The following is a 64,912-nucleotide window of genomic DNA, read 5'->3' as shown; positions in this document are numbered from 1 at the left end:
GAGGGAGTCACGGAGGGAGTGGTCTTTTCGGAACGCTGATAGGGGAGGGGAGGGAAATATATCCTTGGTGGTGGGGTCCGATGGAAGGTGGCAGAAATGATGGCGGATGATACTCAGCACCGCCTTCCTAACCTGCAATCATCTTCCTGACCTCTCTGCCCCCACTCCACTGCGGCCTATCACCCTCACCTTGACCTCCCTCCACCTATCGCATTTCCAAAGCCCCTCCCCCAAGTCCCTCCTCCCTACCTTTTATCTTAGCCTGCTGGACACACTTTCCTCATTCCTGAAGAAGAGCTTATGCCCGAAACGTCGATTCTCCTGTTCCTTGGATGCTGCCTGACCTGCGCTTTTCCAGCAACACATTTTCAGCTCTGATCTCCAGCATCTGCAGCCCTCACTTTCTCTCAAGGGTGAAAGGAAAGGCTCGTAGGATGCTGGATGACTAAAGAAATTGAGGGTTTGGTTAAGAAAAAGAAGGAAGCATATGTAAGTTATAGACAAGATAGATCAAATGAATCCTTAAAAGTTTCAAGGCAGTAGGAGTATACTTAAGAGGGAAATCAGGAGGACACATAGGGGACATGAGATAGCTTTGGCAAGTCAAGTTAAAGAAAATCCAAAGGGTTTTTACAAATACATTAAGGACAAAAGAGTAACTAGGGAGAAAATAAGGCCCCTCAAAGATCAGCAAGGCGGCCTTTGTGTGGAACAGCAGGAGATGGGGGAGATACTAAACAAGTATTTTGCCTCAGTGTTTACCGTGGAAAAGGACATGGAAGGTATAGAATGTAGGGAAAAAGATGGAGATATCTTAAAAAATGTCCATAGTACAGAGGAGGAAGTGCAGGATGTCTTGAAACGCATAAAAGTGGATAAATCCCCAGGATCTGATCAGGTGTACCCTAAGACTTTGTGGGAAGCTATGGAAGTGATTGCTGGGCCCCTTACTGAGATATTTGTATCATCAATAGTCACAGATGAGGTGCTGGAAGACTGAAGGTTGGCTAACATGGTGCTACTGTTTAAGGATGGTAAGGACAAGCTAGGGAACTACAGACCAGTGTGCCTGACATTGGTGGTGGGCAAGTTTTCGGAGGGAATCCTGAGGGACAGGACGTACATGTATTTGGAAAGGCAAGGACTGATTAGGGATAGTTAACATGGCTTTGTGCGTGGGAAATCATGTCTCACAAACTTGATTGAGTTTTTTGAAGAAGTGACAAAGAGGATTGATGAGGGCAGAGCGGTGGACGTAATGTATATGGACTTCAGTAAGGCATTCGACAAGGTTCCCCATGGGAGACTCGTTAGCAAGGTTAGATCTCATGGAATACAGGGAGAACTAGCCATTTTGATACAGAACTGGCTCAAAAGTAGAAGACAGAGGGTGGCGGGTTGTTTTTCAGACTGAAGGCCTGTGACCGGTGGAGTGCCACAAGGATCAGTGCGGGTCCACTACTTTTCATCAGTTATATAAATGATTTGGATGTGAGCCTAAGAGGTATAGTTAATAAGTTTGCTAATGTCACCAAAATTGGAGATGTAGTGGACAGCGAAGAAGGTTACCTCAGATTACAATGGGATCTTGATCAGATGGACCAGTGGGCTGAGGAGTGGCAGGTGGTGTTTAATTCAAATAAATGTGAGGTGCTGTATTTTGGAAAAGCAAATATTAGCAGACTTATACACGTAATGATAAGGTCTTGGAGACTGTTGCTGAACAAAGAGACCTTGGAGTGCAGGTTCATAGCTCCTTGAAAGTGGATCGCAGGTAGATAGGATAGTGAAGAAGGCGTCTGGTATGCTTTCCTTTATTGGTCACAGTATTGAGTACAAGAATTAGGAGGTCATGTTGTGGCTGTACAGGACATTGGTTAGGCCACTTGTGGAATATTGCGTGCAAATCTGGTTTCCTTCCTATCGGAAGGATGTTGTGAAACTTGAAAAGGCTCAGAAAAGATTTACAAGAATGTTGCCAGGGTTGGAGGATTTGAGCTATAGGGAGTGGTTGAATAGGCTGGGGCTGTTTTCCCTGCAGTGTCGGAGGCTGAGGAGTGATTTTATAGTGGTTTATAAAATCATGAGGGGCAAGGATAGGATAAATCGGCAAAGTCTTTTCTCTGGGGTGGAGAAGTCCAGAACGAGAGGGCATAGGTTTAGGGTGAGAGGGAAAAGGTGTAAAAGGGGCAACTTTTTCATGCAGAGGGTGGTACGTGTATGGAATGAGCTGCCAGAGGAAGTGGTGGAGGCTAGAACGATTGCAGCATTTAAAAGGCATCTGGATGGGTATATGAATAGGAAGGGTTTGGAGGGATATGGGTCAGGTGCTGGCAGGTGGGACTAGATTGGGTTGGGATACCTGGTCAGCCGGGGTCTGTTTCCGTGCTGTACCTCTCTATGACTGAGTGTCTTGGCTTAATGGTAGCACTTTCATATCTCAGAACGTTGTGTATCCAAAACCCATGCTAAAATATTTGAGCAAGTCATCAAGGATGCCTTATAATTTGTGTTGAAGTACTACACTGGAGGTTCAATGTAAAATCAAGGTCTTTCAACTTTACCAGATGAATGTAAAAGATCTGTGTCACTATTTGAAGAAAATAAGGAAGAGTTAGAGTCATACAGCATGGAAACAGACCCTTTAATGCAACTCTTACATACCAACCAGGATTCCTAAACCGAACTCGTCCCATTTGCTTGCATTTGGCCCATATCTCTCTAAACCTTTTCTATCCAAATGTCTTTTAAATGTTGTACCCATCCTCTGGCAACACATTGCATATACACACCAGCCTGTGTGTGAAAAGTACCTCATCAGGTCCCTTCACCTGGCTAAATGTTGTCATTTATTTCACTGCTGTGTGTAACCTGGCTTCCAACATTTTATTACGTTGCAATAATGACTGCACATCAAAGATATTTAATTGGCTATAAAATGTTTTAGGAGAGCCAACATTTCAACACAAATGCAATGTTCTTTATCTCTGGCTGAAAGAAATAAGAAACAAAAATAAAATTAAGTCCTGACTTTAAACACCTAAGTATTTTTGAAAAATGGTGCCTTTCAAATTTGTACCCAAGTGTACTGCATTCATTTTCTAAGGAAAACCATTTGAACAAAATTAGTATTATTGAGTTTCATAATTTTTTAAAAATCAGATTTTTTTTTTACACTTTGCAGTCTTAATGACTATAGGTTTAATCCTTCATATTAGGGGCATGTTAAATCTCTTGTGGAAATGCATATATCTTATTGAGCAAATGCATCATTTCATAGCATAGAAGGAGCTGTTCCACTTAACATGTATTTGCTGCCTCTTTGCAAAAGCAAACCTGCTAGTCTTATTCCTGGCTTTTTCCATGCAATCCTTTTTTTTTCTTCAGTTGCTTGTTTATATCCCCTTTGAGACCCACACTTGAATCTGCTTCGTTTATACTCCCACACAATACATTATAGATCCTAACAATTTGCTGAGACCCTTTTCCAAGCCTTCCACTTAGTTAGTTCTAAACCTGACTATTACGGGATGGGCTTTCTTCCCATTTTCTACCCTCTGTGAATTTGAGGGCATCCAAATCTCTACTGTCATTGTCCTATTGCACACAAGACCTTGTTAACCCATAAATTTTCACTGGTCTACATTAACTTCTAGTTAAATAATGTCTCCATTTTAATTATCCAATATTTACGATCAAATTCCTTCATGACGTCTTTTCTTCCGATTTCTCCTCCAGACCTACATCCCTCCAAGAAACCTGGAATCTTCTAATTCTGGCCTCTTGTGTAACCCCGATTGTTTAATACTGTACCGTGCTGTTGGCAGCCACACTTGCAGCTGCCTCTCCCTAATCTCTAAAATCACCTCTACCAGAAGGATATGGATGCTTTGGAAAGGGTACACAGAAGTTTTACCAGAATGTTGCCTGGTATGGAGGATTTTAGCGAGGAAGAAAGGTTGGATAGACTGGGTTTGTTTTCACTGGGATGCAAGAGGTTGAGGGGCAACCTGACAGAAGTTTATAAGTTTGTGAAGGGCATAGAGTGGAAAGTGAGTTTTTTTTTCACTAGGGTAGAGGGCTCAATTACTTGGGGACACAGGTTCAAGGTGCCAGTGATGAGGGAGTTTAACAGAGATATGCAAGGTAGGTTTTTCTGCACAAAGGGTGGTGAGTGCCTGGAATGTGCTGCCAGAGGAGGTCGTGGAAGCAGACACAATACCAGCATTCAAGAAGCACCTGTCTGAATACATGAACGGGAAGGGAATAGACAGATATGTATCTTGTAAGTTTACACAGTTTTAGTATGGAAGGGGGAAATGTGTCAGCGAAGGCTTGGAAGGCCTAATGCCCTGTTCCTATGCTGTATTGTTCTTTGGTCATTGTCCTACTATTTTAAGGTGCTCTCTAAAATCTAACTGTTTGACCAAGCATATAGTTAGCTCAGTGTCACATTATTTGAAAATACATTTATGAAGTGACTTGAAACATTCCAAGGTATTAAAGGGGCTACCTTAATGAAAGTTGTCCACATTTTTCTCTCATTTATTCAATCTGCATTCGAATCATAGAATGGTTTGCAGCAATATAGGAGGCCATTCTGCACATAGTGTCTATGCTGGCCCTCATAGACACTTCGAGTGCTGCAAACCTTTAATTTTCTGATAATGATCCAGTTCTCTTTTGAAAGCATCAGTTGACCTTGTCTCTGAAGCATGATTTTCCTTACCATCTAGGAAAGATTTTGCAGAAATAAATAGCAAATATTGGTGTGCCTTCTCCTGTGCTGCTTCCCACAAAGTGTAGCATTCATCTCATTAAGCTAGCAATTAAATATTCACAAATCATTTATTGTGGTTTTTATGATAAAGATGTAGATATTGGATACTATTAATGGCATCCATATTCTAATACTGGTTTGGGATTAATATTTTTATGTAGCTCATTGGAGCTTGAGTATTTGGACAATAAATGTAGATGCCTGTCCTTAAAAGACTTTGCAAACTAAAATGTTTTGCTTTATACTTTTCAGCTCGAAGAGGAGCGATCTGCACTCAATAATCAGCTGCTAGAAATGAAAAAAAGGTAAGCCCTCCACATTATGACATATGATGCCTATGTATGCACCTCAAAATATCCATGTATGTCAGGGGGACACTTAAGCACAGTATTTAACCAAATCAGCTTTTAAATAATGCAGATGTAACTTATCTGTTAAATATAAATGCCTATCAATTACAGAAAAATATAATTAAATGGAGTGATTGGGTTGCTGTATAGAGAACCAACAGGAATTGATGGCCACCTGCTTTGCAGTAATGGCACTATTAAGTTGGCCCATCATAATATACTATGTCGATGGACAAGCACATACACTTTGTGCGTAACCATTTTTCCCAGTACTTTCCAAATTTATTTATAAATTCTTAATCAATTACAATAATTAAAATTAAATCATAATCATCAATGGGCCGAATGGCCTGCTTTTACACTGCAGGGATTCTTATAATTCTATAATTTCACCATTGTAATTTTCAATGGAGAATAAAGATCAAATGTCTGTATTTCATAGTCACAGTATATTATTTTTACGTTAAATATTATTAGTCAATTCAACATTGCTTTTAAATGATACAATTTCCATTTTCATGGGTAAGTTTTGCTTGTCCAATTCCTGGTCTGAGTAATGGACTGGAGTTGTTCAGTTAATGCATTCCAGGCTTTGGCGAAGGACAATTTTACTTTTTCATTAGAAACCACCAAAACAAAAATCAAAATTTGATAACTCTTTCCTTGCAGATATTTAGACAAACTTTACTGTACTGTTCTTATGATGGTCACAATCTGACTATTTTCTTGGAGATGCCCAAAAGTGGGACCACTGTGAAAATAGTTATATGTGCTAGAAAGCAGAGATTGATCCCAATTTTAAATCGAATGTACAACTTCCACTTCCAGAATGTACAATTCAGTAGTATTTTAGGCCATTTTGATACTTGGCCTCTTAAGAATTGCTGATTGCTGAAGAGAAAAACTACTATTTCACAATTTACCTTTGCTACATTGCCATTAAACTCCCCAAGTTGAAAATTTTAATGTTTGGAATATTTTTGTGGCTGGCTTCCTGTAAAAGAAAGGAAGCAGATTTAACAAAAAAAGTAACTCTAGCACTGTAATATTCATAAGATTCTTTGTTTTATTTTTGAAGTGCTAGTCATTACAGCGAGACATTTGTAAGCTTATTTAGTATTCAAACTTTACTGCTAAAATGGTGAAGAGACCTAAAAAATGTTACCAGAGGTAATTACTCCACATGTAGGAAATCTGAAGTAAGAACTACTAAAAATTGCAGCAGGTCTGGCAGCATCCAAAGCTGAGAGAAATAGTTTAGTGACCTATGAAGAGCTATTGTGATGAAAGTGTATTGTTGTGAAATGTTAGATGTGTTTCTTGTTCCATAGATGCTATCTGATTTGCTGCATATTTTCTGTATGTAAATAGATTATTCAGGATTAAACTATAATAGAAAGTGAAATTTTCAAACTTTTTCCAGTTAATACAATACAAAAATGCCTATGAAAGTAGAGTTATGTCAATATTATTTAATAACCTGCAGTCATTTGTCTGTGACAGAATTATTTAAGATAAAAGGGACATTTATACATAAAACCTTTTTGCACTTAATTTCAATGTCTAAATTTGTTTGTTTAAAGAAAATGTATCAAGTTTCAAATGATAAGGAATAAGTTGAGCTTGTGCTGTGACCCAGATCTTGATTAGTTGAGATCAGTCAAGCCCAGAACATTATATCTTATCAAAGAAGAAATGCTGTTGTTTCTGCTTCATGTTTAAGCATGTTGAGTAGAAAAAAGGAACATAGCAGGAATGTCATCTATGGATGTCCTGTATAATGTCCTCAGAATATATGGATGCAGGCAAACCAGACTTGATCTGAATTGAATTGTGTGCAAGTTATGAATAGCATAGAAAAGTAAAATGATCTTATTAATTTCGTGCAATTTTGTCTAGAATGCATGTCCTGAAGGAGAAACATTTAGCATTCTTACATGGAAAAATGCATTGTTATGAGCATAATTCCATTTCAAATGCAGCAATGTCCCTGTTAAAACTGTATATTCCAATTCAGCGTACTAGATTCTATCATTTTAAAAATTAGGCCATTACTTTTTCTCGTTTTTTTTGTGTTTAAATTTGAGGTCACTAAAATGCTTCATCAGTTATTTGGGTCACTGTTGAAAATCTATGTAAATCCTTTGAGAGCTCGAAGTATTTTCCATTCCTAATTTTTTCTAAAATCACTTTTTAAAATATGACCTCTTTCAGTCCAACTAAACTTAAATGCATAAAAAAACTTAGACTATGTCTGTTATTAGTATTGCTTGATTAAAATGGCAAATTCTACCTTATATCTAGTGGGAAAATAACATGGTAGCCCTCAAATTATTTCAGGAATAAAAATCAGGAAGCCATTAAATTTGCAGATGTTGTTAGCAGAAACCTGATCGTCTCTAATTTTCCAAATGTCAAGTGAACCTGTGCTGTAAATGTTGTAAATGGATAGCTATTTCAATAAACATTAACTTGTGTTTCTGTGCTAATGCAAGCTTGTCAAACAAGTCACTGTGGCTTGCAAAGTGTCATTGTGTCTTTGCACTACTTATAAAACTTCATCTCACTCCTTTCTCTCTCCTTCTCCTAATTTTGCTGTCCTTGCTAAATCTGTCTGTCTTTGATGGTAAGACTGAAAAAAGTCTATCCACGTTACAATAAGTAGCCAAAACCAATCGAAATATATTTTTTGTACATACTTTGGCTGCAACCTTCCTTTACTGTGTCTTGCTTCTGTGTGAATTATTTCAAGCAGCTTTTTAACGAAATAAACCATTTAATGCGGAATTCTGTAACTTCCTGGATTGTAATTTGCATTTTTCCTCCATGTTTCTAACTTGTGCTTCTTGTTATCTTGCATTTTTAAAGCTTGCCCAATAACACTTCAAGGTATTTGCTTCATGACTAGACTTTTTTCTTACTTTCATAGTAAGAGGAGAATCTGGGTGATGCAAGGAACCTTTGATACAAATTTAAAAAAACAAAAAGCACTACTAAATTTGTTTTAGAGAAATGTTAATACTTTGTTTCACTAACTTGAATACTTGTTGGATTCCTATTAGTTGTAGATAATGCTGGTATTTTCAGGATCTAGTCTTTAAATTTCAAATTTCCAACCAGATATTTGAGAGCTTTAGGTTCAGAATGCATTGTTAGATACACCGGTCGAAGAGTGTGGTGCTGGAAAAGCGCAGCTGGTCAGGCAGCATCCAAGGAGCAGGAGAATCGACATTTCAAACATAAGATTTTCATCAGAGCTGTTAGATACACCAGTCTAATTTTCTAATTTGATCATCAGATTTACAAAGCCATTATGATGGCCACCTATTTAAGTTAATATAGTGTATAATTGTTAGGAATACTTAATATTTGAGGATTTTTCTAAAATATATTTCACTGTGCGAGATCATTGTTCCCTACGATAGGATGCACGTGCATCCTGATGAAATTCTGCAGAATATTGAGTGTAGGAGTTGGAACGTCATGTTGAAGTTATGCAGGAGGTTGGTGAGGCCACTTTTGGAATACAGTGCACAATTCTGGCTGCCCTGCTATAGGAAGGATATTATCAAATTGAGGAGGGTTCAGAAAAGATTTACCAGGAAGTTGGTGGGACTTGGAGGGTTTAAGTTATAGAGAGCGGCTGGATAGGCTGGGACTCTTTTCACTGGGGAGTATGAAATTGAGCGGTGACCTTATCGATGTTTATAAAATCATGAGGTCAATAGCCACTCCACTCACTCTGACTCAGTTCGATGACGCCTTTGTTGAGCATCACATCCACTTCATTCTGGACCTGTGCGGCTTTGAGAGCATTAAACCTTTCGGAGTGCTGTTCTCACTTCTTGAACTTTTTGTTATTCCACAAGTTCTTATCTCTGGAAGTGAGTTTTTAAACTCCTCCAACAGAATAATCTATCTTAGAGCTTTACATGTCTTACCTATTTTTAAGGCCTGCACCCATCTATCAAAATTGCTATGATTAATTCTTTCAATCTCAACATAAGTCTGACCTGGTTGCTTATGCTTCTCATACCAATTAATAGGCACTCAAAATAGCCTTTCTGATATCTGCATAGTTTCCTGATCTTTCATCTAACAGCGCCGCAAACACCTCACTAGTAGTACCTAACAGTCTGAACTAGCAATATCCACAAGTTCTCTGACCACTCCATTGGCCTAGCCAATTTTTCAAATGAAATAACGAAGGCTTCGACATCCTTCTCATCAAAATGTGGCAATGTTTTAACATATTTGTATATATCAGTACTTTCTCCCTTCATCTTCATCATATTTATCTCAAGAGGATTGGAATATAAAAGCAGCGATGTGCTACTGAGACTTTATAAAGTTCTGGTTAGGCCCCATTTGGAGTACTGTATTCAGTTTTGGGCCCCACACCTCGGGAGGGACATACTGGCACTGGAACGTGTCCAGCGGAGATTCACACGGATGATCCCTGGAATGACAGGTCTAACATACGAGGAACGGCTGAGGATCCTGGGATTGTATTCGTTGGAGTTTAGAAGGTTAAGGGGAGATTTAATAGAAATTTACAAGATAATAAATGGCTTGGAAAGGGTGGACGCTAAGGAATTGTTTCCATTAGGCGAGGTGACTAGGACCCGTGGGCACAGCCTTAGAATTAGAGGGGGTCAATTCAGAACAGAAATGCGGAGACATTTCTTCAGCCAGAGAGTGGTGGGCCTATGGAATTCATTGCCGCGGAGTGCAGTGGAGACCGGGACGCTAAGTGTCTTCAAGGCAGAGCTTGATAAATTTTTGATGTCACAAGGAATTGAGGGCTACGGGGAGAATGGGGGTAGGTGGAGTTGAAATGCCCATCAGCCATGACTAAATGGCGGAGTGGACTTGATGGGCCGAATGGCCTTACTTCCACTCCTCTGTCTTATGGTCTTATGTTATAGAGTCATAGAAATGTACAGCACAGAAACAAACTCTTTGGTCCAATTCGTCATGCCGACCAGATATCCCAACCCAATCTGACCCCACCTGCCAGCACCCAGCCCTTATCCCTCCAGACCCTTTCTATTCATATACCTATCCAGATGGCTTTTAAATGTTGCAATTGCACCAGGCTCCACTACTTCTTCTGGCAGCTCATTTTGTACGCGTACCACCCTGTGCGTGAAAAAGTTGCCCCTTAGGTCGCTTTTATATCTTACGCTCTCACCCTAAACCTATGCCGTCTAGTTCTGACCCCCCCCACCCCCAGGGAAAAGAGTTTGTCTATTTATCCTATCCATGCTCCCCATGATTTTAAAAACATCTGTAAGGTCACCCCTCAGCTTCCAACGCTCCAGGGAAAACAGCCCGAGCCTATTCAACGTCTTCCTATAGCTCAAATCCTCCAATTCTGGCAATCCTTGTAAATCTTTTCTGAACCCTTTCAAGTTTCACAACATCTTTGCGATAGGAAGGAGACCAGAATTGCACGCAGTATTCTAACAGTGGCCTAACCTATGTCCTGTACAGCTGCAATATGACCTCCCAACTCAATACTCTGACCAATAAAGGAAAGCATACCAAATGCCACCTTCACTATCCTATCTACCTGCGACTCCACTTTCAAGGGGCTATGAACCTGCACTCCAAGGTCTCTTTTTGTTCAGCAACACTCTCCAAGACCTTACCATTAAGTGTATAAGTCCTGCTAAGATTTGTTTTCCCAAAATTCAGCACCTCGCATTTATCTAAATTAAACTCCATCTGCCACTCCTAAACCCATTGGCCCATCTGATTAAGATCCTGTTGTAATCTGAAGTAATCTTCACTGTCCACTACACCTCCAATTTTGGTGTAATCTGCAAACTTACTCACTATACCTCTTATGCTCAGATCCAGATCATTTATATAAATGATAAAAAGTAGTGGATCCAGCACCGATCCTTGTGGCACTCCCAAATCCCGGCACCAAACTGTAACAACATGGATTTCTAACTCCTCTGATAATGAAGCCAAACACCCATAATCTGTTAAAATGAGTGACAGAACTCCTAAATTCCACTATTTAAAGAAAATAACAATTTATTTTCCTAACTCCTAATAGTAAACATTAAACAAAAGCTATTCACTACTTACTATTTGACTCCAACTCTATAAAAATATGCTATTCCAATAACACACTTATGAACATTACATTAACTTAATCTCAAGACCACGCAGTCTGTCTTCTCCACTGTCTTCAATCTTCTGTCTGATCTCCCTGGGTCATCTTTTCTTTTCTTTTTACTGCGAGTATGGTTTGTATGAAAAAGGTACCTTTTGATAGAGAGTGGTTTCTAATTTCTTTAAGAACAAGATGTTCGATCGGCAGTTAGCTCTCTGGCTCTACGGCAGTTGCTCGCTGTTTGATGGCAGTTGCTCTCCCTCTAATTTTCAAAATACCGGGTTATATATGCTCCTTGAATATTAGATTCTTATAATTTGATTGGTTTCCAGGTGTCATAACAATAAAATTCAAATTCCATTGGCTTCTGGTATCCTGGGCATAATTTCAACTAATTGTTTAAATTCAAATTGTTGTCAAAACAACAACCAAAACACCAGGTATCCATTTTACAGCCAATTGTTACATTTGGAACAGCCTGACTTTAGTTGGCAGCTGTGGCTGTACTTTAAATTCAGAAAAGCATTTTCTATCTTAAAGTGACCATACATGCTTTCAACTTTGTAACTGTAGGAAAATATGTTGAGAAAGGCGTAAGGAGGTTGCAGAGGAAATATAGGTGGGTTGAGGAAGTGGGTAAAAATATGGCAGATAGTGCAAGATGTATGTGGCATGGTGAGTTCAGTGGTTAGTATTACTGCCTCACATTTCCAGGGACCTGGATTTGATTCCAACCTTGGGTGACTGTGGAGTTCGCACATTTTCCTCATGTCAGTTTGGGTTTCCTCCCACAGTCCAAAAATTGAATTGCCCATGCTAAATTGCCTTTTAGTGGCCAGTATGGTGCAAGCTAGGTGCATCAGTGAAGGTAAATGTGGATTTACAGGGATAGGTTGATGGGATGGGGATATGGGTGGGATGCTGTTTGGAGGTTCAGTGCAGATTTAATCGGCCAAATGGCCTCTTTCCACACTAGGGATTCTATATGAAAAAATGTGAAATGGCTTATTTTAGTGGGAAGAATTTTTAAAAAAGCATTATTTAGATAGATACGGAGTTCAGAATTCCAAGGTATTGCAGGAAAACATTTGAAACTTAAGTCATATATGAATTCTGAAACATATTTGCCATAATGAAATGAGTGATCTTTGAAGTGTTTTGGAAACAGTTTTCTTCACCTTGACACACAATATTGCAAACATTGGGGCAGGCCAAATTTAATGTTTCAGTTGCTAATTTTGTTCTGTTTATCTGATATTTTAAACACTTTTTTGCACTGGGCAATAAGTACAAATAGCTGTCAGAAGGCCAGGGTAACTCATAATGAATATTGAGTTCTATTGCTTTAAAACCCAGATTCTCCACTTAGTTTTCTCATTCCTGTTTATGACTGATAGCATGGAAATCAATTTAGCAATTTATATTGCCTTCTCCGCTCAAAGAATTGGTTTCATTTCGTTCAGCATGCTATTTGTGTCTTAATGAACCTGCTCTTTGCCTGCTGGATGTGAACGCTTCCTCATCTGTACTGAAATGTGTGTCATTGTAATTATAGTCTGTTTGAAAGTTCAGGCCAGTACCAATTTCAGAGAGGAATCATGCAGATCTCAGCAGGAATCACAACAGATATATATTTGCATGGCACTAGTAATGGTAGTAAAGCTATGCATGTAACTGTTGCTTGGCATCATGTGCCTTTTATGGATGTAAATTCTAAGTGAATTTTGTGTTTTTTTTCTGTTAAATTATTTTAACAGTAAAATATACAATGTTGTTAAACTGTACTAGTAACATGGATACAGTCATTGGTATGCAAAACAATGCATGTTCAGATGACCGAAAGTGCAATTTGGTGTCAGTGTGGCCCAATCTACTTTGGAATAGTTTTTGTGTCTTACTGCAGTCCTAAAATGTCACAATGTTGACACAAGAATCAGTGAAAATGTAAGTATCAGATTTCCTATTTCTCAAAAGAAGTACAAAAAGTATTTTAAAGAGTATTTAATGCATATTGAATTTTGATAGTAGCTCAAATTTGGTTAATTTTGGACAGCTCTATGCTGCTGTATACCAGTGAATGTGAAACTAAAATTTATTCTTTTTGAAGCATCTGTGATTTGATAGCTTTCTGAGAGATTTCATTTGTCTGCAGAGAATCTTTATTAAAGAAAGAGTTTGATGAAGACAAAAAGTCCTTGCAGAAATCCATCACTACTACTAGTGCCTTGATCACAGATAGAGACAAAGAACTCGAGAAACTCAGGAATGAGGTAAGTTATTTGTCTAAGCAGATAACAAAAATTTGGAAATACAAATAGTACTGTGAAAAATATTTGAAATTCATTGAACGTCTTTTGCCTTGCAATTAATGATGAAGGTGATCATTGAGTGACATCACTCATGGATTAAACAGGATTGGTAGTGCTGGTGTTTGGAGGGTGGGAAGGGATTGCCTGGGTTGATGGTGGGAAGCTAAATTAATTTTACTAATTTACTGTAACTGAGTAAGAGTAGTGTTATCTTTACCAATGATAAATGTGGTAAAGCTTATTCAGCCTCGCATGAGTTTCAGGTTTTGTGCAGGTGAGTAGAACCCATTCACTAACTTTGCACTGTAAATCTATTCCGCACCTCAGTTGGTTCAAAAGGAAACTTCAGTGGATTTTGGATAGATATGGTGGACTTGTTTAGAGAATAAAGTCCCTTTTATTTTAAAAGAATTACTCTTTTTATTTCTATACCTGTATTTAAAGGACACTGTTGAAAACAGACACTGAAACCCTGCATTTTCTGATTTGTAACATTGAAGGGAGCACACTAAAATAAGTAGGATCACCTTGTTTACAATAAGACAGCCCTAGAAGTAAGCTTTATTACAATATGTGGCTTGTAAGAGCTTCTCATCCTCACCACATGAGGGAGCTGGTTTCAAGTTGGTGATGATGCATCAACAGTTGCAGTTTAGGTCACTAATTTTATCTCTTTGCAAAAGGGATTATGTTTCTATAGTGCCTTTCATAACATGATGGACTAAGTAGTTAAAGCTTGAATGAATCTGCCAACAATGTATGCTTCCATCAATGAATACTTTATAACTAATTTTTGTGACTCACTAACCCAGTTGAAAATTGGTATGTACTGATATTGTCCCAGTTCAAAATCTGAGAAAGCTTTTTACTGTTTAATGAAGGAGTCAATACAAAAGACAGCCATGAAATGTTTGTTCAGTACGAATATTTAAGAGTAAGGTGTTATCAATCTAATAAATTCAAGGTGAAGTCAGTCTAATTAATTCTGAGTCACTCCTACTTCATTAAAGGCATTCCATGTACATTAGAAAAAAGTGAGGACTGCAGATGCTGGAGATCAGAGTCACATGTGTGGTGCTTTTCCTCAAGAATGAGGGCTTATGTAATGAGGGCATTTCTGATGAAGGGCTTACACCCAAAACTTCGATTCTCCTGCTCCTCAGATGCTGCCTGATCTGCTGTGCTTTTCCAGCACCCCACACTCTTCCATGTGCATTCTACTTTCTTGTAATGTAAAATATTTTCTAAAGCTTAAAATAAATAACTTGTCAGCTTGTAAAACGCATGCAATTTCTACCACCATCAGTGATGGTTAACTTTGTTTGGTGTATAGATCACAGTGCTACGAAATGAAAATGCCATGGCAAAACAATTGCAGTCAGTAGTCCAATCATTGGAATCTGATAAATCAAAACTTGAACAAAAGGTGCAGAATTTGGAGAAGAAAATCAATGATAACAAGAGGCAGCTTGACAATGTTACATCCTCTTCAGGTAAATAGAAGAACAAACTTTTGAATTAGTACAGCAAATTAATATATTTACTATTAATCAGTACTACTTTGTATGATTGTCAGCTTACAGACTGCTTTAGTGTTCCACTTTTCACTGTAAGATTAAGGTACTTATTTTCATAGAGAAATTCTTTATGAAATAATCAGTTCTAATTATTGTCTATGAATTGTGTACCAGTTGATATTTACCCAGATTTTTGCTATTACTGTTACAGAACCATTGATCAAAATGGCCTGGAGTGGTTTTCATTCCCTGGTGTGGCTTTAAAGTTTGTAAAACAAAAAAAAAAATCATTTGAGTGATATGAGAGATGCAAAACCCCTCTCAATCCATTTGGTCATGTGATTTGTAGGTATATATACACACACAACACACACACACACCCCTTTTGTACCATGATGGTAAGCTGGCAGTGCTGTGATTTTAACTGCAAATAGGCTTCCAATAGACAGCATTAGTTTATATCCCCTCATGATATGAGATGCTGACAATTTCGACCACAGAAAGTGACAATTGGTCTCTAGAAAATCCTCAGTTAGGCAAGTATGGGAATAGAACTTCTGGAGTGATTTGGGGTGGGAGCAGTGGAGACTGTGTGGCCAGGCCGACCTACATTTTTCTTCTGGGGCTGAGAGGAACATTTTCATCTTGGACACCCCCCTCCTAAAAAAAACTAGAGAATCCATAGAGCCTCCAACTATATAATCATTTTCAGTCTGATCCTAAACTTGGTTAGAAAGCTGTGGCAGTTTTCTCTCACAGGCTATTGAAAAATATCGTCAGTGTAAAGACCGTGTCTTTTTGTGTTTATGCTTTATAAAATTGTAGACTGAAATGAGAAAGAAATGTTGCAAAACCATTGTTTTGCAAGCATTGCTGCGTGATTTGAAAAGCAAATAACCTGACATTCATGGCAAGCATCATTTAAATGCATAGCAAACCAATTTATCTTCCCTTCAGTTGTTGATGTAAGCTGTGACTTTTGAATTGATAAGTCAGTGACATTTTATTAAGGAACCAGCTCTGCTGCTCTAAATTAGTGGGAGCATATGGATAAGGAAAATTGAGAGGAAGCCTGATCGGCAGGAATCAACACACAGACTTCTGAAAGTTTTTGCATGTTCTTTTTCCCACCATCCATATTTCTTTTCTATCCAGGTTTAAATATAAAAGGGGATTAGTTTTAATGTATAAGGTTATATGGTGATGTTATATAACTATTAACCTGTAGCTAGAGTTTAACTTATAATGAATAGTAATTCTTGTGAAGTCCAAAAATTTGGGCCTTGCTTTCTATGAACTTGGGCCCGAAAAGCAGGTACCTTGGGGAATATTTTAAAGTCTTTGACTTTTGTGACAACTCTGGGGGTACAAGAGCTTGATTTCCAGCTCACTGCCCTGTGAGGTGTTATGTCAGGGCCTGATTATGTCATTAGCATGTACAAATTGAGGGCCTGCCAGCTTTGGATCAGCAATTTACCTGCTGTTCAGACCACCCATTAATACCCAAAATGGAAGGTGAGGAACACAAGGCATTTTAACTGCATACTGTTCATTCGTTGGATTTGTTTAAATTTCTCATCACATATTGTAAAATATATTGAATGACAAAAGGGTTCAAGTTGCCAAAGATCATGGCTTTCCTCACTTTAGTTGTACCTATGTCAGATGAGATGTAGGCAAATGCTTTATATGAAAACTGGTGGAAGTTGAGCTCTCATGACACTCTATTTCTCAGAAGCGTGAAGAAAAGAAAAAAATCACTTAGAATGCACCTTGTTTTGACTTCCAGCCCTTTCCAAAGTATTTTAGCACCCATCTAGAACTCGTGTACTCACTTAGACTGTTGAAAAATACAGTAGAAAATCTGCACCCCACAAATTTCAACAAACAATAATGAGTTTTGTTCTAATGATCGTCAGTGCAATGAGATTGTCCCTGCCCTCCTTTAAATATTTTGAGAGGATCATTTGCATTCACTTGAGAGGACAGACAAGATTTAACATCTGATCTGAAAGACAGCACCCTGACCATGCGGCACTACCTTTGTATATCACCAAAGTGCATCTAACTGTGAGTTCAAAGCATTAAAGGAGAGGTGATTCCACAGCCTTCTGACCTTGTATGTCGAAGTGGTGTGACTGAGCTACCACTGACTCCCCATCCCCAATTTCCCCCCAAACTTCTATGGTCATCAGGTCCCAGAGCTCCTGGTTCAGAGGCAGGGATACAAGATACAACACCACAAGCCCTCTCCTCCGTGGCTGATGCCCAATGGAATAAAAAAAAGAGTAACCATAAAATTCCTCAAGCATATAAAGTAGTATGAAAACTAGCAAAGATTGCACGGACCTGACTGGCTGTAGGATTGTACTGTAACCTCCTTTCGGTTCAGTCAATCAATAAAAGTATGAAGTAATACCTAGTATCTGGTGATGAGATACAAATCATGATAATTGACTCCAAAATCTCAGCTAATGTTTTAGAAAAGAAATGTTGGCACAATTTCGTAAAAGTACGAAGAATGTATTCTTGTAATGTTCTTCTGAGCTTGTAAACTCTTTGTACTTTAATGCATAGTTAGGGTTTAAGCTATGTTGTTATTTATTTCAAGGTGAACCAGTCATTGAAAAACAAAGTGAAGGAAATGATTCAGCTGAGAGCCAGGTAAACTTGTCATTTTATCATTTGCTCAACATTGGATTGATATTGTCAAAATGAAGAAAGATACTCAAATGTACAAGAGACAGATGTGTATTGAAGCACTGGTGATAAACTGTAACCAAACATCATGGAAAATTTGTAATGAACAAGCTGAATTAAGTACAACAAATAGAGGATGGGTTATAATTTGTACTTATTATTTCTCTACAAGATTTTTAAATCAGCTCAACTGCATGCAATATTTGACAGAGAGCCAAATGTAGTCTTTAAGCTTCAGACTCAAAAGTCTTATTTTGTATATACATGAAAAGGTTAAGAAATTCTCCAAAGGCTACTTTCTGTTTTAAGTGCGTCCATATCTGAGAAGAGTTTACTGTAGTAATGGCTACTCATATTTTTCATCCAAGGAGTGGGAGAAGTTGATGGTTGCTTGAGAACAGACAAAGTTCTTTTCTTAAAATAATTGAAAACAAAATGAAAACATCGAGTCATACAACATGGAAACAGACCCTTCAGTCCAACTCATCCATGCAGATCAGTTAGCCCAAATTTAATGTCCCATTTGCTTGCATTCGGTCTATATCCGTCTAAATATTTTCTATTCATGTACCCGTCCAGGTGCCTTTCTAAATGTTGGAATTGTATCTGCCTCTACCACTTCCTCTAGAAGCTCGTTCTATACATGCACCACCCTCTGTTTGAAAACGTTGCCTCCTCAGGTCCTATTTAACCTGAAACCTATAGATTTGGACTCCCTACCCTCAAGAAAAAGATCTTGGGTATTCAATTCTATGTATATTTTTATGAAATTAATTAGACCAGACATTAGACTGGCGAAAATCATCCAAGAATAAGCAATCACATATAAATTGGACCTTCAGTTCTGTAGTCCCCAATATCCTGAGTCTGAAACAATCCGTTCTGTCTCCGTCATTAAGGTTTCTTTTGACCATTAGTCTTTGGAGAAGGAGAGAGAGTTCAGCATTGCTTACACACGTGCACACGTATATATAACACATGCACTACTGGCAGATTTACCTTATAAGGAGAGACTGGACTAGCTGGGACCTTTCCTATCCTGGACTGTAGCAGGATGAGGGTGACCTTAGAATCATATAATCTCTAGAGTACGGAAGAAGGCCATTTAAGGTGAGAGGAGAAAGCTTTAAAAGGGATCTGAGGGGCAACTTTTTCACTGGGTGGTTTGTATATAGAATGAGCTGCCAGTGGAAGTGGTAGATGCAGGTATAGGTTACAACACCTAGAAGATATTTGGAAGGATCTGAGCCAAATGCAGGCAAATGGGATTAGTTTAGTTTGGGAACTTGATTGGCAAGAATGAGGTATTTATGCCCCACATGATTTTATAAACCTGTATAAGGTCAATCCTCAGCCTCCAATGCTCCAAGGAAAAAAGAACACCCAGTCTATTCAGCCTCTCCTTATAATCCAACCTTTCAGATCTGGCAACATTCTTGTAATTTTTTTCTGTACCCATTCTAGTTTAAAGTATCCTTCCTATTAGCAGGGAGACCAGAATTGTACATAGTATTCCAAAGTGATCTCACCAGTGTCTTTTGCAGCTGCAACATGACGTCCCAATTCCTGTACTCAATGCTCTGACCAATGAAAGCAGATATGCCTTCACCACTCTGTGTGCATGTGACATTACTTTCAAGGAAATATGAACGTGCACCCTCTAGGTCACCCTGTTCACGAATACTCCTCAGGGCCCTACCATTAACTTTGTAAGTCCTGCCCTGGTTTGCCTTACCAAAATGCATCACCTCACATACATCTAAATTAAACTCCTATCTGCCCTTCTGATTACGATCTCTGTACGTTCTCTCTCCATTATCCCACCAATTTGGTGCCGTTTACAAACTTACACATACCAACAGTTTTCAATGCGGCAAGTACCTTTCCCGATACTTTTTAAAAGCAATTATAACCAGGGATAGGGAATGCCATGGGATATTTTACATCCATGCAAATAGGCAACAGGGCTGGTCTCAGCTTAACATAATTTGGGAAGTGGCATCTTTAATGGTGTAGTACTGCACTGCCGTGTCAACCTCTTTCATTTTTGTGCTCAAGTTTAGGAATTGGACATGAACAATTATAAAACATTTTATTGCACAGAAAGCTAGTAGGTAACCTAACGGAATGTTAAGCCACTTTTCCAAAATCTGGATTATTCTGCTGTTTGTGATCATTACCTGGACCATAAGACCATAAGACATAGGAGTGGAAGTAAGGCCATTCGGCCCATCGAGTCCACTCCGCCATTCAATCATGGCTGATGCGCATTTCAGCTCCACTTACCAGCGTTCTCCCTGTAGCCCTTAATTCCTCTAGACAACAAGAATCTATCAATCTCGGCTTTGAAGACATTTAGCGTCCCGGCTTCCACTGCACTCCGTGGCAATGAATTCCACAGGCCCACCACTCTCTGGCTGAAGAAATGCCTCTGCATTTCTGTTCTGAAATGACCCCCTCTAATTCTAAGGCTGTGTCCACGGGTCCTAGTCTCCTCGTTTAACTGAAACAATTTCCTAGCATCCACCTTTTCCAAGCCTTGTATTATTTTGTACGTCTCTATTAAGTCTCCCCTTAATCTTCTAAACTCCAACGAATACAATCCCAGTATCCTCAGCCGTTCCTGTTTGGAACAGCTGTTTGGAAAATATCACCTGCAAATGAAGAGTTTATTTGAAAATATTTTTACCTTGTCAGGTTTATTAGATTGTCTTTCAATTTTTTTGTGAAAAAAATGCTAAAAAGCAATAAATTGCAATACTGTGTATGCTTATTCTGCTTATTTCCTATTTTTGCAAAAGCTTTTAGTTAAGTAATGTACTAACTCGTTTCTTCATTTCTTCCCCTCTTGACACTGCGGATGCTTCTCTCCAAACAGCAAATGGTTTGTTTTTGCTTGCCTTTCTTTTCTTATCTGTTTGTTCTACATTTGTATCAGTAAAAAAAAACCTAAGATCACCCTGTTACCTGAATCTTATCAACAGTAATTATTGTCAGGCTGGAGTTAATGTTGAAAGAAGGGGGAAAAGAATCAAATATTGAATATGTATATCTGATGATGTTTGTCCATTACTGGTATGAGCTCAAAATTGAAATATTTTTATTAGTTAAAAGTGCCCATAATATAGTAAAAATATTACATTTCGCACTTATTTCCTATTTGTTATATTTTCGTGAATGCACTTTCCCTTGATGCTGAATTAAGGCAAAATATCAAATAATGACAGAGTGAATCAGAAACAAGAAAGTTTGAAAACAGCCAAAAGAAAATTACTCCTAACCTATGAAAGCTAATCCCAAATAACCAATTGAGAGAAACCACCAATACAAATGATAGGGAAATGTGACAAGTCAATCACTCAATATTGAAAAATTGCAGAATATAAACAAACATCATTAATAATTCTACTAAGTAAATTGTCTTTTAATGCCTCCATTTTTGGGGGGTGGGAGAAATGGAGCCTTTCTCAAAGTCCTATATTAAATATGAATTAATCTACATTTTGCTGAGGGATTTTGAGTTGCATTCTCCAGGACAATCTGCAAGAATGTTACATTAAGGGGAAAACCAAAATTGATATTTTTCTATTCATCCATTACAGTTTTTGACTCTATACAAGTCAGCAAAACAGTTGTGTCCTGTGAATTTAGTGAGTCAAAAAGAGTGTGAAATCTCTCTTATTGTGGCTTGACTTACAAAGACCAAACATGCTCAGAATACATTGTGTGAGTGTCCAGAATATTCTCAATTAGCCTGGGCCTTTTTCTTTCCGAAAACTAATATTTGTATTCAATTTTCATTGAGATCAGTGTGCACTCCCTTTTAAGGATTTCAAAAGTAATGATGTGCTAAAGATAACTGATTATATTTTAATCATTTTGAATCCTAGATTGATTTCCTGAACTCTGTGATAGTGGATTTACAAAGGAAGAATGAAGAACTGAAGGCGAAGCTAGCACAAATTGCTGAAGCGTCCCTTAATGGCAATGATGCTACTGATGAAAACAATTTTGGCAGGTAAATTGAAATAATAAACGTAGTGAATTTTCTGAATGCAACATGAAATTCATAGTCTGCACTGAAAAATCTGAGAATTCTTCACGTCCTGAACCCTTGATATTTGTCACTGAGAGATTCAAGAGATGGGAAATTAGGGTGCAGGTGTGCAACTCTCAAACTATCCAATACCTGTCATGCTTTAAAGAAGTTGCTTGCTTCCCAAAAGTTCAATTTGTAGATTTAATTGTACTGTTGTGAGAGGTACTGTACAGAGGAATAAGTAGACCCCCTTCAGGATTTTGCTACCTCACCCATTACCATAAGATAGGGGGTGACTCCATCTTAGAATAAAATCATTACTGAACTAATCAGCTTAAACTCCATTTTCCTGCTTTATCCCCATGAACTTTGATCGCCCTCTGCAGTAAAGAATTCCACTGGTGTGCTGTCTTCTGAAAGGGAAAAGTCTTATCTTGTTCTACATGGGTGACCACTTACTCTGTCGTTATGCCCTCTGGTCTTAGACTCAACCACATGGGGAAACAATTTCTGCCGACCCCTAGTATCCCCTCCTGTTGAACAGATAGTTGTCAGTTTGTATGTAACACAAGAAAGTTGAGAGAGAAAGATATAATAAGTGTCAAGTCTTCTAAAACACAAGACTATCAGAGCCTTTCACACTTTCTTCAACCATTTAGTGTTGTGACCTTCAGGAAAGGACATAAAATGTAGCTTTCAGACTAAACACTAATGATATGCCATGCAATCTGCTTTTACAGCTTAAATGAGACACAAACAAAGAAAAAACCACCACCTCGTCTCTTCTGTGATATCTGCGATTGCTTTGACCTCCATGATACAGAGGATTGTCCCACACAAGCACAGATGCCTGAATTTCCACAACATACTACTTATCACGGCAATAGAAATGAAGAGCGGCCCTATTGTGACATCTGTGAAGTTTTTGGGCACTGGACAAACAACTGTAATGATGATGAAACCTTCTAATGCAATACCAGAGTACAGACATGGTCTGCATTTTTTGTGTAATTTTCTGCAGTTTTTTATGCTCTTTTCTGCTTAACCATTTTTCTCTTGTCATTACTGCACGTTCATATATATACATTTATTACAGTTTCAGTATCAACTAACTTGAAAAATTAACTTATACAGAACAATTATTGCATTTGGTTTAAAATTCAATGTATTAAAATCTTGTAGCATTTTAAACTATCTGCTTCTGAATGTCAGACTTTAGTCTATGTATAAAGAGAGTGTGGAAATTATATTATTTTACATATTATATGTAAAATATATGTGGGAAATTAGGCTTATAAACATGTACATACCTTGATTTATTTTGTCCCAACAGTAACTTACTCAGAAATCAGCATACGGATATGTTGAATATTTTTCTTTATTTCTAAGTTTGGGTTTTGAAATTAATGTATAGTATTACAATTGTTGCAGGGAGAAAGCATATGTAAAGACAGTGTTAATCAAACAGTGTGTCAAGTTTAATAAATTATTATCTTTGTTTTGGTTGCCTTCACTGATCTGTACATGATGTGGCGTGTTTAATTCATCTTGTCATTTTAATTCTGAAATGTTTTAGATTGTCTGATTATTGTTTCCTTCACCATTTTTAAGAACTTTATATTCCTGTAGCCAAACCAGTATCAGGATAAGCTATTCTGTAGTAATTGACTTCTAAGTGCTGTTCTGATGTTTGTTCTGGACAAGTCAGATCCCAGAATGAATTCTGACTTGATACTTCATTTTTAAAAAAATGTGACAGTCTTTCACTGAAACGTAAGCACACCAGACTGCAGATTTGGCTTTAGTAATAAATGTTTGTTGCCCAAAAGAAAAATGAAATAGAGCAGACAAAGTTAGCTGCATATAGTAACTTTCAAAAGAAGTCCTATCTACTTCTCAAAACCATTAATCAAAGTCCAGAGAAGTGTTCCTTCCCTAGCAAATCTGTAGATGTATTTAACTGCTTCAGGTCGGTTCTGGTCGGATTAACTGCACAACATTTCTGCTTTGATACACCCCTTAGCTGAGATCTTAGATTTTCTCAGCTTTTGAATAAGCAATGCAAACTTCTAACCAAACATCCCTGGTCACAAACCAAAACACTTACACAGAATTAACTTATTCCCTTAACTGTTATGAACAAACTTCTTTTTCTGGGAGAAACTATTCTTGCATCTGACTTTGGTCAGGTCTTTTTTGAACTGAATTCAAGAACTTTGTTTTTAAGAAAAAGAACACATGCCCATCCTTGACTATAATAAACTAATGGCTTAAATGTTTTCTCTCCTGCCTTTTTAAACACATTTGCATAGACTAGCTTAAATCATTATTTTGAAAACCTGATCTCATTAATATTAAATCAATTCTCAAAAAAATTAAACCATTATGCTAAAATCCAAATTCTAAAAATGTGATCATATGTATAAAACTCACATCTTCCATCACAATGCACATTCCCATTCCCATCTCCTCTAATGACAAGTAAAATTGTTTAATATCCAAAGCAATTGTTTCAGCTAATATTTCTAAACAACTAAAGTAACAATTACATGAAAGATGCTATAGAAATATAACATCTCTGCTTCAAAAGAGTGTTATAACTCTATCACACTGAGTGACATTAGGCAGATGAATCAAGGAAGCTTTGTAAGTTTGTGGCTGACATCAAAATTGATGATGTGGTGGACAGTGAAGATTATCTAAGAGTACAAAGGAGATCTTGATCAGTTGGGCCAATGGACCAGGTGTAGTTTAAATTTATACAAACGCAAGGTGCTGCATTTTGGTAAGGCAACCAGCCTAAATCTGACACAGTTAATGGTAGGGCCCTGGGAGGTGTTATTGAACAAAGAGACCTAGGGTTGTGCTGCATAGTTCCTTCAAAGTGGCATCACCGGTAGACAGTTTGGTAAAGAAATGTTTGGCATACTTGCCTTCATTAGTCAGAGCGGAGAAAGTGAGGTCTGCAGATGCTGGAGATCAGAGATGGAAATGTGTTGCTGGAAAAGCGCAGCAGGTCAGGCAGCATCTAGGGAACAGGAGAATCGACGTTTCGGGCATTAGCCCTTCTTCAGGAATGAGGAAAGTTGGTCCAGCAGGCTAAGATAAAAGATAGGGAGGAGGGACTTGGGGGAGGGGCGTCGGAAATGTGATAGGTGGAAAGCGGTCAAGGTGAGGGTGATAGGTCAGACTGGGGTGGGGGCGGAGAGGTCGGGAAGAAGATTGCAGGTTAGGAAGGCGGTGCTGAATTTGATGGATAGTGAATTAGTGAATGTCCTTTAGGGAAGGAAACTGTCATCGTTACCTGGTCTGCTATTTATTCCAGACCCACAGCAATATGGTTGACTCTTAACTGGCCTCTGGGTGACAATTAGGGATGGGCAATAAATGTTGGCCTCGTATGTGACACCTTCATCCTGTAAATCAATTTTTTAAAACGTACGAGGCCATAATTAGGTGCAAATATGATTATGAGCTATAGGGGGGGGTTACACAGATGAATGGGCAAGACGGTGGACAGATTGAGAGGAAAATAAATCATTTCTTTGAGATTTATTATGAATCAACAGAGTGTGGACACTGCTGGGTTCTGCCATTAATATCCCTGTATATGTTGTATCTCATAGGCAAGTCAGTTCTCAGAGTTCGGTTATTGGGGCATGCAGGGAGTGATGAACATTCGAGATACCATGAAGATTGATATCTTCAAATTAGTTAAATTCATGGAAATCTCCTTGATCTGCCCTATTGCTTCACCTCTTCTAGCAACTCCGTTCTTGATCATGCTCATCACCATTATGGAGAAAACTCTGGAGGCAAGGAAGACACTTCTAAGTGGGAGCTTCATTGTCAACCAGAAAAACAATGACTCCTTGGAACACTTACTGATCGAGTTGAGTGAGGAGCTTCCATATTTAACCCTATCTCAAGTGTTGAGGACACAAACATAGAAGTTATAATATGGAAACAGGTCATTTTGTTGATTTTTTTTTATCATGCAGGCAAGTAAATAATCTGGTCATAATGTCTTGTTCCCATCATTCATTTTTATTTTGTATCCAGCTATACATCTAATCTTGACTATGGGCATTTCACCAGATATTAAGTAAATTCCTACTCTCAATGCTTTGTGACTAAATTTATTTTGTTCTTCTAAGTCTCTTACACTTATCCTTATACCTATGGACCCTAATTTTAGAAAAATCATTCACTCTAAGTAGTCTGCATTTATTCTACAACACCCCAGGTTGAAGTCAGTGAGAGGGAGAATGCCTATGATCCAAACAATTGACATGCAGCAGTTAAATGATGAAAGCAGCATTCTTTCAACCAAAACTCTATCTCTATCTCTAAGTTCTGCTTAGCAAGCTGCAATGAATGGGACTATGTTGTGTCCTATGGGTAAGTCAGCCACTCACCAAGGCTGAGGAACCTAAATTGAGTTGAGGGTCTTTTGTAGGGGACTGTCAACCTATCCTGGGTGAGGGAGTGAGGATGGATGTAGAAAGTCAAGATTCAGGTGGATGAAATTAGGAGATATCCTTGGTGAGGTTGTCCGATGGGCCCACTGAACCTGCACATGTGGTCTTCCCTTGGCTAGAGTCATTTGGCTTCCTGCATACGTGAATTTACCCTTCTGAAGGTAAAATACTAGATGCAAGGAAAATGTGAGGGCTGCAGATGCTGGAGGTCAAAGTCTAAAAGTGTGGCACTGGAAAAGCACAGCAGATCAGGTAGCAACCGAAGGGCAGGAGAATCGATGTTTTGGGCTTAAGCCCTTCATCAGCAATGTCCAAAATGTCGATTCTCCTGCTCCTCGGATGGTGCCTGACCTGCTGTGCCTTTCCAGTGTGACACTTTTCAAACCAACATACTAATGCAACAGGATAAAGCCCTGGAGTGGCATTCAAACCTGCCAATGGGGTTATGTAAACACCAATCTACAGTGAATTCTTTAAAGTGTCAATAACCTTCCTACAGTGTGGAACTTTATGGAACACTACTACCTACATAAATGTAGGTTTCAACAGGATGGAGTAACCCATGTGATCCTATTTTCATTTGTAAGTACCACATTTTTAGTTACTTTAGTTTTGCACTTTTAAAAAGTACTATTCTAAACTACAAAGACTGTGTGAAGCAATGGCTGTGGTTTTAAAAGTTATGTTTACTGGAGCACACTGAATTGTTTACAATATTGTTTTCCCCTCTTCCCCTGAAATGGAGAAAGCAGGCACCACAGAGTGGATGGGTTCTGAACCAGGGCAACAACTGCTTGACAATGTTTTGATTGGCTGGTAATGAGGTGACCATGGCTTATGTGGGGACAGAGCAGCAGAAAATCCTCTGGCCTGCAAAGAGATGTGAAAAAAATCTCTCTCTCTCGTTCTGGAAGCACTAGAAAATCTTCAGTAACAGTTTGCTGCCTCCCTATGCAAATCTTCTGTTGAAGGTGGAATAAAACACCATTAAAAAGTGAAAGAATAGATATACAGCCAGCAAATGGAAAATGGCATCCGTGTGAAAACAAGTGTTTTATCAGCAAAAATGTAAAAGGATTTGGAAGAAACAACTCAACTTCTGTGATCTAGACATCTGCTATTGAACTGTGTTTCCCTGACATTTTTCTTTTCCCAGCCTTAAAATCCATGTCTACTGTCTTTATATGTATGTTTGTTTGTGAAAGGGATGGCGAATGTAAAAGGGCTAGAGTTTACACTAAAATGTTATAAGTTAGCAATTCATCATTTCTAATTGCCATTGTTTAAAGCCTATTTGTTAATAATAAAGATTTCTTTTGTTAGTTTCATAAACGAAGTGAGGCTTTCTTTTAACCTTTGTTCATCAGTTGAGTAATTTAGGGACTTTGAATTGTTTAAATGAATTTTTTCATATTTGTAATGAGTCCAGGAATAGTGGGACTTGATTTCCAGCAGGAAGAATCCAATCCCTCTCATCCAAGAGCATTACGTGGAAGCTAGGTTATCTCATAATAATTTTAGACACTGATGCAGAGGAAGTCACTGTGCAACTAAGTGAGATTGATTTTTTTTCTGTTTCAATTGAAGATTTGAGTACAAATTTTGAGTGCTATTATACCATGAAGCCGCTGAATATGACACAATGTTGGTATTCAAGCAGGAGGCAGGAAGAATGCAGCAAGCCAGGCAGCATCAGAAGGTGGAGAAGTCAATGTTTTGGGTGTAACCTTTCTTCAGAACTGGGGTGGGTGTAAGGGGAACACCAGATAAATCAGAAGGGCTAATTGATGAGGTAGTAATAGGTGAACACAGGTAGAGAGTATAATCCAGTTGGTAGCTGGAAGGAAGGGGGAGGGGCTGAAAAGGGAGGTTATTTGAAATTGGACAACTCAATGTTGAGTCAACTTTGGTTTTTGTGCTAAAGATAGATTAGATTCCCTACAGTGAGGAAACAGGCCCTTCAGCCCAACAAGTCCACACCGACCCTCCGAAGAGTAACCCACCCAGACCCATTTCCCTACTCCCTACTAATGCACCTATCACTCTGGGCAATTTAGCATAGCCAATTTACCTAACCTGCACATCTTTGAACTGTGGGAGGAAACTGGAGCACCAGGAGGAAATCCATGCAGACATGGGGAGAATGTGCAAACTCCACACAGTCACCCGAGGCTGGAATCGACCTGGATCCTTGGCGCTGCGAGGTAGCCGTTCTAACCACTGAGCTACTGTGCCGCCCCAAAGACGTATACCAAAACTTTCAGACAAATCATTCCATTATGGCTATGTCATTGGAATTTATCCAGAAATGTTGTCTAGGCATGCCCTTTGTACAAACAAAGGTCAAATCTGACTAGCTACTACTTTATCCATTTACTTTTAATCAAAAGTGATGGACAGTGTCTTCAGTGGTGTCATCAGGTAATGCCAACCCACTAATAGCCTTCTCATCAACACTCAGTTTTGGTTTCCAATACCAATAGATTGAAGGCATTTTATATTCTGCCTTTCATGGACTCAAGATACTTTAAGATGCTTGATAGACAAAACAGTATTTTTGAAGCACAGTCACAGTTGTACCATAGGAGATGTAGCTGTCGATCTGTGAACAGAAAAATCAAAAAGAACAAAAGCTAACGAGCAGGCGACCTGTTGATATGGGTGAGTTATATTCTTCCTTTTCTTCAAATAATATGTTGAAAGCTTCTACATCCACTTGAGAAGGCAGTTAGTGCCCTTTGTTTAACGTATCTGGATGCCACATACAATTTTGCAGTACGAATTCAATAATGCACTGAAATTACCAGTCCTTAAAACTTTGTGTTTTAAGTTTCTGGAGTGGAACCTGAACCCACAGAATGCTAACCCAGTTATAAGAATCCCACCACTGAATCACAAACATCCAAGATAGAAGCTTACAGCTTTTAGGAACATGCACACCCGTTTCTAATATTACTGTAAGGAGCTGGCCTTAGATTAATGATTTCATTTGTTTGTGTGGACTTGTTTGGCCCAACAAGTCCACACCGACCCTCCTGAGAGTAATCCACCCAGACCCATTCTCCTACATTTACCCCCGACTAACACACTATGGGCAATTTAGCATGGCCTGCACATCTTTGGATTGTGGGAGGAAACCAGAGCACTCAGAAGAAATCCACGCAGACACAGGGTGATTGTGCAAACTCCACACACAGTCGCCCGAGGCTGGAGTCAAACCCGGGTTCCCGGTGCTGTGAGGCAGCAATGCTAACCACTGAACCACCATGCTGCCCTTTTAAAGCAATATAACAATTTTCATTTAAACATAAGTTTACATTTCTATGCTGTATCAACAGAAAATGAAAATTGGGAAGATTCACAACTTTGTGAGAGAGTGGACCCAGCAAATGACAACAGGAGCCTTGGTCTCACTCGGGGGGTAGAGGTGGATCTTGGGTCAATAGACATTTAAAGTTTGTGTCTGGGTTTTGGTGAGAAGTATTACCACTCCTCCTGACTTACAATAATGCTGTTTAATTATTTACCTACCTAGTTTTATTTAGCACATAGCACACTTGTCAGAAAAAAGTAAACTGAAAGCTGTCACTGCTCTGCCACTCAGCCCTCCAAGTGTAATTGCAGATTGAGTTCTGATGGCATCAAATTTCGTCTTGTGCTCCTGTGAAAGACGTAGGGCTGTCTTATTAAATTTACTGCTTTTTCACTGCTGCTTTGTACGAGTGTCACTTATCTACTCGAAAGAAGGCAAGCAGGAAGGCAGGAAGATCCAAGGGAGGTGACTGCCTTGATTCTAATTGCCGTCTGCTGGGTCTTCACTGGACAGGGGGACTTCGGTTTGTTTGTGTTATTTAAATTCCCTGTGTATAATCAAAACATAAAACTTGGATTTGTTTGGTGATAGTGGTACTGACGCTTACAGCAATTTACTTTTAAGCTTCTCTTGGCTGACTGAATTGTGCTTGCCTTGGGGAAGGGGTCATTTGTGACTCAAATTACTCTGGAATGGAACCCGAACTAGTCCTCAATTTCAAATAGTGTTTCCGCAAAAAGCAAGGCTGTTGATTTGATATTTTATGCGCATTCCCTGTGTGTTAAACAGCAAGAGACCGTTATTTAATTATTGGTAAACTGAATGAAAAGCAATGAGACCCCAGTATAAGAGCAGCAGCTGCACCAGGGACGGGACCTCACTCCCAGGGACGGATGATGGACAGCTCAGGTCACGTGGGGCGGTGCACGCCGCGTCACATGACCCGGCTCAAGATGGCGGCGCACCTCAGTTACGGCAGAGTGGTTCTCAACAACCTGCGGGAGGCGGCGCGCAAGGAGCTGCGCGAATTTCTGGATAAATGTGAAGGCAGCAAGGTCTGCGGCGGGGATGGTGGATTTAAAAGGGCGCGGTGGTTGTGAGAATAGCCCGAGTCCTGAAAAGTCGGTGCTCCTGACCCACCCACTTCTGGGGGACAGGGCGACCCTTCCCAAAATTAAACCTCCAGGTCCATCTCAACCCCCGGGGGGGGGGGGGGAAGCAGAAGAACCCTTCCCATATTAACTGCTCTAGGGCAAGGTGGCCCTTCCCGAAATTAATTCCCCAAAACCTTGGGGGAGAGAATACCTTACCCCCCACCTATCTCAGCCCCTAAAATCTCTAGGGCAGGTGGACCTGTTGCAATATTCAAACCTCGATCCAGCTCGTATTAACCACGCTGCCCAGTGGCAGGGGGACTTGTTCCAATATTGCTACCTAAAAGCCTAGGGGGAGAGAAGGTGTTTTAACCCCAAACATTTGCAGGAGGGTGACCTTGTTTCTATGAGTCTTGAAGGCAGATGACCCTTTCCGCATCAACCCCTGGTTTGCTGAATATAACACTTAAGCTTTCCAAGCCTGAAGATTCCTTACATTTTTATTCAAAAGTGTGAGCAAAGTAACATGGTTTAATACTTAGTATTGCAAAATTTCTCTTTTCCATTGTGACACTTAATTAATCACAATCAATCTTTATTGAAAATCAGAACTCCATGTTAACTTTGTCCTTTTTGTAGTTAAAAGTCTAATGTAATAATGCTTTTTGTCTGATTTAATATTACTTTCAACAAATGATATGATGCCTCTTTGTTCAGACAGTAATTATTTTTCTATAACTGCAAGTTAGAATTCTTTTAAATAGTTCGGAACATAAAGGAGCTAAATAATGAATGACATGCCAACTCCTTAACATGTGTCTTTGCCTTTCTGTTTGTTGAATTGTCTAACAGTACTTTTAAAAACAAAAATTATAGTATTTCTTGCTGCAAGCTTCCAAAAAGTAGCTTGATAATGAAGTATATTGGAACATGGTACAATATGGTATTTTGTGGTAATCTGAAAATAGCTGAAAATGTGTTGCTGGAAAAGCGCAGTAGGTCAGGCAGCATCCAAGGAGCAGGAGAATCGACGTTTCATGAAGAAGGGCTCATTCCCGAAATGTCGATTCTCCTGCTCCTTGGATGCTGCCTGATCTGCGCATTTTCAGCTCTGATCTCCAGCATCTGCAGTCCTCACTTTCTCCTAGTAATCTGAAAATACACTTGTTTCCTCATGCTTATCATCTTTGAACTAGAAATAGTTTTTGTGAAAATTATGTGTAAACTTTAGAGTTTCCTTTTTTTTGCTGTCTTTATTTAGACTGAAAAACTGTTCTTTGTGTTTTGAATTGTATCAGATGCTCTACTGTGCAAAGAAGTACAAGAACTCAACATTTTTCTCCTGATTTGAGAGGTGTACTGTTAAAAATATTTTTGGTACTTCATAATTTTAAACTGAGGCTAATTCAATGTCCTTTTAAGGAAAGAATCCTGCTGTCTTCACCTGATCTGGCCTATATCTCAGCTGAAAATGTGTTGCTGGAAAAGCGCAGCAGGTCAGGCAGCATCCAAGGAACAGGAGAATCGACGTTTTGGGCATAAGCCCTTCTTCAGACTAGTACCACACCATTATGGTTAACTTTTCAAGTTCTTTCAAAATAATCGAGAAAGGCACTTGGTTTTATTTTTCAAACCACTGTGCATGGGCAATATATGTCAATCTTGCTGTCAGAGTCCATATTCTGAAAATTACACTTTTAAAAATAACAATGAGGTTTAAGTTTTAAATGCCTGTTTTCTCTATTTCCTGAGTTACTGATAGCTGGATATTATTGGACGCGGATGATCTCTATACTCCAAGTGCAGGTACAACACCTTGTTGAGATTCCTGGACTTTGTGACTTTCTGGCACATGATTTGCTGTCTGCTTCTCTCACAGGCAATAGTTTGGGATGAGTATCTTACTGGACCATTTGGACTGATTGCACAGTATTCACTATTAAAGGTAAATGACTGCTTGTTTGTTTGCTAAGTTTTGGACAATTTGAATGATCAGTATTGATAATTTTATTTCTTAGAATAAAATATTCTTTACATTTTTCTTGACTTATCTTCCAAAAAAAAGAATATTATAGAGGTAGCTGGTTGAGATTGGAAATTAACCCCTCTTCACTCTATAATGTAAATTTTTACATAGGTAACATTTCTGTAAAATGGACAATTTAGGAATATTCAGCATTGCAGGAACTTATTTTGAAACAAGAATTTCAGCAGATTGTGTTTTGCTATGAAGACAACATGTTTGAGTAATTCCAAAAATCTGTTTGTTTGGGTGTGCAATATTTCCTCTTTTTAAAAATTCAAGATTTTTATTAGAATAATATTCATCTCTGAGCAAACTTATTTGCAGGTTTTTAAGAATTAGCCTGGTTTCCCCAAGTTAATTTATGTAGCTTTTTCTCTTCAATCTTGAGGATAATGATACTTACAGTAATAGTAATGTTTAACAATCTTTTAGGAACATGAAGTTGATAAAATGTTTACCCTGAAGGAAGGGCATATACCTCCAGCTGAAGTCAAAAACATAATTTTCTTTGTGAGGCCTAGACTGGAACTAATGGACATTATTGCTGATAATATTCGTTGGTATGTGATCTTCACTTTTAAGCTGATTTTTTAAATTTAGAATTTTTCATTTTGTTTCTCTATCAGTTGATGTAAGATGTTACAATGAAGACACTGCTCCAGATTGGTGGTCTGATCTCTATGTAGCCACAGACACATGTTTAAACTATTTTGATTGTTTCCAGTCAGATGGGTTAACAATTAACTCTACGAGCTAGTCATTTCAGTCAAAGTGTTTGGTTACATAAAGATATCAACAGACAAATGCATCCTGGCTGCTTTTCAATCGATGCATTGTGCACCTGTTAAAAAAATACTGCATCTAAAAGAAAAAAATATGTTTCTGTCCTTTATCAAACTGAATACTTCAGTCAGTTGTTGGAACTGCTGGCCTATGAACTTCTTCCATTACTGGAAAAATAACCTCCATGACTGGTTTAAATACTGGTATAAAAATAATTAAATTGTTGTTACTAATGCTGCTGTAACTGAATGACCATCTCTTAATTTCGAACTGAATATGCAAAGTTTTAGGGTAGTCACTCTCTCAGTGATTGTAAAGAGAGTAAGAGCTGAACTCATTTGCTTTGTTTTGAAAGATATTTGGACATATGTTTTGAGATAATATTAGATTGTTTTGACTATGTAAACCCAATGATACAAATACTGTATTTCCCCAACCATTTTGATTTGAGACTGGGTAAAACACCTCTAGGTTTAATTAATCATTTTTTAAGATAACTAGCAAAGCATAATCACTTGCCACAGGAAAATAAGAATATGAAACCAGAGTTGTAGAAGTGGGGCTTGAAATTCAGCGTAGTTTGGCTCTGAATGGTGTGAATTATTATCCGGATGCATTCATTCTTAATTTCTTTTATTTTAGTGAGCACAAGCATCATGGTCCACCCAGAGATTTCCATATTCTGTTCCTGCCACGTCGAAGTCTCCTTTGTGAACAGAGATTAAAAGAACAAGGACTATTGGTCCACTTCACCCATATAGAGGAGTACAGCCTGGATTTAATTCCATTTGACAGTGATCTAATGTCCATGGAAGCTGAAAGTGCATTTAGGGTAATTGGTTAACATCATATTTCCATTGCAGTCTCTCAGATTTTACCTTAAGTATTGCATAAACTTATCTCTCTCGAAGTGAACTTGTTGCAATTTAGACTTTTTGTATTGTTTACTTGACTGGATAAACCAGTTATATTTTCCACAGTGTATTCTGAATGGCTTCTGATTGCATTACATGTAGTAATATGTGCAGTCTGTACAGTGGTCATTGCTAATGTGTTCAGTTGTGATGCCCATCAGGATAAAATTTAGCACTTGAACCTTATGTACAAATCAGATGTTAAAGATCCAGATTTTGCAGTTAGTGCTGAAACCGGGTTATTTGCCACTGGCTGTATTCTGACAAATAGTCTGTTGAATGCAATGTGATTTCAACTTCTTGCTGCAACATGGTTCCCCCCAGTTGAGACAACCAGCAAGGTATGTTCTGAGGTAAAGCTGTGCCCCCGAATGACTTTGAGCTGAAAAACGTTCCCTTCAGGTCATTCTTCAGCTCAGAGCAAGAGCATATTATGATTTTAAATAATTTTAAACAGTTTCAAACTTTTAAATACTTCCTCAAACTTTCAATGCCTCTGGGATCATCTTTGAGATATTGCTTTGCTCTTGAATAATAGTTCTGGATCCTCATTGAATCCTGTAACTAGAAATACATAGAATAATGAGAGGAAAGAATGAACAGTGTTTTTGTTTAAAAAAAACATACACATACAAGTGCAGATGCTGCAAATCAGAAACAAAAACAGAAATTCAGTTCTGAAGAAGGGTCAGTGGACCCAAAGTGCAAAGTTTGCTTTCTCTCCACAAATGTTGCCACACCTCCTGTTCCTCCCAACAATTTCTGTTTTTAATTCTGTGAAATAAATTTCTGCAAACTATCTTCCCCATTTCCCCCAGCAAAAGTTGCTTCTGGCAAGAGGACAGTACCCTGCTACCCTATCAATTCCCCAGTATTTAAATGTTTAGTTTAGGTTGCATTAACAATTCTAAAGAAACAATAAAGCGCTGAATGCACGCACTAACTTATGGCATTCTGCTGACACTGTTTGCTAGGTGCTCATTACTTTGAGCTCTCTCCCCTGCTTAGCTGATTCTTCTCATGTACCATGCCTTTCTGAACTTAAAGGGAGAAAGTGTCTAGCTTTGAGAAATACGTGCAAATTGTAACTTGTCAGTAAAACTACCACTTTTTGAGTGATTATGAATACTTTGTAGGAATAATCAGAAAATGGAATAAATATATGTTCTGTGAATTCATATCAAAAAAGTACTGAACTTAGCATAATTTTTACACCATACTCAACCATGTTGGTTTCAAATGTGAATTCAAATCATGATTGCCAAGTTATTTGCATGAAATACAAACTTGAAAGCTATAGGCAAATAAAGTATTGATATTCAGTACATTTGTCATTCTTAACTAGCAGTCAGACAAAAATAAAGCCATTCTTAAAGAACAGTATACTTTTTTAAAGCATTGAAGCATATTTAAACATCAAAAAGTTTAAAAATTCAGATATCAAACCATCCGTAGCTAATGTGGCAATGATGTTCCATTTAAAACAGGACAGCTGGTTTCTCAGAAGCCATTTTGCATTTTCAGTTCCCCAAAAGAAAATATTGGTTCATGCTGCTTTAGATACACAACTATGGAAACTTTCTACTCAGTTTAACAAATAACTATGAAGAATAATTCAAAGAGCTATATATATAATCTGAACAATTTGCATTTGCTGAACCTGAATGGTCACATGACTCACACCTATTTGAGAATAAGGCATACAATATACCAAACATGGTACAATAGTGTAGTATGCATTGCAAATGATCAAAATGCACATTATCGGATATCTGAGTGTGAGAACATTAGGCTCGTAGGGAAAGCTCTCTGGCAGATCTCAAAAATAGAAAGATTACAAATGTTGTACTTGTTTTCTGAAAGCGGTACAATCTTAGTGGTACAATAAGAATTATAAATCCAAAATTTTTGTTTTTTATATGTATTTGAGGATCTGGTGAAGGTTGCAGATCCTTCTTGCTTTCAAAGTTTGCACTTGATTTTTCTTGTAGCAATTAATTTTGTAATTTGTTCTTTGAATACTCCCATAATCTATCCAAGGCTTCCATTTTTATAATTTATTGTGTCTTTGTAGTATTTTCTTCTTCAGTTGTCACTTTTTTTTTTACACAGCAACTAGATGATTGGATTGTAATTTGTAACTAACTGGAGCTTTATTGACAGTACTTCTTAACAGTGCTGAGGGCCAGCTGTTATAATAACTACTCTTGCTGAAGTGTGATAAAGTTGCAATTAGGTTTAGCTGCCTTTTGACTAATTTTTTTCTAGTCAAGCTATTCAGAGATATTATTACATGTCGCAGGAACAGGTGGGATTTGAACCCAGGCCTTCTGATTTATGGGTAGTGACACTACCACTCCTGTGCTACAAAAGGGCCCTAGCTGCTTTTTTAAAGTTGCCTTTTGAGATTTTATGGAATTTCTAATATCTCGAATGTTATCCCTTTGTTAAAACTAAAGGTAACATACCTGATTGAATAACCTGCTGACACTGTTCACATATCCATGAATAAATAGTTAGGGTGAGTTGTCAGAAGTTCTGAAGAAGGATCACTGGATCTGAAATGTTAATTTTGATTTCTTGTCACACATGCTGCCAGACCTGCTAAGCTTTTCCAGCAACTTCTGTTTTTGTGTCAGAAGACCTATTGTCCTTGCATGATTATTTGCATAAGGCATCACTACTTTATGGGGAAGTGGAAAGGGAAAAACTATACTTTTATTTTGGCTTTTTTTTGTGGGGGGGTGAGGTGGGGTGCAAAGTGGAGAAATCTAGTGTCACAAAGCTGTTTTTTTTTATATAAAAGCTGTTCCTCTTCTCAAGGATACTGTGTCCTTGTTTTTTTTTCAGAGGGGTAATAACCACTCTGTACCAAATCAGACTAATTGGAACAGAGTTTAAAGGGTATTGAGAGGCCTTTTTGTTTATATGTAAACAGATGAGACTTCAAACCAAGTGGTCATGTTTTATAAGTAACCTGTATAATGAAAGGGGAGTGGTCAGCTCCCTAGCTGAGCAGTTCAGTCCAGAACTAGTTGGAATTCAGCAGTGGACTGTATGAACAGGCTCTGTCTTTCTGCCCTTCTAACTTCAACCTGTAAGCATCCGTTCCATTTTTTTAAACTGTGTTTAAAGGGGTTTGCTTATTGAGACTGTTGTGTATATTCGTAACAGCATAATTAGGTCTAGTTTGGATAGGCTGAGTTCAGTAGGGGTTCTTTATTCTGTTCTTTGTTTCATTGTGTAAATTTGTGAATAAATTTCTGCTGTTTTAAAACCTAGTAGTCAACCTAGCTAACTTACTCCGGGTAATTCTCACTGTGCACTTACCAAAACAAATTGCAAAGTTATGGTTTGGGTTGCCTGCTCAAGAATGTTTTGAGCGGTCTGGTCTAGTCCATAAGACTAGACACTAGCTAGAGTTGGTACGTATTGCTCCTGGACCACTACTTCTGACGGTATTCTAAGATCTGCTATGATCCATTAATAAACAGGAATATGTACTACATCTATTTTTGAGCTGTGTTGACAGTTATGGTGTTCTGGTTCAAACTCTACCATAGGTGGATTCCTAGCTTTCCTTATGAGCCTAATGTTCTCACCGTCTTACATATCTGATAATGTGCATTTTGATCATTTGCAATGCATACTACACTATTGTACCATGTTTGGTCTCTTGGTACATTTACGAATACTGTAGGGCCACTTATTTTAATATTTAAAAACTAAGTTTATAGTACTTCCAGGAGCCCAGTGAAACAGGTGGGCTCATACACAAATAACTCATCTGATTTATTATTAAGAGCCTTGTTTTACAAAAAGAAATTAAAGTTTTGTTGTATTTGCAAATAGGAGTGTTACCTAGAAAATGACCAGACCATCTTATTCAGTGTTGCCAAAGGACTGATGACTCTGCAAGCTTTGTATGGAACCATCCCACAGATATTTGGGAAAGGTGAATGTGCACGGGTATGTTCAAACTTTCTCCACATTGCTTATGAATTATGTTCTTCAATGTTGAGAATATAATTTCAGGACGATGACAAAAAAAACATGAAATCATCCGAACACCTGTCATAGATGAGTGATTTTTATCTACTTTCAAAAATCTCTTTCCCCCCCCCCCCCCCACACACACAAACCTTCCTAAACTGGAGGTGGTCTGTTATTTGAAGCTTGCCCAATCTCTTGGAGTTGGTGTTTAATCAAGTCCTTTTTCCATACCTATTGCTGTTGCTGATTTGAAAGCTGCTGCCATTGGCTGTCCATTTTGAAATTTCTCTTTACATAGAAAAATACAGCGCAGTACAGGCCCTTTGGCCCTCGATGTTGCGCTGATCCAAGCCCACATCACGACTCACTGAGTAAAGAACCTACCTCTAACATCTGTCCTATACCTACCACCCCTTATTTTAAAGCTATGCCCCCTCGTAATAGCTGACTCCATACGTGGAAAAAGGTTCTCACGGTCAACCCTATCTAAACCCCTAATCATCTTGTACACCCTTATCAAGTCACCCCTAACCTTCTTTTCTCCAATGAAAACAGCCCCAAGTGCCTCAATCTTTCCTCATACAATCTTCCTACCATACCAGGCAACATCCTGGTAAACCTCCTCTGCACCCGTTCCAGTGCCTCCACATCCTTCCTATAGTATGGCGACCAAAACTGCACACAATACTCCAGATGCGGCCGCACCAGAGTCTTATACAACTGCAACATGACCTCAGGGCTCCGGAACTCAATTCCTCTACCAATAAAAGCCAGTACGCCATATGCCTTCATTACCGCACTATTTACCTGGGTGGCAACTTTCAGAGATCTGTGTACATGGACACCAAGATCCCTCTGCTCATCCACACTACCAAGGATCTGACCAGAAGCCCAGTACCCCATCTTTTTGTTACTCTTACCAAAGTGAATCACCTCACACTTACCTACATTGAACTCCATTTGCCAGCTCTGCAACTTATCTATATCCCGCTGTAACCTGACACATCCTTCCTCACTGTCAACAACTCCACCGACTCTTTGTTGTCATTTTGGAGATAAATATGGTACAAATGGATGGCAGTATGCTGGGGTGTCTGTTGAGGAATGAAGGTGTAATTTGAAGTTTTGAAACCCTGATTGTTTCTCCACAGCTTGTGGCAAATATGATGCTAAGAATGAAGAGGGAATTTGCTGGGACTCAGAACCAGATCTTACCTGTCTTCGATAAACTCTTGTTACTTGATCGAAATGTTGACTTGTTAACGCCCCTGGCAACACAACTGACTTACGAAGGACTTATTGATGAAATATATGAAATTCAAAATAGTAAGTTCTTAAATAAAACTGCAAATGCTCCTGCACTTATTGTTCATGGCCAATTAAACATTTCATTCCTCGGCTGTTGCAAGAGATTTAACAGAAAATAGAACATAAAGTATTTGGACTCTTAAGTGTGTGAGAATTCTTGCATGCATTTTGTATCCTTCATAGACACTAAATTTCTGAAGATTGTGTTGAAATTCGCTTATTGTATCCTTTTTGTACTGAGCAATTTGGAAATCTATAACTGGCAATTGGTATTTATGGAACATAAAATTCCAAGAGTTGCTAGTTGGCACCTTTCAGTTTTGCTCAACACTGGAGAAGGATCTTATTGCAAAGCTTTCAATACATCACTTCAAACAGTTTGGGGGAATCACTGAAGAGCGGTTCAAAAGATAGTTGTAGAAAAAGAGAAATGCTGCTGGGAAAACTGAATTACACTTGTTTGTGGAGGGGACTCTTTGAGGAGTTAGAGTAGTTGGCTGGTTCTGCGCTGTTACTCAGGAAGAGATCTAAGGAACTGGTATGTAGCTGTGTGTCCAAGTCAGGACTCCAGTCCTGAGGAGCTGAGAAAGTATAAAGGTCACAGGCTGTGGTACAGAAGAAGCAGTGAGGGAGTTGGAAGAAGTCGATGAGCATTACAGCTGAGGAGAGGGCTGCTGAAATGCCCACAGACAGTATTTGCTGTATGTCGCTGATCAAGATTGGAGCTTGAGCATGAAGAGCTGGAGTTATGTTTGTGAATGTATACTGGTGGACAGTTTGTGTCCAAGGGAGCTTAGACCCATTGAATGATTAGATTACATTACAATGTGGAAACAGGCCCTTCGGCCCAACAAGTCCACACCAACCCGCCTAAGCGCAACCCACCCATACCCCTACATTTACCCCTTACCTAACACTACAGGCAATTTAGCATGGCCAATTCACCTGACTTGCACATCTTTGGACTGTGGGAAGAAACCGGAGCACCCGGAGGAAACCCACGCAGACACGGGGAGAACGTGCAAACGTTACACACAGTCAGTCGCGTGAGGCAGGAATTGAACCCGGGTCTCCGGCGCTGTGAGGCAGCAGTGCTAACCACTGTCCCACCGTGCTGCCCACAAATGACCAGAACAGAAGCTGTTGCAGGCAGTCTGTAACAGAGCAGCCCTTGAGAAGAGATTTCAAAGCCATACTGGCAAAAGTGAAGAGTTGTGAGCTTTTGAAGTTTCATGAGAGTTGATGACCAACCACATCATTGACTATTTTAGGAATTGCTAAGAAATCTGTAGGGATCTGTTCTGATTGTATTAGTTATTTGATGTGTGCTGTCGGGTGTTCAATCTGTTCCCCATGGTTACCACATGTTAATTCTGGATGTTAGAAGAAAGTTATCCATGTGTGAAGGTTGTACTACTGTTCTAATAGCAACATTTTTTATTTTTTTTCAAAACCATGGAATTTTGTGGCTTTAGTAAGTCCCCTGAATCTGTGAATTTAAAAATAAGTTACTAGTCCCCAGTAAGTCATAACTTAAATTTAGCAATCTGGTCTAGGATCATAACAAATTTTAGCCATAGGGGTGCAAGTTATTTAATTTCATTGTCACTATTTAATTAAACTTCATTGAACCTCTAGAATCTTGCAAGTCCATATTCTGGTTGAAGATCTCCTGTTGATTCTGGGATAAATTCACTATAGTGTTGCTGAACCAAACAGACCAGCAATGTCCCAGATTCAGTTATTGGTACTAAGTTAGCTTGTCACATCTAGTGGCAGCAAAGATACAATGAATCTTCGTATCTCCAGATCAACAAGGGTTCCTGCTCATTCCAGTGAGTTGAGCGATATCGCAAGTGACGTGTGGATGACAGTATCAGTTTCAACTGCAATATTTCCTCCCATGGTGCTGATGCTCACTGTTTAAACTCTCATAATGAATGACCACAGTCAAGTTACAGGAATTGATAATTTTTACAAGCACCCCTACTACTTCCTCCCTTGCCTTACTCCAGCCCTGAAGATTTATCAGCTTTTAAACACCACCGCAACCACACTCAATCAACCTTGGCAATAGTCCCAACAATCCACTGATACTCAGTTAGTAAGGCTTTGGGCTTCAAGAAATCAGAAATCCATGCATTCAAACAGCAGAAAATCTCTGTTTTCTCTCCACAGATTTTGTCAGAGCAGAGGTGTTTCTCCAGCATTTTGATTTTATTTCAGATCTCCAGCATACTTAGTTCTTTTAATTTATTCCTGAAATAAATACATTTTTAAAAATACTTCCAGTAGAATACTTTGACTATCCAAGTGCTGTGTATAATTCAAATTAAGAAACCTCCGAAGAGAAAGTAGTGAGATTTGGAGCTTCTCGAGTTTCTGTGACCATTCTGATCCATGGATGAAAGTAAGCTATTTAAAGAAGATAATCACTTAAGTGCATCATGTCTCCAGTAAAGCACAATAAATTCAACTATTGATTGTAAATAGCTACAACTGTTCAAAGATGACACATTTTCCAGTAGCTTGTTTGCTGTGTTAGGTGCAAGATGACATGTTTAGTCAATGAGGCAAAAGCCTGTTCTCGACAAGCAATTAAACAAATTATTAACTCCCATCAACACTTTTACCCTTAACTATGTCCTTGAATGATCTTTGTTGAGTCTCAGGGATGGAATGCAGGATAGCACTGACAAATTCTGCTCAAATGAAAATATCCAGTTATGTAATTATTGCCCACTTTGTCTTGCCTGATGGAAAATGTCTAGATTTGATTTTCAAATGTAAAAGCTAACCTATTAAAAACAGAAATGGTTGTATCAATGTGACATGATCTGGTCCTTTTTTTTTTATATAATATCATTATGTGAAAATCTGTTTTATCAAAATATAATTAATGCTTTTTTAAAAAGATTTATTGGTTAAAATGGATATAACTTCATAGATATGTTCAGAAATGTACAACATCAACTTGCATTTTGTATAACATTTTTGCTGTTGTAAAACATTTCACACCAGACTACATAAGCATATATGAGGACTATTGATTAAAGCTGTGGTCAGAAGAGAAGGTTGTAAGGAGATTCGTAGAGAGGTTTAAAATGGGAAATCTAGATCTTAGGGCCTAGACAACTGAAGGGACATCTGCTGTTGGCAAAGTGATTACGGGCATGTGCAAAATGCCAGAAGTAGAGGAGTGCAAAGATCTTGGAGGCTTGTAGGATTGGAGGGGACTACACAAAGAGTAAAGAGTGAGGCCATAGACTTTTTTAATGTTCTTAAATTCATCTCAAACATGGATGAGAATTTTAAAGTTGTCCCAGACTGGTATTTACATTGGATTAACAAGCATGTGAGATGATATGTGATTGATCTTGGTGCAAAGTAGGAGATGCATAGTGAAGAGTTGAGCTCCAGTTAATGTAGAGTGGAAAATAGGCTGGTTAAGCAAGTATTGGAATAGTCATCATTAGAGTTTGAAAAGGCATTGATGAATGTCCCAGTATAGTATATTGATCAAAGCAATTCAGAAAATGTTGGGAGATGGAAATGATGTTATTGTTGAAAGCTCATCCAATCATTCGATTTGACAAGAGGCTCAAACCGTCTGGTTCAGCATCTCCTACTGCAATCCTTCCTATCTATTGCTTCTTGAGTAGTTTGAGAGTCCTTGCTTTGCACTCTTCCCATCCTTACTCTAACCCAACTTAGTTGTCTTTTGGAAATGCGGTGGAATTGCACTTGACAGAGCTGTGTCATTTTCATGCTGTTTAGGTTTGTGTTTGTAATCATTCTGTTTTCCAGCACATGTAAAGCTGCCTCCTGAGAAATTTGCACCTAAGAAGCAAAATGAAAGTGGCCGAGATCTTTCCAATGAACCTAAGAAGCTACAGTTAAACTCTGCTGAAGAACTGTATGCAGAAATCAGGGACAAAAACTTCAATGCAGTTGGTTCAGTTCTGAGCAAAAAGGCCAAGTTCATATCTGCTGCATTTGAGGTAATTCTTTCTTCAGTCTGACATTGACTGTCCATTCAGGTGTATAGATTGTGTTTCCAAAAGAGTTAGGTGAAACATATATCTCTGCAGGTCAAAACAGTCAGCTTGATTGGCTACAAATCTGATTTGCAATGTAGAGTGATACTGACAGTGTGTGTGTTAAATCCACACACTAGCTGAAGTTATCATGAAGGACACTCCTTCTCAGCCTCTCCCCAAGTGGTGACCCTCAGATTAAACCACGGCTGGTCAACCCTCTCTGTGATAAGAGAGCAGCCCAAGACCTGTTAAGGCTATGGCGTTTTTATCTTTTCTAATCAATGAGGTCTCTTCTGGTACAGTTCTGGTTGCCCTTTTGTTGGAAGGATATTATTAAACTGGAGAATATTCAAAAAAGATTTACCAGGGTGTTGCTGAAATGGAGGGTTGAAGTTATAAAAATAGGCTGGGACTTTTTTCCACTGCAACACAGGATGTTGAGGGGTGATCTTTATAGAGGTTTAAAATTCATGAGGGACATAGATAATGTGATGAACAAAGGCCTTTTCCCTGAGGTGGGAGAGTTCAAAACTAGGGGCATATTTTTAAGGTGAGCGGAGAAAGATTTAAAAAGGACATGAGGGGAAATACACAGTAGTTCATGTGTGGAATGAACTGCCAGAGGAAATGGTTGATCCAGGTACAACTACCACTGTCACACAGCTACCTATGAAGGAGCAGTGCTCCAACAGCTTGTACTTCCAAATAAACCTGTTGGACTATAACCTGGTGTTGTGTGATTTTTAACTTTCACATTTTAAAAGACATTTGGAGAAGTACATGAATTAGAAATATTTGGAGGGTATGTGGGCCAAGCATAGGCAAGTGGGACTAGTTCCATTTGGGAACATATTGGCATGGAATGGTTGGACTGAAGAGTCTGTTTCCATGCAGTCTGACTCTAAAACTGGAAAAGAATATGACAATTCAGCTGACCCTTTTTATAGTTAAAATTTTGAAACTTGCCTGTACAAAAATCGATTTATTCACAAGCTTTTCAAGAACTTTGGTTTGTTAATTGGCAATGAATTATATATCTTCGGGGAGAAAGTGAGGACTGCAGATGCTGGAGATCAGAGCTGAAAATGTGTTGCTGGAAAAGCGTAGCAGGTCAGGCAGCATCCAAGGAGCAGGAGAATCGACGTTTCGGGTATAAGCCAATTATATATGTTGTATACTGTTTGCATGTGTATGGAAAGAATGTACTCCTATGTATATTTCAATTAAGTACCATTATATCTGATTTTAAATGAATATTGAATGTAGCACCAGGAACTGAAAAAAAAAAATCATTACATTTCTAACACCAGAAGTTACACCTTCACATTTTCTAAGTGTTCATTAACACCTCCATGTTCAGACTTGCCCAATCTCTTCAATCTACCAGTGTTTCCATTGTGAAAACAGTCCACTAGATGCGTTAGACTTAAAATTCATAAAGGAGCTAATATTGCAATTGATTCTAAAAAGAAGAACATGGTATAATTTTTAGTCTGCAATTGATCATTTAAGTAGATTAGAAGTATTATGCCTCGTTTGTACAATATCAGGAATCATGAGATACAGCCAGGAGCTATTACAAAGGCTACCAATACCCCTCTGATTTGACTCTGCTACAAATCAGAAATCAGGACAAATCTGTGAGCTGTGGACAGATTTTCTGTACCCGTAAAATCAAACTATCTGACTGTTCAAAGCCTAGTAGAAATTGTTGCTAATGTTAATTGGTAAAGTTTTGTCAATACCTTCATTACTGGGACAGAGCCAAATGTCATCCAGGAACTCAATTATTTTCTAATACAGTAACTTTTGATCTAATACCTGCTTTTAAGGTGGTAAACCTGGACAGGCAAAGTCACCCAAGATAGGTGATCTTAAATGATTATTACATTAGTGACACAGGCACACACAAGGAAGAGGTAGCTTTTTTGGAAGGAATGGTGTGGTCTGAGGAAAACGATAAATACAAGAATAGAGGAAGTCTGTTTTAGAATAATAGAGATGTTTGTTTTCATTTGAAATAGTTGTCTCAAAATTGGTTCATAATTGTTAAAACCAGAATCATTTCTTGCAGGAAAGACATAATGCAAAAACTGTAGGTGAAATCAAACAGTTTGTGTCCCAGCTTCCACACATGCAAGCAGCAAGAACTTCACTAGCTAATCATACATCTATTGCTGAACTCATCAAAGACATTACAGGTAAAGCTCTGAAATATTTGATTATATAAATATATAATATACTAATTCCTCATCTGCTTTTGCTTCTAGACAGCAATGGTTTGAGAGTATGAAAAATGGGAACAGGAATAGGCTGTGCAGCCACTCAATCCTGTTGTGCCATTCAGTGGGATCGTGGTTGGTTTTCAACTTCAACCACTTATTCCCAAAGAATCCCTTTTCTCTCCTGATTTCCTTAGATCCTTGAACTTATCAATTTCATTCTTAAGTATAACAGTTTTGAAAAATCAAACAAATAAACTAAATTATAAATTCGCCTTGCTGAAAGTAGGTGTCTTTTAATTGCTGTAATTGTTTATGTTCAGCATCAGAAACATTCTTTGACAAGCTGACTGTGGAACAAGAATTTATGTCTGGGATTGATACTGACAAGGTAATAACAAAACCATAGTTTGTTCTTTTTGAAATTATTTACACTTTTTTTTTATTTGCATCAAATAGCTGTATTAGCCAGTTGCCATTACGTTTATTTTTAAAATTTAAATCTATACCTAATTGTAATGAAGAGAAGGTGATGGCCTAGTGGTATTATCGTCGGACTGTTAATCCAGTGACCCAAGCAACGTTCTGGGGACCTAGATTCCAATCCCATTATGGTAAGAAATGTCACCCTCATCCTGGGATTGAATTAAGAAAAAGTCCTTAACCGTTCATGCTTTTAGTTCGTGTATCTACTAGAAGAAATTCTATTCTATTTAAAACACAGTAAACGTTTTTGATGTTTTGAGACGTTTAGCACTGAATTAATTTAAATACATTATTAATAAAGCTTGCAGAGATTTATCTGAATTATATGTTGGGTGGGTAAAATTTAGTTTCATTTTGATTTGTAGGTAGCCAGAAAGGTATTTATATTTTAAATATATATGGACTCTGATGATATTGTAATGCTGTTAAATTGTGAGACTTCAGTGAGTATTTGTTTAGAAAAAGTGAAACTAATTGCATTTCTTTACCTTCTAGCCAACTGACAATCAACTAGTCTGATAATCATAGTTGACTTGCGTTTACATAAGTGGAACTGCCTCAAATACGTGTTGCTTTTCTGTCCACAGGTTAACAGTTACATTGAAGATTCCATTGCTCAAAAAGAACCTCTGATAAATATTCTGCGACTTGTTTGTATGCAGTCAGTGTGTAATAATGGCCTGAAACAGAAAGTCCTAGACTATTACAAGAGAGAGATTTTGCAGGTTGGACAAAAGTAATTAATTTACAATTGTAGTTTGTTTAGGTAAAGTCTGCTGAAATTTCAGAGCCACTTGATTTCATTCACAGTCTAATTGAATTTTAAAAATTTATTTTTAAATTTATTTAAGGCACATGTGATAACTCAGATGTTTTGCAAATCAAAATTGCATGTTGGACTGAAAGTAAAAGTTCTCAAGTTATAAATAAGTTTAATTTGATTTGCCATAAATGGATGCTAGTACAGTAACAATTGCAATGCTTAGTAAGTTGCTAAGTTCGCCAATGTATTCAATCATTAAAATTATGGGCTTCTTTGAAAACTCACAGCTTTTTAGGCTCACAACAACAAGGCAGTTTACTTTGTTGACCCATGCTTCCAAGGTCCAAAGCTTTGAAAACTCATTTATTAACCTGATGGTTTGGTGTGTTACAGGACAAATTGAGAGTTTCAGATTGGGACAATCCATAAGATAGGATACCATGCTATTCTGATCATTCTCTTGGGTGGAACAAAACCATATATTGATGAGTCAAAACTTTCAGGCAGTGCTTAATTTAAGTACTGTAAAATGTATGTATTTTGCTTCAGCATAAAGTTGCATTTACAGCACTTAACCTGGAAAACAATTTGCTGTAACCAAAATTACAACACATCTGGAATTACATAAGTCTTGTAATAACATTGCAAGACTAATTAAATCAGTTCTTTGTCTTCAACAAATGCTGTCTCTCCACTGTGCTGTGAAACTAAATGATGAAACAAGTAAACCAAAGACGTATGAAAAGTTGCTGATCCAGAGACCTTCAGAATAAAGACAGATCTCTCACAATACATAAGCATCTTCAACAGCTCAGTAATCTCAATTAATTATTTCTGTCACCACAGTTAGATTGGAGATGAAAATCAACTTGACTTTACTACATTAGCTTGAAGATACAGTCTATGCAATTATTTTGGTCTGAGAAGTCTACACTCTTTGCAAAACATTTATGCATCAAAAAGCCATCGGATGTCTTGCAGGCTAAAGAATTTCTGTGTTGTTGATTAATGCCATAGGAATTACAGATGGATTATAGATTGTCACTTAGTTCATAGAAGGAGTAGGGGATAAATCTAGAATTATTTTTGTTTCTAAAAATGCAGAGAAATGGAGCAATTAATCCAATTACTCATCTTCTAACGGATCCCTGGGCAAAGATATTTGTCTCTTTTGCTGTCTTGGTTTTATTAGTAACTGAATTTTACTTATGGTCTTCCATTTGTGGAAGAATACAAATTTCAAAGCATTCTCTCCACATGGAGTCGTACAGTGTGGAAACAGACCTGTTGGTCCAACTTGTCCATGCAGACCATAATCCCAAACTAAACTAGCCCCAACTATCTTGGCGCATATCCCTCCAAATAGTTTGTATTCATATATTTGCATAAAAATCTTTTAAACATTATAACTATATCTTTGATCAATGGTCTTTTTTCACCTAAAAGAAAGAGCTCGAGTCTGTAAAGTTATAACTTCTCAGTTGGGTGCCACACTTTTTAAAAATTCTCTTTCTCTTTCACCAGTGCTTTTATAAATTATTTTAAATAAAATATATTGTATCAGTGAATAAACTGAGGCTACTCTGGCATTTTCGGTAGATAATTCCTGATTTTCTGAAGTTGAGTCCTTGGGTTGCTCCAAATTATTCTAGATGTGGAAACATTGCACAAACTAATTAAGTCAGCCATTGATATCACCCCTTTCTTTGAAATGATGACTGATTCCATATTATTTGTGTTCACTATAATGTATCAACTTTGGGTTTTGTTGTCAAAAGCTGAATGATCTAAAATCATCCTGTCAGGTGGATATCAGCATACTCCATAAAGCAAGAGAGAAAAACATAATCTTAATTTGAAAGAATGTAGTTACATTTCTCAACCACCTTCTTCACATTTCCCATGCATAATTTGCACAAATACGTTTTTGTAGCCAGTGTGAGAAACAAAGCTCACTCACTTCAATAATTTCAGTCCGAGACAAAAATCTGAATCAGTAGTGTCATTTATTTTACACTTGCAAGTGGGTGTGATGTCACAAGGCAGGGGATTATATATTTCCTCCACATAGTTTCCATTCTTGTTGACTCAGCTCTTAGCTGAAACAATTACACACTGATGTGAGTTCATTTACTCTGTATCAAAACTTATAATTGCAGAAATAACATTAATTTATCTATATCCCACACCAGAAACTTGTGTAGAGTCTGTCTGGCTGGTTTAGTGATGATAATTACTTTCTCAAATTCACCCATGCTTTTCAGTCTTTCATGCTTTCCTTTAAATATGATAATGACAGCCGATGACTCAGCAGCACTGTTCCTGATTTTGCATTTAAAACGAACTTAGCAAGTCTGAGACTTGCTTGGTGATGTTGCCAAAATTAGCTGTGATAGGAATGATTCTCAAGGTCCACTCATTTTCTGCTGACACCTTGCTTCCACCAAAATCTGGCCTTAAACAATCTTTAAGACCTTCCTCTGGGGTTTCCATGACTAGGCTTGACCTTCACCTTAATATGCCATTGCTGAGTAACAGGAGCAGCACTAGCTGCAACAAAGGACAGCGAGATCACATTTAAAGAGGATGTAGTACATATTATACTATCACTTCCTTTTTTTACTCCTCCCACTTCTCCCCACCCACACCATGATGATGAAATGTACAAATCCAAAGAGGATCTGACTAAGAAAATGTGTACAACTGCACTCCAAAGGGGCAACAAGACATGATGATTGGAAGTGCTGCTCTTTGGCAATGAAGTTTTAAACTCTGCTTTTTTTTATGATTTGTTCAATGTTAGATGAATGAACCAGGCTACAATACAGTCATGTTATTTCTAATAGTAAGAGACTGAATGATTCTGTAAACTCCTTGCCTTTCCTCTCAAAGGATTAGAGTTGCTTTTAAATAACTCCACTAGCTAGTCAGTTGTGGATGGGGGAGGGGGGTTGTGGGAGTTGGTTAGCTTAGTCAACTTTGTGATGTTGAGTGATACCAATAGTGCGGGTTCAATTCCAGTACTGGCTAAGGTTACCATGAAGATCCAGCCTTCTCAACCTCACCAGCACTCACCTCGGGTTAAACTCCCCACTGGTCATATGTCTCCAATGAGAGAACAGCAGTATGGTCCTCTGAAACTATGTCAACTTTATCCTGTTATGGGTGCACTGTGTTGCGTAATATTTCCTATAAGAATGGGAGGAAAGCTAGAATTTGAATGTGAGAGAGACAGGGTATAGGAGAACTGAAGTAAGAATTGTGACAATTTTCAAGTGGAGGAAGGAGTTTTAGGATCCTGCTTACTTGTAATTTGTATTAAAGGAGCTGTCTAATTGTAATGCAAGATACCAAGTGTCAAAGGTACTTATGGGCAATAAATGCTGGTCAGGTGGGTGGTGCCCACATTCCTTTGAAGATAATAAAAGGCACACTCCCTTCACCCTGAGCCTGACATTGCCAAAGCAGTACTGAATTGTAAAGCATTAGCTGGATTTATTTGTCTTTTTAACAGTGTATACCAATATACTTTTTTTTAAAAAAAAAGCAGTGACTGTTGAATGTTACTTGCCTGTTGATGAAATCATTGAACTTGGTTTTCTGATCTGTATCCCTTACAGTTAAGGGGGTTTACCAATGCAAAACAGTGCTGTGCTCATGCAGCTGTCATAAATGCTATTTCTGGCAGTTTATTATTTCTGTGGTTTTGTTTCCTCCTGGAAATCCTCAAAGGTTGGAGTCTCTAAAAGTGTTTATGATTTCTCTATCCCTGTATTCCAGGCCACCGTGTATTTTATGTGTGTGTTAGGCCCAATGGTTTCTCCTGCAGACATTAATGAAAAATATAAGAGTGAAAATAACCGCAGGTCAGTGAGTGATCCAAGCACTATTTAATTTATCTGTTGTACTGCTGCTGCATTCTTTCAGCCAGAATTTCTTTAATAATAGGCTGTAGTCAAATTTTCATGTACCCCAGCAGACAGCACTGTTTATGCCACCATTGAATGCACATCACTTTCCACCAACCTGACAGAGACACTGCAAGAGAAATCATTGATATGTAGCAAGTAGAGTTTTGGGATATAAACATTTGGGAGTTTGTAGTTTTGATTCAAACAAAAGGACATTAATTTTCTCTTGGTTTCTTTCCATTACTAATGTGTTGTGTTTTCTAATTTAGACATATGGTTATGAGCACATTTTAACCCTGAATAATCTAGAAAAGGCTGGTTTATTGAAACCTCAGACTAGCACCAGGAATAATTATCCAACTATAAGAAAAACTCTGCGCCTTTGGATGGATGACATCAATGAACAGGTTCGTTGTTTGAATCCTCCTTTGTGAATGACAAATGTTAACTTCAAATGGGTTTGAAAATAAGAATTTTAACATTAATATACTGCTTTGTTTTGAATAAATTGAAATTACTCCTACTATAATATTGATGAAGGATATGTCCTTTTATTTTTCACAACATTCTTTGTATCTGAATGAGTCTATAGAGGAAACTCCCCAGATCATATGCATGGAAATGAGATTACTTCATGAGACAAATCAACATGTAAAATTCTGACATACTGCGCTTTCATGTGAAACATTCAACAGCTTTTTGTTTCATTCTTAATAAAGAGGCCTGTCTTTATCAAATAAACGCATCTGTACTAGCAGAATTATTGGTGTACGTTTGCAACATACTTCCTGTAGGCAGTAGATACTTGGTGAGTTATAATACTACTTCCCATTGTTGGTTTCTCTCCACCTTTTTTTACTCCAGACTTCGCTTGAATTGCTTAAGCTCATCAGGAGCATCAGAATGGAAATAGAGAATTGTATATCTTTCATGGTATAAAGTTCTGTAGTGTTATCAGTGAATGACAGATTTATATAATGGTCTGAGAACTGGTGATGTTTCTGGAAGTAGTGATAGTTATTGCTTAATTGTCCTATGACCTGATAATATTCAATAAAGCCTGCAAATATTTACTGGAAATTGAGGTTTCTGACATATGTGGGATCTATTCTTATTGCCAGTTCCCTCATCTTAGTTTTGTTTTTGATTGTTGCAACCAAGGTTAATAGACTTGAGCTGGCTTCTTAAATAGGAATACATTGTTTTCAACTGATAACCCAAGAAGAGTCAAGCACGCTTTTACAGGTGTTTTTGTTTTCCAGTTTCCTTGTTGGCTAAGTGTTTGATCAAACAATCATGGTTATGTTCAATTGAAATCATTTAATATAATATAACAATGTAGTTACATTGTTTGAAAATTGTCTAACAGTATAAAATCAAATATATTTTCATGCCTGAGTTTAAAGTTCTTTAAAATGCTCATTAAAAGGTATGATGTAATTTTAAGTTTTAATATTCCAGAATCCCAATGATATATCTTACGTGTACAGTGGTTATGCCCCTCTAAGTGTGCGGTTAACACAGTTGCTAGCTCGTCCTGGGTGGAGGAGCATTGAAGAAGTCTTAAAGATGTTGCCAGGACCTCATTTTGAAGAAAGACAGCAACTGCCTTCTGGATTGCACAAAAAACGTAAGCTTGCAATAAGTTCTTGTTTCAATAACTTCTCTAACCCAAGTGTCCCCAAGACAATTAAGAACTATCAAACAAAGTATATCACTGAGCCACCCAGGCAAATTTTAGGCAAAAAGACAAGCTTATGAACCCAGGGCTTTGAAAACTGAAGATAAGCCATCAATCATGAAGCTAAAATAAGTGATGCTCAGGAAGCTGAAAAATGGAGCATTAAAGATATCTAGGAGAATCAGGTGTTTGAAGCAGATTAGAGATCAGGTGGAAGAATTTGTAAACAAGGGACAACTGCATATTATGACTTTTCTAGCTAACTGTTTTAGTACATTCAAAACTAATGTGTTGCTTTACCAAATTACATTGATAAACAGGTTTTGATGAGGGCAGAGGACTCGGTGTGAGTAAGGATGTGGCCAGCAAAACATTGAATGACCTCCGAGTTTACAGAGAGGAGAAACTAGGAGGCCAGCAGGAATGCATCAGAATAGTTAAGTCTAGAGGTAACTAAGGTATTAAAGAAGGGGAGGAAATTTTGAAATAGTTTATTAATATTATGATTGAAATATTTTTGGGGTGTGCTTAAACTTCACTGCTAAGAAGCTTTTTTTAAAATTTCACATTGATAAAGAACAGGTCTGGATAGTTGTGTGTAGTGGTCGATACTGCCACAGAAATAATGAGATTTTCTGGTGCTTGCAGCTGCCAGAAGGCTGTTTCAGAAATAGATTTATCATACCAATCTATAATCACAACATAAATACACAAACATTTCTCCTTTCACATTTCAGGAATATGCAGTCCAATTCAGGGAAGTGAAAGTACTAAAACAGTTATCTAGAAAAGTCAAAATATGCAGTTGTCCCTTTCTCCGTTCACTGTATCTTCCAACACTGTGCACAAACTATGGTTCTAGAAATAAACTACAATAATAGATTTATTGCAGCAACTCACTCCTTTCTTGCGAAAACATTCACTAAGTATACAAAGGAAAGAATTTCAAAAATGGTATGTTCTACCATGTGGTTTTGTTCTTAGGAAGTAAATTTTCCATTCTAATTTTGAATAATTCCTTTGTGGGTGCAAAAGCAAGTGGGAAGTCATTATCTGAAATCTGCTTGGAAGACTAGCCTAAGAAACTAATGAAGAATGAAATATATATTGTTCAAAAAGCTGCTGAGCTAATCTGTGTCTTTTCTCTCCTGATCGTTAGGTCAACAGGGAGAGAACAGAGTTACTCTGGTGTTCTTTCTTGGAGGTGTCACTTATGCTGAAATTGCTGCGCTTAGATTCTTATCTCAGATGGAAGAAGGAGGTACAGAATATATTATAGCGACTACAAAACTGATAAATGGAAAAAGCTGGATTAAATCTATGATGGACAAGTTAGAGCCATCTCTATTCTGAAAAGACAATGTAATGGACAATATTCGTCAAGATGAGGATTTTTAAAATACAACAAACAACAGAAGCTTGCATGCTATCTAAGAGTTAATGCAAAGTACTCAGAGATGCCCAGGTCCTGCCTGGTGCCCAGGTGTGTTTGGAAAATATGATACTGCTGTAATATGTTTCAGTTGAGAAACTAAATTGAGCACAGCATGGGGCACGAAACAAACTTCAAATGTGGCCTTGGTCAATATTCAGCTGCACTGGCGCTTCTGAGCCATGTTTTCATTCCTTAGGTGGAGTAGTACGTGAAACCAGAACGCTTAGGTATTCATTGTACTTTAGGAGTCACATGACAACTGCCTGAAACAAGTTTCTATGTTGGCAGAATTTGATCATTTGTGCCACTGAATGGATTTAACTTGCATGCAGACTTTGCACATATCTGCATTTTGGTGTACTCTGAAATCTGAAATGATTTCTTAACACTAGAATATGTAATGTATGGTTATAGTACATGCAAGGTCAATGTGCATAATATATCCTATGAAGAACTCAAGTGCTTAGTCCAACAGTGTAGGAACTTAGAACAAGAGAGGAAGTGTCAACAAATGTGCATTATTTGTGCTTGCTCACAAAATATTATGCTTTTGAAGCTTTGTTATACTGGTAGAGTTCATGATTGAAATTTCATTAATCTCCTGCTCTGATCTCTGTTGCCACATCTAAAAGAATATTAAAGCTTTGTTATCCTGTGAGGGCAAAACTAAATCTTAAAACTCTGGCCTTTTCAGTTTTACTTGTGATATACTGGTCTGTTTATTGAATGGTTTGCATAGTTTCAGGAAAAATTGTATCATATCAATATTCCATATTCTGTATATGTGAAATGTGTCAAAATTGTACCATTTTTATTTAAATACAATCATTGGGCTTTATACTCTTATATTGCTGTAAATCAGTTCAGAACATTTTGTCTATACGACAGAAAAACAACAATTGTTTGGGAAGTTTAAATCCCATGTGAAATATGTTCCTTTGTTCAGAGAACAGTCAGCAAAATACATGCAGTGATTTCTCCCATTCAAATACTGTTCCTCAATAAGGAGGAATGAACAATAATATTTTGAGTAATATGAATGAAGTAACTTACATTATGGGCTGGTATGTGTGATAGATCAGATGAAACCCCCTCAAAATATATTAAGAAGATAGCCCAGACCCCAACTTTTTTTTAAAAAGTGTGTTGTGGTTCCAGATGCAATTTGGTTGGTTAAACTACTCGCTTTATTTTACGCAAAACTCACTTTATTTTATACTACAGTTAAAATAGACAAAATAAAAATAAAATGGCTTATATGTAACTATAGAAATACTTAAAATAATAATATATTAACTACTTTATAATTCACTGTTCCAAGATAGTAACATTCCATATACACACTTTCTTAACAAAGACAAATTCAGTAAAATGGATTGTCTCATATGTAATTCTAGCAGCAGGAAGAGAACCCCAGCTTTTGGCTGTGACAGAGAGAGGAAAAAGAGCTTCCACATCCAGCTTTAAACCCCAGAAATCACTGCTTCAGATCTAAAACTAAAACTCCTAGTTTTGTGGGAACTTGACCCTACCCATTGTGAACCACTTATTTCCTCATGGATGTGTAAATAATTGGGTCCTGGTAATGTGTCACCTTTAAGTTTTTTTTTTGTACTGTTTCTCTTTGAATAATAGTTAACAGCTCAATAGTTCCGAAGTACACCACCTCTGAAAATTGAACAACACTTATTTAGTGTCTCTGTTATTCATTGAAGTTTGCTTCACTCATTCACAGACCATTGCTAATTATTTTTTGGTTTGGACCTTTTTTTTTAAACTCTGGTTTAGCCCTACAAAGTTAAAATGTGCATTTGGGGTGCACTTCTCACAACAAATTTAAAATAAAAATTATTAAACCTTGCCATGAGTGACAGTGCGGTAGAGCAACAGTGGATAGCAACCTACATGTAGAACTTGGTGTTTTTGAACATTATCTCTGAGGGGTAGTTGAAAAATAGAGGGAGATTGAAGTGGTAATACTGCAGGAGGGGAGAAAGAAGCCATACCCAGTGATTCTCTGGTTATGAGTGGAGAGACAGAAATTAAATTGAAACCAAATGCTGGAAATACTTTGGTTAGACAGCATCTATGGAGAGGAGAAAACAAAACAATGATCTTTCATGAGAACTGGGAAAAGTTAGAGATGTAATAGCTTTTGAGAAAGGGGCAGGTAGAACATGGATAACAGAAGTCCTGGGATAATGTGACAGCAAAAGTGACGAATGACAAGACTTAGCCTTCCTGGGCCAAAAGGAAGAGCGTAAAATAACAAACTGTAAGATATGCTGCTGTCTGAAAGGGGGTGGGGTGGGGGGGAAGAAAACAGTGGCTAGGGGGAAAATGACAATAGAGCAGAGGAAGTTTACAGTCTAAAGATTTACAACTCCGTGTTGAGTTCAGAGGTGCTGTTTCTCAGGTTTATTTTGAATTTCACTGGAAAAATGCAGCAGGCCAAGGACTGAGATCCGTGAGACCAGGATGGAGAATTAAAATGGTAGATTACACTGGTGAACTAAACAGAATTGTTCTGCAACGAAGTCGCCTGATGTGCTTTTGGACTCCCCAAAGGAGAGGAGACCATATTGTGAGAATTGGATACAGTGTACTAAACTGAAAGTACATTTAAAGCTGCTTCATCTGGAAGAAGTGTTGGGGTTTTGGAACTAAATAGAAAGGAAGCAAAAATAAGTGGTGATACATTTCCTGTGTTTGCATGGGAAGAAAATGAGCTTCTGGAGGAGATTGAAGAAGGTTGTCTTGTTGGAGCAGAGCAGATTGCACACAGTCACTTAACATTTTGCAAACTGATGTAGGTAGGTTATATCCTCTTCATGATTTGCTTTCCAACCTATCTTTGTTTCATCCTTGTATCCAGTCATTAATAAAAATTGTAAACTGTTGAGGCCCCAAAACTGGGCCTTATGGCACACTACTTATCATGCCCTGCCAACCTTAAAATGGCCTTTTTTGCACACCTGCTGCTTCCCAGTAACCAACCGATCCTCCCTCTCTGCTAATACGTTGCCATTTTCACTCTGAGCTTTTACTTTATGTAATCTTTGTGGCACTTTGTCAAATGCTTTCTGAAAATCTCAGTACAGTACATCCTCCAATTTCCCTTCATCTCTGCTTGTTACTTGCTTTAAGAGCTCCAATAAACTGGTCCAATATTATTTCCCTTTCACAAAACCAGTTTATCTTTACCTGATTTGTTTTGAGATTTGCTAAGTGCCTTACTATAACCTCAATAAATTCACACAATTTCCTTATGTTAGGCTAATAGGCTTATAGTTCATTTTCTTGAACTCCCCAGAATTTAGGAAATTTTGGAAAATTAAAACCAATGTATCTGTTATGTCAGCAGTCACCTTTTTTTAATTACCCTAGGAAGAAGTCCATCAGCTAATTGCTCTTGACTGACACAGACCTGGTGAGCTGAAGAGGTTTACAACACAAAGGAAGACTCTATGATCCAGGGATTTGACACATTTATAGTTCTAATGCTTTTCTCAGTACCCTTTCTCTGCTTGTCGAATACTAAATTGGAATAATTCGTTTTCCACAATAGTGTTCCTAAGATATCCTTTTTCTACCAGCTAAGGATCTCCCCAACCCTGTAGTTGACATTGTCTGCAGCCCTGCCCGCATTTCTGCTCCTAACCCTTTCTCATTTTTCTTCCTAGTCCTCACCTTCCACCAAGCCAGCCTCAATTTCCACCAGTTCCCTAGTGTTGCCAGCACCAAACACATCTCCCTATCCTGCCTGAAGGGATCTCCATGACGCCCTGGGCAACTCCTCAATCTCTACCAACACTCTCTGTTGTAGTATCGGCCCTTTAACCACCTCTCCCCTAATGGTCCAAGCGCAGAGAAACGTATGTTTCTGCGTGCATCCTATCGAGCATGGAAAAGCTTTAGAAAAGGGGATGGTGTAGAAAATGAATCAAAATGGAATATGTGAAACGTGGGCATGCTTTGTTGCAGAATACAGACCTGACATCTCTGTTATGATGTGATTCGTAATGTTTGGAAGTGGTGTGCCCACTTTGAATCATTTCACAGTATTCTAGTGATTATTTCTGTGGCTTTCCCTGATCTGGACATTTCTGTAAGAATCAGTGTTCTGGGTCTTGAACGGGACTTTTTCAGGTTATAATGTAGCATAAATTTGTTTTTCCTAAACAACAAGAGAGCTGTAAACCTCGAGTGGACTTTGTCTCCAGAGGAGCAATTACCGCTAATAGCTTTCTTGATCAGCTCGTTAATGGCCTGTTTCCGTCTGGAGACAGCAGTGAAGCGGGTAATGATTTGATAGCGGGGAATCTTGATTGGATTAAAGGCCCATTTGCTCCTGGTTGGCAAGGGATAATGTGCCTGTTGCTGGAGCAGTTTAAGGCAGGATTGATGGAGTAGCCTCCCCCTGTGATCACTTGTTTTTCAGGGTTTGTTTTCTGTCCGGTTCTTTATAAACCCGTCATCGATAAGGAAGAGTTTCACTTCAGTTTCTCCAAGAACAGGAAAAAAAAGTCAGTGGTTCTTAGTTCATGTATTTGAATAAATAGATACTTTAACGGAAATATAACCAAAAACAGTCAGGGCTGTGAACTTCGCCAGTCCCTCGAAACCAGTTTCCAGAAAAGGGGGAGTATCATTTATAATGCGAGATAGCTGTGCAAAATGCAATCCATTTCCGACCAAAACTAGCTTTTCCGGTGCTTATTCTGTGCAGTTTGACCTTACAGCTGGTAGATAGTGGTACAACGCTGTTTCTGGAATTGCCAGATTTTTAGATTCTCTTTTCAGAGAAATCATTGAATGTAATGGTTGTTGCCTACATTTTAAACGATTGTAAAATGTACAGCCCTCCTTACGGATTGATCGTTATGAATCTTCAGTTTCTTTACACAGATTTTCATGAGATGTTTGTTTTTAAGGGGGCTGGTTGCTAAGTCAACACTTGTAGTTCTCTGACATTCTGGAATGGTTTAAATACAATGTGAGTTTTATCTGTGTGTGTGTGTGTGAGAGAGGGTGTTTTCTCTCCCTTTTGCCATGTGTGAAGAACTGGAGCTTGTTTCACGCAAGCAGTTTAGGCGGCCTTTGGCCACACCTATTCCAGAGCTTTGTACAAACAAGGCAGAGAGTGAGGAAGGTCAGCTGCAAGACGAGCTTTCCCAATCCCCGGAGCCACATCTTTCCAAGTGTGGGGTTACCTGTTGGGAGGAACAATTCCTCAAAGCAGACGTTGAAAAAGGTAAGTTTTTTTTTCTAACTACACCCAGGAGCTAGCTGGCCTGATGTTGGGAGGAGGTAGAGACTAGGTGACAAGGCAACTGGATACACCGGGCAGATTTCTCTCTGAAATTGGGTGGGACTGATTAGGTTTTAACCTGCCTGTGTTTACAATACAGTCGAACACTTCACAGAAGCTTCCTGAGCTCGAAGCGAGGGCACTATTGAATTCAAATAGCCTGAGTTAACATTTGTAAACGAAATTTTAAAAAGTGCAATAATTGCGGGATGCTGAAAATCAGAAACAAAAACAGAAATTGATGGAAAAACTCAGCAGGTCTGGCTGCATCTGTGGAAAGAAATCAGAGTTAACGTTTCGGGTCCTGTCACCTTGCCTCAGAACCGGTACATGATCCAGGGCTGATCTCAAAATAAATTTCTACATATCAGTGTGTGTGTATGATTCACTAAACTTTAGTCTTTATTATGTTTAAAATCAGGGTGGTGTGGGGATGGTGTTTAGATTTACATCTTGACATTTTTCCTGCTAAAACTGTACCTGGAACAGCCTGTCAACCGAGAGCAGCCTAAACTTGTCAACATTGTCATCCAATGCACTGCTGCTCACTGGGCGGGGTAGAGAGAGGGAGGGAAGCATATTTCTCACTAAAAAGGTATTTGCTTGTTTTAGTGAAGTTTTATTTCGTGAAACTTTTCTTCAAGTAATAGCACTGATTATTGACAGGAGACACCGAGCAAGTGAAACGTGTGTCTGGTTTCGTGCTTTCATTGAGCAGACAGTAATGTCTGAGTATGCGCTGCAGGTCTCCCGTCCAGCAGCTGTTAAAGGGCCCCTTTGCTACATGCACACTCTCACCACAGTTCCTGCTGTTTGATTCTGTCCTCAACACTGTCTTGGACAGAGCTCAAGACATGGCTCCATTTGAAGACCAATTAGTGGAATATGAAGGAAGCTTTTGCAGCATTAAGTTTTGGAGATGAAGCCCCCGCGGACCATTTACAGTGACAGTTGACGTATCCCAGTGAAAAGCATGAAGCTAATTCAGTGCATCACCTTACTCGGTATTCCAAACTCACTCACCTTTATTACAGTTTGAGGTGATCACTTCTACGTTTCAACAAATGTACACTCTGCACTGGTAGAACCTGACTTTTCCTATTGTCCCAGTTATTACTAAAGGCGATTCCACCCGCACTCTACTTCTCATCTGTTTGTTCTTTGTTTCCGCACAGACAGGCCCTCCCGATTAAAATTCCCGCGGGCTGTGTGTGCCGGCGCCTGGTTTTCAACAATTAGCCCCTAATTCCCTCAAGCTCCAAGGTGTGCCATGTCCGGGCGGGTAGCCTTGGTGGAGCCGTTCGCTGTCCACTACCTGCGGGTGCTGAAAGAACTCTTGGCCTTCGTTCTCTTCAGTTACACGGTCTTATTGGGAGCTTTGGTGATAGCTGGCTGGACAACTTACCTTCTCATTGTGAAGTGACCTCCAGGGGAATACTTCCAGTAAGATGTATGCAACAGTCTTAAATAATAAGAAACTCCGCTTAAATGCTCAAGAGGTAGACGATTTCTGCACTTCCCCGTAATCCTGCTATTGACTGTTTTACCGAAATAGGTCCACATTATATTGTTGTATGTAATTTGCAGGTAATCTACCAAAATGAATATAAAGGCGAAAATCAAACAAGCGGCTATTTAATGTGCATCTGGGACAAAGAATGATGTCTATTTGTGCCTGTTACATATTTAACAAAATAAATATCTGGTTTCAGTGTTCGAACCCGCACACTCTTGACTAATGTGTGAGCTTTTGTTAAATTGCCCAAAAGAAGCAAAAAAGGACCAAGTGACATGTATAAAACTAGGTCAAACACAAGGCGGGAACATATAAAAAGTATAAAATTGCAAATCCAGAAAAGGGGTTAATGCACAATTATATCATCAAGAAGCTAATAATTTTGTGTAAATTCAAATTTTCGTTAAAAACTTAAGTAGACGAATCAATGCAATGTCTCGCTAAACTCGACAGATCAATTTCCCCCAAATCGCTGTTTCACGCTGTCCACGTTCTGGGATGATTCCTTTAAACATTACACTTTCTGAGGACGGAGTTTATCCGTTTTAAAAGCAGACTTTCTGACATGCTTCTGAAGGTACAGAAGCAGCCAGAGCGGGCTTCAATTCATTTTAACGAAAATTAAGGGAATTGTGATATCCCGATATAAGCATGGAAAAGAAAAAAAATAAGCACCAGCATGAATTGAATACTTTCACTTTCAGGAGTCTGTAATACCCCACATATACGGTGCTTTCTGATTTTTGAATGATCCCCGTTTAACCTGTGCCCACCTGCTGTGCAGATGCTCTGCAGTGATTAGTGGGTCTTTTTGAACACAATGATGGTAGTTCCTTGCACAATGTGGGACAGGCAATTCCTCCGAAAATTTCTATCACCAATGTCCAGATTTGACACAACCGTGTTTCTCGAACTTTACAGGGAGAGCCGCTGCGTTAGGGCGGAAGGGAATGAAACTGGGTTGGATCACAGCAAATGTCACTGGACATTTGCCGGGGATCATTTGCAAGTGAGACCGTAAGACAGAGGAGCAGAAATTAGGCCATTCGGTCCATCGACACTGCTTCTTCATTCGATCATGGTTGATAGGGTCTCAACCCCATTTTCCTGCTTTCTCCCCATGTTTTGCATTGTTTCCGAGTGTTTTATTGTTAAGTGTCGTATGGGATGTTTACACATGTCAGCATCAACTAGATCAAATCTAAAGAGTACAAGCTGCCGCCGATTGCTCGCGTCTATCTCTTTCTTTTTATTATTGTATTTTATTTCTTCCTCTCCAGACATAAGTCTTAAAAACAGCCTGTCTGCCCAGTGGACCGGAGTTAGCTGGTGTGAATCTAAAGGGGACAGTTGCTTGCCAGGCGCACAAAGTGATCAGACCTTTCTCCTGCTTCACCTTCTTGGGCCGGCGATTTCTCCAGCGCTCCCACTAGACCATAGATTTCACACCGACTCCTTCCTCTCTGCAATGGGCTTTCAATAAGAAAAAAAAATCAGAACATGTCCCCCTAGGCAGGCAGCAGGGTTACAAAAATACCCGTGGCTATGTATTCAGAGAGTGAACGAATAAAGTCTCCAGACCATAACAAACACGGTATTAAAGTGACCTATCAAACTAACCCACAAAGACCAGTTTCATTTGGCCAAATTTCTTTCTTGATGGTTTAATTTCTTTGAGATTTGGAAGAGACTGTTCTCAGGGTGAGTTGCCTGCTGAGGTCATTCTTAAAGTACAGCACCAAGAGGCATGCGTGGACAGCGGAGGGTTTCGCCCAGGTTCAATGACATGCTGCGGTTCACACTGAATGGAACCACATGCTTGGACAATGGCAGGCCTCCGCGGTAGCCAGGCTCAAAGCGAAATGAATAATTTTGTCAGTAAGACGCGGCCAAACCACTCATCCTTGCACTAGAAAGTACTTTCAGTTGCTGGATGGATTCTAAACCATTAAAAATGCATTGTCAATGGTCAGAGGGGCTGCTTCGTCCCTAGAGTGCTATAGATTTAAGTCATTGCTTGATGTTAGTTGTATGTGGGCCAGAATGTGAAATTAGGTGTCACCTAAAGAGCTTCATTCAGGGAGAGTGGCAATCTTGATCCATATCTCGTGCATTCATATTTATTAACAGAAACAACTGCCCAAAACTGCTTTGAATGTTTCTATTCCAGGATAATATGGAAATATATTTGTGTTTGTCAGTCAAGGCAATTTGGGGGAAGCAAGAGTGGGAATATTTGGGATGGAGAACATGGTCATTTTTAATATTTCCTGGTTTTGCTGGTGAGTAGCAGGTAGCCTCCTGCCCAGTGAATTGATGCTGCAGATCCAGGTTAATGTTGATTTGAAATCATGCCTTGCTCTTCACTGTTCTATACTTCTTTGCTGCATGGTTTTGTGATTAATCAATGAACTATTGACAAGACTTTTCCAATTTTGTACTTTTCGCATGTTCCTGTTTCCTTTTGGCTTGATAGATCTCTTTCCCACCCTCTAAATAATTAAGCTATCTTACACTGAATTGCATCAATGGGTCTGAATAGCTACAGCAGTAATTAGTTTGTAAATTCAGCTGAAGGTGCACTTTTTTGGCCTCAGGATTATGCAAAGTTATCTGAAACAATTCCTGTTTTACTCCCGTGGATGATAAAACAGGACTTGAATATTGCTGAAATGAGAGACATGTTGCTAAGGCTTTTCTTACAATCATCAGAACAAATACAAGAGTGTCAAACTGCAACTGATCACAACAATTTGTATTGTGAGAAAAGGGTGCTGATTGGCTAAGATACTGCCATGGGGAAAACAAGAGGAAAGTATAGGCTCCTTAAATCTTCAGGAAATTCAAAAAAAGGCACAAGACTTGAACATATCCATTATGCTTGGAATGGATCAATGTTTATAAATGAAAGTTGCTTTTGGAATACAATGTAGGAAAGTGTGAGGTTACTTCAGTATGTAGAGGCTTAGACCATTTTTTAAATAAATGCTTTGAAAATCTGAAGAGATTTAGAGACTCCTTAAAGTTAACAATTAAGTTCAGTTAGCAGCTAGGAAGGCAAATGCAATGTTTTGATACAATTCATTTGAGAGGGCTTGAATACAAGAGCATGGGTTCACTACTGAGGCTGTGTAAGGCTGTGATTGGAAGATTGTGAGTGGTCTTGGGCCCTTTCAGTAAGAAGGATGGCCTTGGAGGAGATCCAGAGGACATTTACAAGAATGATCCTGGGGATGAAGGGCTTGTCATATGAGGAGCAGTTGAGGACTCTAAGTCTGTACTTGATGGAGTTTAGAAGGATGAGAGGGGATCTGATTGAAACTTGCAGGATGCTGAGAGGCCTGGATAGAGTGGACATGGAGAAGATGTTTCCAATAATAGCAGAGACTAGGACCTGACAGCGCAGTCTCAGAGTGAAGGGACAACCCTTTAGAACTGAGATGAGGAGAAATTTCTTCAGCCAGAGAGTGTTGAATCTGTGGAACTAATTGCCACAGAAGGCTATGGCGACCAAGTCATTGAGCATAGTTAAGACAGGGATAGATAGATTCTTGATTAGTAAGAGGATCAAAGGTTACAGGGAGAAGGCAGGAGAAGAGGTTTAGAAACAGATCAGCTGTGATCAAATGGAGGATGAGACTCTTTGCTGAATGACCTAATCCTGCTCCTGTATCTTCTGGTCTTATTCATGAGTCATATTGTGAGCTCAACTGATGATTTTAAATTTGGTGCATTTGAACAACTGGTTAAAGAAGCTATTTCATGTTGTTACTATGCAATGGCTATGTATCTGACATTTTCCACCAACAG

General features: G+C 38.4%; 2 protein-coding genes across 3 annotated transcripts in view; both read left to right on the top strand.

The window, feature by feature from the left end:
• clip1a (CAP-GLY domain containing linker protein 1a) overlaps window positions 1-23,338 on the top strand; it is a 155,616-nt gene extending 132,278 nt beyond the window's left edge. Inside the window, exons 22-29 of the mRNA XM_043715268.1 lie at window positions 5,033-5,085; window positions 7,999-8,019; window positions 13,413-13,530; window positions 14,903-15,062; window positions 17,698-17,750; window positions 20,665-20,670; window positions 21,677-21,804; window positions 22,566-23,338. Of these exons, the coding sequence (XP_043571203.1) occupies window positions 5,033-5,085; window positions 7,999-8,019; window positions 13,413-13,530; window positions 14,903-15,062; window positions 17,698-17,750; window positions 20,665-20,670; window positions 21,677-21,804; window positions 22,566-22,794 (768 nt within the window). The 3' untranslated portion in view covers window positions 22,795-23,338. The remainder of the gene's footprint in view (window positions 1-5,032; window positions 5,086-7,998; window positions 8,020-13,412; window positions 13,531-14,902; window positions 15,063-17,697; window positions 17,751-20,664; window positions 20,671-21,676; window positions 21,805-22,565) is intronic.
• Window positions 23,339-30,496: 7,158 nt separating this feature from the next.
• On the top strand, window positions 30,497-55,121 carry vps33a (VPS33A core subunit of CORVET and HOPS complexes). 2 transcript variants are annotated; one of them, XM_043715764.1, is made up of 13 exons: window positions 30,497-30,674; window positions 32,593-32,658; window positions 33,172-33,299; window positions 34,165-34,354; window positions 38,289-38,405; window positions 39,581-39,755; window positions 43,545-43,738; window positions 45,852-45,978; window positions 46,323-46,390; window positions 47,073-47,210; window positions 51,429-51,566; window positions 52,621-52,789; window positions 54,000-55,121. In XM_043715764.1, exons 1-13 carry the CDS (start codon window positions 30,513-30,515, stop codon window positions 54,191-54,193), a joined length of 1,866 nt encoding a protein of 621 aa, XP_043571699.1. In that variant the 5' UTR covers window positions 30,497-30,512; the 3' UTR covers window positions 54,194-55,121. The 2 variants fall into 2 exon arrangements, with proteins under 2 accessions (XP_043571699.1, XP_043571700.1); XM_043715765.1 differs by lacking the exon at window positions 30,497-30,674 and adding an exon at window positions 31,923-32,519.
• The last annotated feature ends 9,791 nt before the right edge of the window (window positions 55,122-64,912 follow it).

Source organism: Chiloscyllium plagiosum, chromosome 25 (genome assembly GCF_004010195.1).
Source record: "Chiloscyllium plagiosum isolate BGI_BamShark_2017 chromosome 25, ASM401019v2, whole genome shotgun sequence".
NCBI classification, from domain to species: domain Eukaryota; kingdom Metazoa; phylum Chordata; class Chondrichthyes; order Orectolobiformes; family Hemiscylliidae; genus Chiloscyllium; species Chiloscyllium plagiosum.
Note: the sequence above shows the minus strand (reverse complement) of the source record. Positions and strands in the feature narration are given on the sequence as shown.

Coding starts and splice junctions, on each gene's coding strand:
- vps33a (XM_043715764.1), top strand. CDS start 30,513: ATGATGGACAGCTCAGGTCACGTGGGGCGGTGCACGCCGCGTCACATG. Junction 38,406..39,580: donor GGAAAGGTGAATGTGCACGG/GTATGTTCAAAC, acceptor GTTTCTCCACAG/CTTGTGGCAAATATGATGCT. Junction 46,391..47,072: donor CTGGGATTGATACTGACAAG/GTAATAACAAAA, acceptor TTCTGTCCACAG/GTTAACAGTTACATTGAAGA.